Genomic DNA, 72,089 nt, shown 5'->3' with positions numbered 1-72,089 from the left:
GATCAGGGTTTTGGGGAAGTCATTTTGAGGAGTAGTGTGCTCTCTGAAGGCACCAGTTCTGTAAGGTTTGGGCATTTACTGGGACAATTATTAATTGTAGCAGTAAATCACAAAATTGATTCTTTTAATGGGTTAAGAATCCAACCATGTGATATTACTCAAACAGCGCACACATACAGGTAGTAATACATTTATTGAGGATACATTTATTAATACATATAATATGCATATAAACCTAACAGATCTTATCGAGAGGGTTATCAGAATACAAAAGGTATATATTCAATCTGTTACAAAGATTTACATATATCAAGAGGACATACGTTCAGTATATCAGTCATTTAGACCATTTCGTAAATTAACTTGGTTATAACTTCTACATTAGATACTCAAAACAAGTACATAACTCTTAGGAATTAAATTGATATCAACTGGTTGGGATAACAATTGAATTCTCGAGCTGTAATGCATTGAAGTGCTCCGTGCCAGGCTGTGCTGTGCTGCTTGTGAAGGTGCGCTGCTGATGCTCACTGGCCGGCTAGTTAGTGTTGGCTTTAACTAGCAAAGTTTGTGCACAGGAGAAAAGATGACTGTGGATCCCAGCAGGTCAGGAAGAGGACCGGTTCGTGATGAAGCGCTAGATCTGAATAGTGATTCAGCTGTCCACAGTTCTGACCTGTTCCCGAGGCCTGCTGCTGATGCTAACCTCTGGTTACTCGTGGCAACCTCCACTCTAGACTCTCAGAACAAAGGAAAGTTCTGGCACTCGGACACACTGGCCGTTCCGTGGTTGTCTGGGCTGAGCCTCAGGATGGTCAGGAGGCGCGCTGCGAGAATGTCCTGCCCTTGGGAGCCTTCTGGTCCTGGGCCGTCCTGCCCTGGAATTGTCTCGCCTCCCTGGAATTCTCCTTAGAATTCTCCTACTGGAATAGTCCGAAAAGTCCACTACAGGCTCTCTGTGTTGCCTGTTTTTACCTGGAGGAACTTCAGCTTGTTCATTGGCTGAAAGTTCCACGTGTTGTTGAAAGTTCCACGAGTCCCACGTGGGTTACTCGGCCCTACCAGTCCCTGATTGGTTGATCAAGGTGAGATATGAGTCACTTACTTCTGACACTCAGGAATGCAGTCCAGATGTCCATCTGTCACTCCATAGACAGATAGGCGCCAATGGATGACCATTGATCATGATAGCCAGGCTTAGCTAAGTGCATCCCCTTTTGGGAGCTGTCCCTTATCAAAAGAAAACATCTTTAAATCAGCCTGCATGAATAGCTTCTCTGTGGCTGCACCACAGAGATGAAGAGAGATGGGGCCTCATTTGGGAAAGCACAGCATCACTTAATTCTTATTAACAAGCATTGCCACTACAGAGGCCTGAAACTGTGTGGTTCCTGGTTGTAATGGCTGGCACTCTACACCTAAACAACAGAGAACACTGTTGACATCGCTGAACTGCCTAGTGGACATTTTGTTGCCTTGTTCTGACCTGTATTAATGCGATTCTCTGAAAACGTGGCACGTAATATCTGTGCTACCTTTATGGAGGGTGAGCGCAATCATAAGGATCAATGATTTGATCACAAGCATCTAAAAATGAGCATGAGAAAATGACATCATGCTATAAAGTTGAATGGCACGAGTTCTCCTGTTCCCTCTGCAGAAAATGTGTGTTTTAAAGGGGGTGTGTCACGATCGCAAACCCCTCTTCTTAAGGATGCTCCAGCCCTTCCTTGTTTGCCTCATTTCCCGCACCTGTTCCTTGTTCCCCCTTTCAGTTCCCCCTTAAAAGCCAGGCGCTGGTGGTAATTCTGGCTCTGCACTGGTTCCCGTACCAGGCGAGCCCAGGACCTGGAAGCGCCTGGCCCTGTTAAAGTTTTATTTCTGTTCCTGTTCCCCGCCGGTTCTGACCCGGTTCCAGTTTTTATCCTGTCTTGTCTCAGGTGGACCGCCTGGCTTTGGACATTGCCAGTTTGGGATTTCCTTTTTGGACACTTCTGGATTGTGTGCCTCAGTCACACCTCCCCCGAATGCCAGCGCACCATGGACACGCCCTGCTGTCTTCATTCCCATCTCCATCATGATCTCCGGATCATGTCATCTGCATAGGGTCCGGAAAGAACGCTTTCCTGACAGCTGTCAAGTTATTTTTTTGCCAGACAATGCCGTGCTGTAAGAACAGTGTGGTTTAATTAATTGGACTGAATTTGGTTTGAACCGCAGGGAAATACCAACAAAAAAACAAGTGCTTCTTAACACAGAGGTAGTTGGAGATATTTGGCAGCAGTGGGATTCCAACACAAATCCTCAAAGAGACTGGAGCTCTAATCCAGCTCTTTAGAGTGCTCGGCTGCATTAGCCTTGACTGCCTCATACCTCACACTGGCTCAGAGAAAACTGAGTGACTTATAAAGGCTGGTAGGAGAGGAAAGGAATAAATGCTTCTTTTTTGGACAAAGACTTTATCTACTAAAAGAAGGAAAGACATATTTGATTATTGTTTGTTCATCAGTTGTTTTGATCAAATTATTGTAATGCAGTGCAAGGTACAATTAAGGCATAATATGTACATGGACGTCATGTCTGAGTCATTGTTGGCAGCTGACTATAGCTGGAGGACAGTTCATCATGAGTGGGTAAGCCTGCATAATGAGGGAGAAGAGATTGGCCTCTGTGACGCAGTGTCCAGTGACACTAACTATCTGTCCTACTGTTCTCTGCTAACGTAGAGGGTGAATGTAGTTTTATGTGAACGTAAGGTTTCTTTCTTTACATTTTTGTTGTTGAAAATGGATCTCGTGCATTTGAATGTTGTGTTCATCTTCTGATATTGTCACCTTATTCTATATATCATTTCATCAGACTACTAAATTTGTAGGATCTCAATTGCATTAGATTGCACAGTGATAGTATTTCTCACCTTTTAAATACTTAAGTCAAAAATGTAGAGAAAGTGCTCTTGTTTTCACTATTATAAGCACTGTGATGCACCAGTAATATTTACTCTCATAAAAGCATTATAATTGTATTGCTTTGTTCTATTACAGTCTTGAGTGACTTAAATCTTCTGTCTTACTGCTGTGCACTTTTCCAGGAGCCAGTTCAGCACAGGATCCTCAGTCAAACACTGCAATCGCTTGATAAAAGCTATTTCTCATCCTTTCTCTTGGTGCTGGCGCTACTATTGTATGCAAAGGAGGGGACTTGACAATGAAAGGTGTAATCATCTTAAAGAAAGTCTTCATGAAGGAGTGCATCGGCTAGCTCTCCACTGGCAATTGACCGGGCTTGTGAAGAAACCAATCTTATTCAACAACCATACAAATTCCACAGCTTAACGCACATGAAGCGAAATCCGTGAGCTGATTGACACAAAACAATGTTGTTTCAATTATCCGCAAAGCTGTTTTACTCGTCTGACCACCTCGTCCTACATTACAGTGAGCACATATATTTCAGTTTCTATTCTTTTATTTTCCTTACTATTTTACTGTCCCTTTCCCCCATGTGGAGATGTATCCACAGCCAAAATCCAGTTTCATCCTACGTTTGTGCCAGTTTTACTATCTGTGTAGGAGCCTACCATACAGATGTTCAGTGGTGCAATTGGTTAGTGTGTGGTATACACACAGCTATACACAGTGGTGTTATACTGATTTTGTGTGTTCAAGCCTCCCCTGTAACCAGTAAATCTTCTGAAAGTTTTCCACACATAAAACGTTCATTTGCTGTAGCAGTTTCACTGTGACTTTGCAGGTAAAATATTCTTAATGAGAATAATATTTATTAATAATATAATATTGCGATAAATAACCACACCAGAAAATATTGGAGAGAAATGGCTTGTCGCACTATTCGTAGCAGGGACTCAGACACAGAAATGTCTTGTCATTAAAGAAAATTCGTGAAGAAGAGAAGTGACATCATTGCAAAGGCAATATTTTCTGATGTTAATAATCATTCGGGTGGGAATTACTAATGTCATTACTACTAATTGTGATAAAAACAGAGGACTCACAGCTCTCTGGATGTTGGTCTGGACTCTAAAAAGTGTTTCTATTTGCAAGTGGCTCTGGAACTCAACACCTGTTGATGGGTCACATCTGTCAGACACACCTGTTGTCACAACAGTTCTTTCCGGACCCTATGTGGACGACACAATCCGGGTAAAAGTGAGAAAACATGGGGAAAAAGTAATGCAGGAGACGGGGGCATGTCCTTGGTGCACTGGTGTACAGGGAAGGTGTGGCTGATGCAAACAATCCAAAGAAAAAAATTTGTAGGCGAATCCAGGAAACGGGCAAAAGTCCATGGCCAAGAGATCCATCCAAAACGCTGGATTAAAAACAAGAACCGGGTCGGAACCGGCAAGGGGAACAGGAACAGGCTTAGAAACTTAAAAGCATAACGTAGCCAGGCGCAACCAGGTCCCAGGCTCGCATGATATAGAAACCAAGGCAGAGCCTCGATTGAAGTCAGCATCTGGCTTATAAAGAGGGAACTGAAAAGGGGCTGAAATAATGAACAGGTGCTGGGAATAAGGCAGAACAAGAAAGGGCTGGAGCACCCTTGAGAGGAGGGGTTTATGATCAAGACACCAGTGGAGCACAAGCCCACCATCACACACATTCACACACACTGACAGATATACACCTACAGACTCACACAAATGTATACACAAAATCAGACACTCACACACTCACAAATATACACTCACACACATTCACAGACACACAAACAGATGCAGCCATTCAAAATGCGCGGGCGATACCGCATTATTTTCCGGTGCGCTTTACGATTTTACCACTGAAGGGAAATCTTAGTACCTGAGCATAAAAAGAATCGGAGCATACTGTAACGCGTGTGAAGGCCATAAATGATATACATTTTGGAACTTAAACATACAGTATATGGCTGGTCTCGGTACTTTAAAGAAAACACACCAGTATTCCATTTCTCCCTAAACATTTGAAGCATCGAAGTCTTTAACTAACGTAATACCAGTCAACAAGCATACTTTTAGAATTTGATTAAAAGGGAATATAATATGGAATCGCGTATCTAAAGAAATTAATAACGATATAATTATATTCATGTTGCAAAAAAACTGCAACGGACATAAAAACTCCCTTGCTTTTAACAGAGCGTTCCATAATTTCTAACTACAAAAATTATTTAAACTACAACACTTATCATTCAACCAGAGCTCGAAATATCACAAGAATCCTCTAGAGCACAGCAAAGACTGTTTTAAAAGAATCGCGTATCTAAAGAAATTAATAAGATATAATTATATTCGTGTACTGTGACAGGGCTATGTAGGGCTGTTTCACCTCTCTCTTCATGTGACTCTATTCAAAAGCCATTTAGCAAAGAGGGGATGAGAAGAGTGACAAACTAGTATACTTAAGATTTTCTTTTCTGAACCGGGGAAAATCTGATCATGTTTCTCTATAACAATAATAAAAAACATTGCCACACCCGGACTGTTAAACCAACGCATTAGCACGTCGAAGCCCATTGAGGAGGGCGCAATAACTGTTTTGTCCCTTGATTTACTGATCTGCATTAATTACAGAAATCGAGTTCCTGCTCTTTGCAGATGACCTGGTCCTGCTGTCGCCCACAGAACAGAGGCTGCGGCAGAACCTGGCACTGCTGGAGCAGCACTGTCAGACCTGAGCGCTGACAGTCAAACTGGACAAGACCAGAGTTATGGTTTTCCAGAAAAAAAGCCAGACCTCCCTTAGTCTTCCTGAAATTGTCGGATTATGAGCGAATAAAAGCATCTTATTAAAAAGACGTTTGTGTTTGTTTGGGAGCTATATTATATATTTTTCATATGTAAGATATAATGATGTGTTCCCTCTTACACATCGCACCACTTTAAAAGCTAGAAAAACAGGTTTCGATTCACATTATCTGGTGAGCCTTGTTTTGTCAAAGGACAGCACTAAAAAAACAGACAATACATAGGGGGGGAGGGCAAGCGAGAGGGAGAGTTTTTTACACTCTGTCAAAAAAAAACAAATCACCCGGTGCAGAGACTCTGGGGGGATCATTGTGTGGTACAGAACGGAGCTCAGTCAATTCAAACAAGTTCAGCGCTGATTCAGTTGAAAAAAAACTGCAACGGACATAAAAACTCCCTTGCTTTTAACAGAGCGTTTCATAATTTCCAACTACAAAATTTATTTAAACTGCGACACTTATCATTCAACTAGAGCTCGAAATATCACAAGGATCCTATAGAGCACAGCAAAGACTGTATTAAAAGTATACTAGTGACAAACTAGTATACTTTAGATCTTTTTTTCTGAACCTGGGAAAATCTGATCATGTTTCTCCATAACAATAATAAAAACATTATTTTACATATCACCTTTATGTGATCTCACCTTAAGGACAGCACATACAAGGGTTAATCGCACAATGGACCGCGCAAAGAAATTTAAAATAGTGATCTTTAGGTGTGAGGGCAGGAGTGGATCACAGAAGGCATAATCAGCAAATTAGGAAAAGAAAGAACAGGACAGGGGAGACGTTTATCCAGAGAGCGAGTGATCAGAAAAAGGAACAGCTGTTATGCCCAGGTTTTACGCTCTCTCTCTGCTCATTGAATAAAAGCATTTTATTAAAAACGCGTTTGCGTTTGCGTTTGTCTGGGTATTTACTTTGTAATCTGTGGTTTACATCTACTGTATTGCTTTGAGATGCCACTTTTAAAGGTGATATGTAAAATAAATTTTTTTTTATTATTGTTATAGAGAAACATGATCAGATTTTCCCTGGTTCAGAAAAAAGACGATTAAAATCTGTAATCTTTCCACTTGTATGTCATCGGAAAATCCAATAAGTTTCTGCTTTGTGTAAGGATGGTATCAAAAAGTAATCTAAGTGGTGAGAAAGCTGTGCTCCTCAAAGAGCTTTACAGGCTAAAAACAACAGCAATAGTGTTAAGGTGGGGAAACATTTTTTTATAGAAATACAAAATGAGATATAATGATGTGTTCCGGCTAAGACATTAACGAGTACAACCTCCCTCTCTGCGGGAGTGCTGGCTGTGACGAATTAAACTGGTTTCACAGGTATTTTCAAAGTAGAAGGGGGCGAGATTTCCAGCAAAAGACACCTCCCCCCTCCAAAGCCAAGGAAGTTCAGTACTTACTAGTTAAGAAAGCTAGGCTCATCAATGAAATCGCTTTAACATGCTAATGCGTTGGTGTAACAGTCCGGGCGTGGCAAGCTTTTAATGTCAACTCGACTCGATTAGAAGACAATGAACATATTCTAGCCCTAAATGAATTAATAGCAAACATGGTTTACATAAAAGACATTTTTCCAAGAAAGTTTATAATAATACAATCTATAGTTGAAATCTGAGCCTAAATAAAAAGAAAAAGCATTTTCAGAGACCAATCACGCTGTGTTTATGTAGAAAAAGTGATTAGGTTTATGAGCAATCTAATTACTTATTCGTTTAAAACGCTATATAAAATAAAGTTTATTATTAATTTGCTGGACAGAGCGGTGAACATTATTATGGATATGACAAAGATAACGATCCTGGTCAGTTTAGAAATCTGTGTACGCTGTAAGGTTTTAACTTCTTAAACTTTTAAAATACACGTTTCGAATAGAAAGAAATCATCTTCCTGGTACAGTATGTATAGCAAACCAGCACGTCTTTTTTCTCCAATCAGAGGGGTTAGACGCTCGGTTAAAAGCAAAGGAGATTGTCTGTTATAGTGGACATAAAAACAAGAGTTCGCTGGCATTATATCCTAGAAGACACAGATCGGCGCCAGACCAGGAGAATGCCTGATGAACTAGGGATTGGACAGTTTCCAAGTGCTTGTACAATCGATGGAAATGTTCAAATAAATGTGCAAAAGAAATAAACAAAATAATCATTTATTTCTTTATCATATTGGCTAGCTAATGTCCTCTAGTGTCAGTGCTAGTTTGTGGCTGTGTTTCTGCGTTGGGTAGCAACGGGTGACTGTTCTCAGGTGGAAGATGTAAACAGCTTAATTTTCGTGTTAAATAATTTTTTTTTATTAAAATTCATTCTATACAGCAATCGCATATTTGGGTACCGTTTCATAAAACTTTCATGCTTAAAATGTTTAGGGAGAAATGGAAGACTGATAATGGAATGGGATGGAATGATTGATAAGTGTCACAGTTTAAATACTTTTCGTAGTTAGAAATAATGAAATGCTCTGTTAAAAGCAAGGGGAGTTTTTATGTCCGTTGCAGTAAAAGAAAATGCCTGACAAAGTAGGGTTTGGACAGATTTCAAGTGCATTTTTGCAATTTACGTTGCATTGTCCATTGTGCTGCTGTAATACAGTTTAAAATAAGTCTAATCTGTATCAGCTTTATTTATGTGTTGCAATTTAGAAAAAGTCAAAACCGCACTCAAAATGCAATTTAGAGCTTTCTGGGAAGAGGAGACACCCAAATTAATAATGTAACATGCCACTGTTTGTGCATGAACAAAGTTATACTGCAATTTCCTTAGATACGCGATTAAAAAAAATAAATTTTTTGAATCCCCGGTGGGATAAGAATCAGCGCTTTTATATATCGCCTTTAAAGGTGGCTTCTCAAAACGCTTTACAGGATAAAAACAACAATAACAGCAACAACAACAATATTGTATTTCATTGCACTTTGAAAACCAAGTAATAACTTAACTATATGTGCAAACGTTTTATGATATGTTGCTGTTGTGAATGTCTGTGGAGTGTATCTTATTTGCCTGTCTGTCCTGGCTCTCTCGCTCGCCCTCCCCCCTCTCCCTCAATTCAATTCAATTCAAGGTGCTTTATTAGCATGACAGATGGGTACAATCAGTGTTGGGTATTTACTTTGCTTTGAGATTCCACTTATAAAGGTGATATATAAATATATACAAAGATATCACTTTAATTATTAATTGTAGCCGTAAATCACAAAATTGATTCTTTTGATGGCTTTAGAATCCAACCATGCGATATAACTCAAACAACGCACACACACAGGTACTAATACACGAGGATACATTTATTAATACATAGAATATGCATGTAAACCTAACAGATCTTATCGTGAGGGTTTTCAGAATACAAAAGATATATATTCATTCAGTTACGAAGTGTTACATATATCAAGAGGACATACGTTCAGTATATCATTCATTTAGACTGTTTCGTAACTGAACTTGGTTACAACTTCTACATTAGATACTCAAAACAAGTACATAACTCTTAGGAATTAAATTGATATCAACTGGTTGGGATAACAATTGAATTCTCGAGCTGTAATGCAGTGAAGTGGAATACTCATCCAATCTCTGGGGCTTCAGGTCTCCTCCAGGCTCTCTGGCTCCGTGCCAGGCTGTGCTGTGCGGCTTGCGACGGTGCACTGCTGATGCTCACTGACCGGTTAGTTGGTGATGGCTTTAACTAGCAAAGCTGTGCACAGGAGAAAAGATGACTGTGGGTCCCAGCAGGTCAGGAAGAGGACCGTTTCATTCCTGATGAAGCGCTAGTTCTGAATAGTGATTCAGCTTTCCACAGTTCCGACCTGTTCATGAGGCTTGCTGCTGATACTAAACTTGGGTGGATCCTCTGGTTACTCGTGGCAACCTCCACTCTCGACTCTTAGAACAGAGGAAAGTTCTGGCACTCGGCCACACTGGCCGTTCCGTGGTTGTCCGGGCTAAGCCTCAGAATGGTCAGGAGGCGCGCTGCGAGAATGTCCTGCCCTTGGGAGCCTTTCTGCTCCTGGGCCGTCCTGCCCAGGAATTGTCTCGCACCCCTGGAATTCTCCTTAGAAGAGTCCGAATAGTTCTGGAGCTCTGTGTTGCCTGTTTTTACCTGGAGGAACTTCAGCTCGTTCATTGGCTGAAAGTTTCATGGGCATCAGAGACCCACGTGGAGTTAACCTGCCCTACCAGTCCCTGATTGGTTGATCAAGGTGAGATATGAGTCACTTACTCCTGACACCTAGGAATGCAGTCCAGATGTCCATCTGGCACTCCCTAGACAGATAGGCGCCAATGGATGACCATTGATCATGATAGCCAGGGTTAGCTAAGTGCATCCCCTTTTGGGAGCTGTCCCTTATCAAAAGAAAACATCTTTAAATCAGCCTGGATGAATAGTTTCTCTGTGGCTGTACCACAAAGATGAAGAGAGAGATGGGGCCTCATTTGGGAAAGCACAGCAACACTTAATTCTGTCTTATTAACAAGTATTTCCGCTACAATTAGTAGGAAGAAAGATACAATGTACTGAAAATGTAATATGTTTTAAAGGATTAAAGGGAAAATAAATACTTTATCTACGCAAACTAATTCAACTGAGCTTCTCTAAACAATATAGCCTGAAGAATTGCCAAAGCACAATGTATCAATTTGGGTGACACTGGGGGAAAGGATCACAACATTGAAAACCACAAGGCTTATTTTCAACAGCAAAAATTGTGCTTGAAAATATTTGTCAAAAAAAGGAATATTTCACGCACAGAAAACAATATTTACCACTAGGGTAGAATGCAGCATAGAACAGTTGGATAGAAGGTTAGTGAAACTCTATAGTGCATCACAGAGGTCAGTCTCTTCCCCCTCATTATGCAGGCTGACTTGTTCACAGTGAACTGTCCTCCAGCGATAGTCAGCTGTAATCACTGATGCGGACATGATGTTAATACTCTGAGAGCATCTTGGCTGATTTGGTTAAAGTGTTTTCCTATTGTACGCTGGGCAAACGTTCCGAGGTCAAATTCTTCCAGCACGGGGGTACCTTTAAGGCTGAGACGACGGCACCGAAATTTTTTGGCGCGCCTTTTCTTTAAAGCCCTGGCCAAATATGAAGACAGTACGTACAGTTATAATTCAAACGGAATTAAAAACTACACATCCCAGTAGTGTAGTTACTGGTTAGTTTTCTGAAAAAAAGCCATGCCTATAGTGCAGAAGAGGGATGCATGAACACTTGCTTAGATATACAAAAAAATCACAAAAAGGTGTATGTTACAAAAGAACAAGCAAACATGTTCATCATGTACATGAACATGTACATCAATTTACCTTCGCGATCAATAAAGTCTTACCTATAAACATGAAACAGAGTGAGGAATCAGAAATTAGCATGCAAAAAAAACAGCAATTCTGTCAGTGAGCCCTAAATGAATTAATAGCAACCATGGTTTCATGGAGAGCTTCTCAGATAGTTGGGCATTCAGGTAAACTGCCAGGTGAAAGGATTTGTAAACATATTTTGTTAAAGCAAGTCAGTTTTATCTGCAACACATAAAATACATTTTTCCAAGAAAGTTTAGCCTTTGTCACTAATGAAACCACAAAATAAAGACATAAATATAGAAATCTTAAGATTTTTTTTAATTTAATGTTGGTAGCAAGATGAACTGTCAGGTTGAGCTAAGTGTATATTTTGTCGCAGAGTTGCTGCAAGATGTTAACAGTGAAAAAGGTATTTAGAAATGAGTTATTTCAAGATGAAAATTTTCAGAATAATTGCAAATCTAGCAGGATAGAGAAAGCACAGAAAACTGGCAGTTACATTGATCAGATTAATATGAAAAGTCATTTAGCAAAGGGAATGAGAAGAGTGACAAACTAGTATACTTTAGATCTTTTTTTCTGAACCATGGAAATTTTAACATTTTTCTATATAACAATAATAAAAAACTTTATTTTATATATCACCTTTAAAAGTGGCATCTCAAAGCAATACAGTAGATGTAAAAACAGATAAAAGGACCACAGATTAAAAAGTAAATACATATAAGAAAGACAAGCAGTTAGAGGTGCTACCAAAATTAGAAAATGAAGCAGATACAGACACTAAGTCTTCTGAAAAGAAAGGTTCTGAGGTTAGATTTAAGTGCACTCAGGGTACGTGACTGATATCACTGGGAATACAAATTGAGAGCTCTGGGGTGCAGCTAGAGAAGACCCTGTCACCCACAGAATGTAGATGTTCTTGAGGACAGCTAGAAGACCAGAGTCAGACGGACAAAGGTGGAGAGTAGACAGATAATAAGCCATTTACTGTAGGTGAATGAGGATGAGGAATTTGAAGTTGACTCGAAACCTGATAGGTAACCAGTGCAAGGACTTGAAAACAGGTGTAATGCATCCCAGATAGGATTCTCGCTGTCTTATTCTGAACATATTGAAGATTGCTCAGTGTGGATTTAATTTCCCCAGTGAACAGGATGTGCATTTATTAATTCTAGGAAAAAAAGCCTTTCTTGATTTCTCTAGTTCTTAGTTTCTCTAGTTCCCTTTAAAATAAACTATTATTCCACAATGCAGAGTATTACATGGCCAGTATTTACACATGATATTTGTGATTTCAAGAAATTAACACAAGCAGCTTTTGGAGATTTAAGTGTTGGCTGAGTTATTGCAGGATAAAAGACTAGAGATGTTGGTAAGAAGAAGATCATTTTGGGAAAGCTAAGGAATACACTGATAACAAGAACACTTCCTAATGGGGTTAGGCATACTTTTGATGAAGATGATGAAGTTAACAGACTGTATGTTTACATAGATACTGAAATGAGGATTGTATTTTAGATTTTGTGCAGTTACTAGCATTGAACTGTGTGTTGGATGCACATGAATTGAAAGAATGGGCAAACATAGCTGATGCGGATCCACAGCGCCAGCATTTTAAGATGTTTAGAATTAGAGGCAATTTGTTTAAATAACTAGGTATGGATACTGATGTGCAAGAGAGGTGGAAAGGCCAGCACTATAAAATATTTTATTCTCAGTGAGATGCTGCCATTTCATACTGGGTTTCTAACACTATGTATAGTTCTATCCACACAGTGCCTTTACTTCTATGCATTTCTAATCTCTTTATCCAGTACAGAGGATTTGGAGCCTATCCCAGTAAGCAACGGACAAAAGGCAGAATACACCCTGGACATCGCGCCAGTCCTTCACAGGACAGACAGACACAAACACACACACACCAGGGCCAGTTTTCCCATAAACCAATTAACTTACCAGTATGTTTTGGAGTGCGAGAGGGAGTCAAATCACACATATGGAGAAAACCCATGTAACCCAGAGAGAACATACAAACCCCACACACACAGGGTGGCAGGAATTGAACCTAGGACCCCAGTGCTGCAAGATAGCAATGCTAACCACTTCACCACCATTAGAAATGGATGGATATCTTAGTTATCTTTCTAGTTCAGATTGTTCAGATTGGGTCATTTCCCAATCAGAAACCGTGGTTCAACCACGACATACGCAATAAAATAAAAGTTAGATCCACCGCGTTCAAATCGGGGGACGAAGAGCTGTACAAGAAATCACGGTATGCATTAGAAGAAGCCATAAAACGCGCCAAACGGAGCTACAGAGTGCGGCTTGAAACGCAGTGCGCTGACACCCGGAGGCTGTGGCAGGGATTACAGTCAATCACAGGCTACAAGGGCTGCAGCCAGGAGATTGACACGAACAACACATCCCTGCCTGACGAGCTGAACCACTTCTATGCCCGCTTTGATGCTCTGAACACGGGCACTGCTGAGAAGACCCCAAGCGTGCAGGGCGAGTTAGCAATAAAGTTCAAGTCAAGTCAAGTCAAGTCAAGTAGTTCACAGGTTTGCATGCATAATTTAATTTTGAAAGCCACTGAGACATGCTACATTAGATGTATTTAAAACAGTGAACTTAGTGTAACATACCATTCAGAAATACAATCGAGAACAGTTTTGTGGCGTTTGTATGGATGAAACGTTTCTAAAATGTATAACAAAACAAAATTAAAGACGATTAAAATCTGTAATCTTTCCACTTGTAATGTCATTAGACAGAACAACAAGTTTCTGCTTTGTCTAAGGATGGTATCAAAAAGTAGTCTAAGTGGTGAGAAAGCTGTGCTTAATGATTATTAAGGAACTTAAAAGTAAAAAGAGATGCTTCATATTGCGTTATAGTTTTTAAAATTATTGCTGCCTTAAGCGCTCCAGGCAGCAGAACATTCGTTCTGTACTGCTGAGCTCTGCGCCTCCTCCCTCTCTCGGTGCCGCGCCCCTCTCTGACGGAGCGCAGTGGGCGGTACGTTATTTTCAGAGCCTCTGATTGGGAAAAAAAGACCTGCTGATCAGTTTCACACAACAGGAAGAGAAAAGAATGGGATTTTTTTCTCTTCGAAGCGTGTGTTGTCTTTATGAAATTCATGTATTTTAAACGTTTAATTAAGAAGTTAAAACTTTACGCCGTAAACAAAGATTCTGAGCTGATCACGAGGAAGAAAAATCACCCATTTTTCGCGCATAAAAAGTGTTTTTTAACTCTCGAAACCTGTTTTTATAGGTTTTAAAGTCGTGCAATGTCTAAGTTAAGCAGGAACACATTATTATATCTCATTTTTTATTTCTTTTTAAAAAAATTAAAAATCGTTTGCCCAGCCTATTAAAAGGCCTGTTCTTTCATGATCATCAATTTTGTAATGTCAGTTTGTCACACTTGTCAAAGTGTGCATTGTTTTGAGCAAACTTTTATCTTTCCTATGTTTCTGTCACTTGAATACAAATGCTTGTGTAGATGTCTGTAGTTATCTGTAGTTAAACAAATTTGTAGTTTTAAATTTTGGGATGCTATATTTTTCAACAAGCAGTTGAAATTTATGCCAGGTTGTCTCATGTTGTGTCTGGTTTTGACAACAGTGTTTTGGTCCTTTTTTATACAAATAAGTTAATAACAAGCATTTAAATTTCCTTTTCCTCTGGGGTTGATATTATCATTGTGAGTGTCCAAGGGCTCCTTAATTTTTTATTGATACTTTTAATATCATACATTTGAAATTACACACAGATAAAAATAGTTTTAAAAAGTTTATTGCAAAACAAAGTTTTAATCAAATTTGTAAAAAATGTTACCATCAAAAGTGGTACATTCAGAATTGTATATTAACAAATGCTTTTATTTCTAATTTTTGATACATCAAATTATTTAAAAAAGGAGAAAGAATAAAAAAAGAAAAAAGGCACAAATGGGATGTTCTCTTTTGTAAAACACAAGCTGCAGATCCTTTCACGGATGTTGAAAGGGACAAACTGTGAAGTGGCAGGAGAGCGACAAATATACGACTACACACTGACAGACACAACACACATTCACAGCCATGCATTCACAGAAACATACTCAGAGAATCCACATGCTCACACAGCAACATACGTAACAAACTCACAGACACACACCCCACAGACGCACAGACACCACGTACACACTTATCTACAGATGCACGATAACTAACACTAGCACAAATACTACTAATTGTCACGGACGGCGGAAGGGATGAACCGTGGAATGGAGGAGAGTGAAAAAAGACCCTATATGTAGCAGCGAATTGGGGGATTCGCCCCGGGCTATGCAGTTCGGGAGTTGAATAGAAACCTTTGCCCTCAGGCAGCAGACGTGGGGCAACCTGGTGCTAGGCGGGTCTCAGGACGTCCGAACGTCAATGCTGAGGGAAGAGGAATGAGTGACCCGGAAATATATAGCCCCAGAGAGAGAGACACCGGAAGGACAGCAAAGCACAGAAAACTAGGGACAGGACAGAGTAAGAGTGCCCTCTGGGTGCAGAGGGCATGACAGGTCCTGTAGATACAGACACTGAAGACAATATGGAAACAGTGGAGTGAAGTGGACTCAGGTCACAGTGTCAGTGTGGAAACAGTGGAGTGAAGTGGATTCAGGTGACAGACAGTGTCAGTGTGGAAACAGTGGAGTGAGGTGGACTCAGGTCACAGAGAGTGTCATTGTGGATACAGTGGAGTGAAGTGGACTCAGGACACAGACAGTGTCAGTGTGGAAACAGTGGAGTGAAGTGGACTCAGGACACAGACAGTGCCAGTGTGGAGACAGTGGAGTGAAGTGGACTCAGGTCGCAGACAGTCTCAGACAGTCTCAGTGCCCAGAGCAGCTCTAGGACTGCATGAGACTATTAGTGAAGCTCTTCTGTGTCTAGACCTGCAAGAGGACCTTCTCCCAGACAGCCCTGTCCGTCTCACAGTGCCCATCCTCTCCCTGAGACTCGTCCCCAACATCATTGTAGTCAGTCCCGTCGGGGGCAGAAACTCCTTCCTTAGAGGGCAGTGTGGGCAGGACCCAGTCCACTCCAGGGCCAGTGTGGGGGACACCTGACAGACAGACACAGACTCAGAGAAAGGCAGTGTGCAGGACATGGACAGGAACAACTCTCTGAGCTGAAATTTTAATATGTATAATATAAATATGGTATGTATTTTTTTAATTGTATATGTGTGTCTTTAAAACAATGTAACTGTAAATACAAATAATACAAAAACAATGTTATAATTAAGACAAGCCTTAACAAGTAAGATTTCTCAGATGTTAGGTATTTAAATTATGTTGAAGTCCAAAGCCTTCAATATGACATTTTTCAAATTAAATCAAATGACATTGTATTTTTTAGGAATAATTTGTGATCAATGCAGATTTTACTTATATTAACAAAGTACCAATGTTTTAAAAACCACGATGTGGAAAACCTATGACAGCTATTCTAAACTTTGTGTCATGCCCTCTGCAGCCTCTGTAGCACTCCTAATCTGTCCTGTCCCTAGTTTCCTGTGCTTTGCTGTCCTTCCAGTGTCTCTCTCTCTGGTGCTATATATTTCTGGGTCACTCATTCACCTTCGCTCAGCATTGATGTTCAGATGTCCCGAGACCCGCCTATCACCAGGTCGCCCCATGTCCGCTGCCTGAGGGCATTAGTTTCTATATGACTCCTGAACTGCTGAGCCCGGGCTAGCCCCTGTTCTGCCGCTATGATTATGTGTCTTTTCTGCTCTCCTGCCATTCCACGGTTAGTCCCTTCCAACATCAGCGACACTTAGTTATTGTCTCCGCTGTCAGAAAGCACAGAGAGCACAGTTGCTGCTCTTGGAGAATCTGGAACCTTGTTCTACGCAGACTTTGCTCTGTTAGATCAGATAAGTAGCTGATCCATGTCAAACTTATGATTGGGTTGGGTTGCACTAAGACTCTGATCTTAGATTAAATTGAGCCACTGTTAAGGCCTGGTGCCCTCTTGGATGAGAGTGGCACCAAAATTGATTACTGTGGATTATCTTCCCATGAACTATCTCACCCACACTGAGCCCCCTGGCTGTAGCCCCCTTTACCTGAAGTGGGGTCTCCCTCACTGTCCCCCACATCACTGTATCCAGAGGGTGTCTCATCAGAGAGGAGTCTCCCTGTGAACAGAAGAGCAGGTTTGTAATGACTGTCACCCTGAGACCCCTTTTATCTGTATTTGAGCTAGTGTTTAATTGTATTAATATGAAGGCATGTGTAGGCTGGTACAGGGGGTTCTCCTGAGTCTTATTTATAATAACTCACCTGACACGGTGTCTGGACTCTGGGGCACAGTGATGACATCATCATAGTACTCTGGAGCCTCTTCTTTCACAGAGGACATCTGCTCTCCTGAACCACACACTGTCACACATCAGATTTAAAATGAAAGAGATCTGGCAACCTAACTCTATAATACATTTCAAACTAATTTCAGATTTTTATTGAGATGGTGAATAACATCAGGGCCACCTGAATAAGGACAAAGAGAGCAATGCTGTGAACCCTTGTGAAACATCTAAAGAGGAGCTGGACATGGGCAGCAGAATAACCCAGAGATTAATCCAGATTTAGTGTGATGAGCTGTGTAGTGCACAGAGAGAGGAGAGAGATTCAGACTCTGTGGGATTGGTGCAGAGTTTCCCCATGTGATTGGACTGAAATAACCAACCTGACAAGGCATCTGGGCTCTGAGGTACAGTTACAGCATCATCATAGTACTCAGGGGCCTCTTCTTTCACAAAGGACATCAGCTCTCCTGAAGCACACAGAGCACAGCTTCACTGACACACAGCAGCACATCAGAACACACTAAGGAACTAAACATCATGTTAGAACTTAAACACCACACTTGAAATACAGGAGATCAGGAAACCTGATTTCCACTCCTATTCACTTCTGTAATATATTTAAAACTATGCCTTGATTTGGACATCTGGAGGATGAACAATGGAGGATGATCCCTCCATTGGGGCCTTTTTTCTGACCGCCCCATCATCTCATATCGCCAACCACCTAATCTGCGTCACCTTCTTGTTCACAGCTCCCTTGACTGCCCTCAGCAACCATCCACACCAGGCCCTTTCCCTTGCAACAGAGCTTGCTGTATCACCTGCAAGTACAAATCCAACACCACACTCATTCAAGGCCCCTCAGGACAATTCCAGTTCACCCAGATGGCATCTTGTACCTCCAGCAACCTTTTTTACTGTATCTCTTGCAGTAAATGCCCAGCCATCTACATTGGAGAAACAGGAAGGAGACTCGGAGACTGCTTCAGAGTACATGTCAGGGCTGTGAAGATTAAAGATCTCTCCAAGCCCATTGTTTCTCATTTCACCTCTGATGGCCACGACCACTCTAATTTCTCCGTCTGTGTTCTCAAAGACAGTTTTCCAAACTCATACATCAGAAAGACTACTGAAACCAAAATAATCCTGCAGCTAGGATCACACCTTTCCCCTTCTCTTAACAACAGACTACTTTTCTTCAAAATTTTCTCCATTCATTGGAAGTGTCATTTCACACCTCTCTATACCTATTCTGACTTCACACCTCTTGATTGGCCTCTCTTTCTCTGCCCTGCTCCAGCCTCTCACTCCTCCTCTCTTCCAGCCTTTGTTCTCCCGCTACATTACCTTTGCCTACTGCTTTCTCTTTCTCACACCTGAAGAAGGGTCCATGGCCGAAACGTTGTGTTTTCTTCTTTTTTTTCGCATGGAATAAACCTATTACTTGTTCCTTTGCAGCCTACACATGCTGACGCAGCTCCCCAACCTGAACTACTAGATTTGAACATGATTTGAACAATGATGGCTGTATTTGAAAGAGAAAGTAGTGCCGTGCACACTTTGAGATATAGGAAGGGGAACCGGATAGCACAATCATGCAGACTGAATATGAATGTGAGTCAGATTCATGTGACTGGTGCAGAATAACACAGATTCAGTAATGAGAGGCTGAGATCAAGGAGAGAATAGAGAGAGTGAGTCTCATTGGGATTGGTGCAGGGTTTCCCCATGTGACTGAACTGAAATAACCCACCTGACAAGGCATCAGGGCTCTGACGTACAGTTACAGCATCATCATAGTACTCTGGGATCTCTTCTTTCAGAGAGGGTATCGACTCTTCTGAACCACAAAAAGAAACAGAGAATTTACACTTCAGGACTCTGAGTGATTTCACCACATAGCTACAATAACTTTAGTATTTCATAACACTTTGATGTTTGTGTGTACTGTCCGTGTGAAACAGAAAGTAAAGTAAAACATATTTTCTATTTGGTTATTGTGAAGTGCAATTTCTAATGCTTTGTGGTGTATAATTAAGTCATGTCTCTAGGGTCAATGATTTAACATTTAATTAGAAAGAGTTTCTACAGCATACTGTTCCCCAGTCATCACACTGGGAAACTTGTACTGAATTCTGGACCTGAGGCAAAATCTCCTGCTCAATCAACACCAATTAGGCCAGCTTCCTGACATTTCCTTAAAGGTCTTCCATCCAAATTACTGATCAAGTCTAGTTTTGCACAGCCTCTGTGATCTGTTGAGATCAGGCTAGTAAGAGGCAGCACTGAAGAGCAGGGTTTATAAGGTATCACAAACGCATGTGGTCATATTTGTATGATCCAGGATTTTCTACTTGAGTTCTCTAAATGTCATCCTGGTTTGAGGTGAGAGTGAGTACTTGACTGAAGATCCCCCACTCCCAAACTGAGCCCTTGACTCCATCTCCCCTCACCTGGTACTAGTTCTCCCTCACTGTCCTCCACATCATTGTATCCAGAGGGCAGCTCGTCAGAGAGGAATCTCCCTGTTAACAGGAGGACAGATCAGTATTACCTGCAGTCAGGCAGCAGCCTCACCGTGTTCTACTGACTGTTCCCACTGGGAGAAGCCAGGGTCTGAACAGTAACACAGGGCTTGTGTTTATAAGGCAGATCAGGGACAGTGTTGTGCTGGTTTTCATAACTCCGCTCTGATGCACCTCTTGAGAAAAAAAAAAACTACTATCTGAAATAAGTTGAGTGAGATTTTCTACAATTTTTAAGTCCTCAGATTTTCCTCAGAGGGTGGAGACTAAACACACCTGAACACTCTCTCTACTCACCTCTCCTGGGGGTGCTGGAGGTTCCTTCTCTGGCCAGTTTGTACTCTATTTCCTCATAGACGGCATCATGATAGGGGGCTAGTGCTCCCTCAGATAGGGCTGAAACAGACACTCAGGGTTAACACGAAGGGAGAGGAGTACAAGCAAATCAATTCACTGCTAAACATTTTTGGACATTTCTGCATATAAATATTGTAATTCTAAACATCTGCAAATTTCTTCAGATGTCCATTTTTAATTATTTACACTCTTTCGTACATTTAAACAGTTTTTCTCTAACTCTATTAAACTAGTTCACATCCAACATCCACATTAAATTGGACAGAACATAAGTGATAACATAACATAACATAACATAAGTGATAATTTAGAGATATTTTTTGTTTCTGTTCAATATAGATCAGTTCTATGTGACAGTAATGGCCACTAGAGGTCAGTATGTGAACGGTGAGTTCCCTCTCTACCTTTCCTCAACTTCCTGTTCTGGATCAGCTGCCCCACTAACAGGGCCAGCACCACGAAGAGCAGAGCCCCCAGCAGCAGGAGGGCCAGGGGTGAGACAGACAGGCCTCCCAGCGGCTGTGTCTGGGGTGTTGTCCTGGTGCTGCCTGAGGAAGAAGGAGACAGGAGATGAACAGGGATGAGGAGTTATGCTGTTGGGCTCATACAGGCTTTGACACATGAAATTCCCTGAGTTTCCTATCAGGAGGTGTTAGGATCTCAGGGTTAACCCATCTGAACATATAAAAGTAAAGGATCTTACTTTTACATCAAGACTGTCAGAAAATCACTGAGGGAGGAGAGGAGATACTACAGCTACAGCAGGAAGCTAAGGAGACATTGATCTTCACAATGAGGGGGGGGGGGAGGACACACTACAGCTACAGTGGGAATTTAAAGAGACAGAAAGACAGGAGTTATCAATGACAAGGGGGATTTCTGTTCACCTGTTGTTGGACTTGCTGTTGTCTCTGACAAACCTGTAGAAGAGATACGAGAACTGTCATTATTTTGCCTTCGGTTTTACTGCAAGTTGAATCCACAGTGGAGTTAATATAAAAATACATTTGTTCCTTGAGGTAAAATGCTGGATTGCAGAGATGAAAGATATCAGGTTCTTAATTGAAGACTAGTTTTGTTCACACACACAGTGCTACGCAACATCCCATATTTATTACTGATGATTTTAGTTGGTTCAGTTAGATTTTAAACAGTGATAGAATAAGGGTAACAACAGTCTATCTTCTCCACCAATCTGCTACCTTGTTCATCTACAGTACTAAGACTCTCCTCACCTGTACAGGTAACCCCTGCATCCTCCTTGTGTCGACAGTCACTCTGATTCAGTCCAGAGTGACAGCAGTCCCACAGGTGAAGCTCACTGCCTGTGCAGTTCACCTCATCCAGCCAGATGGCGCCACTCCCTGGTCCGAATAAGGCCTCTTTTTCTGCTATCACTGCGTCCCCACAGCCCAGCTGTCTGCAGACCACCTGAGCATCCTGCAGGTCCCAGGAGTCGTCACAGACTGTCCCCCAGGAGCCCTCATAACGCAGCTCCAGCCGTCCAGAACAGTTATTGCCTCCAACCAGGCGCAGAGACAGCGGGACTGAGAGAGCAGAGAGGTTACTGATTATCCTCAGCTCAGTGACTGTAGAAGAGATCAGTGAGTTTACTGAACACTGTAAAAGAGAATGTTGTTGTTGCTGAGTGAGTCTGAAAGAAAACATTGTCCTAAGCTCGTTGACTGACTATTCCGTTGTAGAAGAGAGCAGTGAAGTTATTGAAAGATGTGAGTAGAGATTAGTGAGGTATTGAAGAGAGCTGTATGGTTACTCTTCCTCAGCTCAGGGCTGCAGTGTCTCTGACTGTTTTACACACTGAACTCACCTGGGCAGTACAGCTGAGGCTGCTCTTCCTGAGGGGCTGGAGTGCTTCTGTCAGCTTCTTTTCGAGGACCTTCAAAGATTCATGATCACATACAAAATCAAACTCACAGAAAATAGTGAAGAACAGCAATAACATTTATTTTATTTTATACTTATTTGGGTATGAATTGATAAGAATTCTGTTTAAATTTCTTGTCAGTTCTAAATATTGCAACACATTAATTTGCAAAGCTGCTCAACAGGAAAACAGGAACAGTCTTTCCTCTGTACCTGAGCAGGTGATCTCAGCCACTTCCCGGTCTGTGCACTCATTCTGACCCCAGGGGGAGGAGGGACACTGCCACAGGGTGGAGTCGTGTTTGCGACAGGAGACAGAGTCCAGCCATTTGGGATCAGGGCTCAGCCTAGAGTTTCTCTCTCTGACGGTGCCCTTGTCTCCACAGCCCAGCTCACTGCAGCTGTGTAGTCAGACATTCTGTTCTGACAGACGCTGCCCCAGGTGCCATTGTAGTAAACCTCTGCCTGTCCTGAACAGCCTGAAGACAGTCTCAGTAGAGTGTGATCTGCCAACATAACGGGGAAAGAGGCCCTGATAAGAGCAAGCCCAATGTTTCATTCTGAACTGGTAAGAAACAGATGGAACAGTGAATTGCATTGAGATGAGAAATAGCATTAAAAACTTATGAGATTGCATTGAGATGAGAAATAGCATTAAAAACTTATGAAGATGAAGATGAAGACTGTTGAAATGTTCTACTGGGTTACTAATAAATAAAATCCATTTAGAGGATTGAGGTCTGATACAGAGCATCAGCAAAATTCTGATCAGCTTGGTTGCTCATCAGCAGCACTCAGAGTGACTGAAATAGCACTGTGAGAGGAGAACATGCAGCTTGGGTTGACAATTGACACCAAGTGATTCTCCAGCATCTGGCTTGAAGACACTTTTGGATCAAATTGAGATGAAAATATTGAGGCAGAAAGTCATGAAAGACAATGGCCACGACAACCACACCCTGTCAGGCAGCAGACAACAGCTCACATTGATGTGAGGAGTTTATAGCTTGCAGATTAGTTCTGAGATTTCACTTAAGGACTGAAACTCAAGTCAAACACATCTAGGCACTCTAGATGCAAGCCATATCCACAATCTGGGATTAAAGAATCTGGATATTTTAATTTTAATTATCTTTCTTACCTGAACACAGAATTCTCACATCCTCTTTGTGTCCACAGTCATGTTGTCCCCACCATGCTGAGTGACAATCCCACAGAGACGACTCGTTCCCCAGACAGCCCACCTCATCCAGCCAGATGGGTCCAGTTCCCTGGCTGAAGGAGTCTGGTACTGGGGCACTAAGGGCCGTCCCACACTGGAGCTGCCTGCACACCACCTGAGAGTCTGCCAGGTCCCAGGAGTCATCGCAGACTGTCCCCCAGGAGCCACTGTGATAAACCTCCAGCCTCCCAGCAAAGTCACTTCCTTCTCCAACAAGCCTGAGGGACAGCTGGTCTAGGAGCAGAGATTCAGAGATCAGGAATCAGAGGCCAGTGCAGTTCTAAGAGATTACCATAACCTGCTGTTACAAGTTGAAGATTAGCTCAGCCCACTAGGCACAGCAGATACAGTTCAAGTACAGTGTTTCTTGGCTTAAGATTAATTTAATATATACACTTATTGTAACAGATTGTTCATAAGCAGTATACCAGATAAGTCACTTTTCTGACCCACTGTTAGGCACAGAGACAATAGCTCCACCAGTGACAAATTGCAGTATTCAGATAGATGTGTTTGCTGTAGATCCCAAAGACCCGAGTGTGTTTGTGACACACAGAAAATACTGCACACACACAGCTGTTGCCTCACAGACTGATCTGGGATTCCACTGAGCAACAGAGACATCAACACACTGAGAGCCCTGGAGATTCAGAACAGGGGCTAATTCATACCTGGTGTTTTGGAAGAGGATACAGCTGAAGATAGGAAACCTGGGAAACAAACAGAGGGAGAGAAATCAGACTGCGAACCATGTGTGAGAGGAGCAATTTAACACCAGAAATGAAACTACAATTAAAACAGCACTGATGTGATTAAGACAGTCCTCAATCTCTCTTTACCTGCCCCATGAGAATCTCTGGTCATATCTGAGGTTGTAAAAGAGAAGCAAGGAGCTCATTTCTGTCCACAGGAGTGATGTTTCACCAGTAGTGTGTTAACTGTGTTTGGATCTGAGAAAGAATGTCTGTAAAACTTGAGTTTTCCGAGTCTCACTTTATCTTCAGCCTCCTGTTTAATTGGGCTCTATTAATTAAACTAATTAAACAAGTCAGATGTTAATTACAGGATACTGAGGTCCAGTTTCCTTTTTAGGACCATCTTCCTACTAATATAAAACTGATTTTTACTGCTCACAATATTTGTATAGCAATCTGAAAAAAATAAATAGTAATATATTTTTAAATAATATTCAGATAATATTTGAATTTAATGTTTAAAACACACATAAATGATTTGAGAAACATTAATGCACCTCTGTCCCTCGTGTGTAACAGAGCAGTTCTTGAGTAAATCATGAAAACAGTGTGCTGCTGTGTGTAAACAGAGGGGGTGTCACTGTTTTAAACAAACAATTCTCACCAGAGCAGATGACTCCTGCGTCCTGTCCATGAGAGCACCCTGCTCTCCCCCATGAAGAGACAGTGCAGTGTGAGAGATGGCTCTCATTGCCCCGGCACTCAAACACATCAGCCCTTACTGGTCCACTGCCCTGTCCAAACCAGGCCTGTCCAGGTGCTGCTACAGCCTCCCCACAGCCCAGCTGCTGGCAGAGAACACTGGCATCTCTCAGGTCCCAGTATTGGTCACACACTGTCCCCCAGTCCCCGAAGAGCCACTGTAACTCCACTCGGCCAGAGCAGGAGTCTGAGCCATTCACCAGCCTGACCCCTGTGTATCCTGCACACCGGACAGGGGAGAGAGTAGAGACAGTGACACAACCTTGCTGCAACTTATTATAATAACCCTCAAATTCACATTCAAATCCATTGTGACTGCTTTTGTCTTTCTCATCAGAATGATGACCTTCTTGCATTTGTGAATTCAAACAAAAAAGAAACACAAAAACAAGCAGACCACTCTCTCTGATATCTTGACCTTTGAATTATTTTAGTAACTGTGAATTAGAAGGCTGGTTTGATGAGAGAACATGGCCAAACCATGGTAGCTACTGAAACACTGAGGTCAGTGGAGCACCCCAAGAGCAAAGACTGCTGGAGAGGAGAGTGGGATGACCGGTATCTATACTGCAGTGAGCAGATTACTAGTGGGAGGTGGGGACTTGGGGTCTGTTTCTTTCCTAAAATCTATGCTATGAAACACATGATCATGTTCTTACCAAAACACTTCAGTCCCACGTAATTCTCATGGGTGCAGCCCTGGGTCTTTGTGGACTTTGGACAGAAGAAAATCTGAGTTTCGCTGCCTTGGTACTGGAGCACCTCGGAATGGATGTCTGCTTCCCCCTTCCCGAAATGAGCCCCCTTCAGGACCTGGATAGGAACCCCGCAGTTGAGCTCTCGACACATAACGTCTGCGTCCTGCCAGTCGAAGTCAGAGTCACATACTGAGCCCCAGGTCTCTCCGTGCTGCACTTCCACTCTCCCAGAGCACAGATCACTGCCTCCAACCAGTCTGACCCCTCGATGAGCTGGAATATCACAACAATAACAGAGATCACTGCCCCTGACCAGTCTGACCTATCAATAAGCAGTAATAGAGAGAGGAGCAGCAATACAGATGGAGAGCAGTACTACAGAAGGAGGGAAATCAAACCAGATGGAGAGCAGTATTACAGAAGGAGGGAAATCTAACGGGGGAGAAGAGCAATGAAAAGTGAATCGGAGCAGTAAGAGAGATGATGCAGAATTTGATAGAGAAAGAGAAAGACAGATGTGTCACTGTTCCAGTTCATCTGAGCTGCATTCCAGCTGCTGGCTCTTAAACCCAAGAAGACTGTTGCAGTGTCAATAGTTACAGAATCAGACACTGCAGCCCTGCAATGCAAGAAGCTGTAATTCAATTATTCATAGTCTTCTATTACTTTTGGAATAGACAAAATAAATTATTCTACCTCTAATAGTAAAACAAAAATGCAAAGAATTGATAGTTATGTGTGTGTGTGTTTGAAAGGAGGTGTGGCCTGCTACTGCGGATATGCTGCCAGTGAGTTTGTGTGAGGGAGAATTATGTATGGAAAGACAGTACATGGAGAAGACAAATATGGGCACAACATTTAAGATAAAGGAATTCACAGGATATTGGCCAAAAAAAGGCTTTAAGATTGCTCACAGCTTCTCTACTGTCTGATCATTCCAGAGATCAAGTGAATTAAAATATAAAGTGTCACAAGAGTCAAAAATGATTTGATAGTCTGTTGTTGTTGACCTCATGGTGATATCTGACCTGGAAAGGAGACAAAGATGTTGTGTATGTGTTGTTGTGAGTCAGGAGAGCAGGAGACACAGCTGCTATCCCTTAGCTCAGATGTAGGAAGGGAGGGCTTATTATCACAGTCCTGGATCCACTGGTTTTCTGGGTGAAGACAAGAGAACAGGAAGTGCAGCCGGGAGGACTCTGACTCTGTGAAGTAAGAGTAGCAATGGCTCCCTGTCCACACACTGGTTTCCTAGCCAATGACTGACACCAAGCCTGTCTCCACTGTAGGGATTTAGAAGGGCTTTGGAAGTGGTGAGTATAGTGTGTCGATGAAAGATTTTTTTTTTAAAGAAACAGTGTAAGTGGGAATGAAAGAAATCATGTACACATAGCCCATAATGAGCTCACCTAGAAGGGTTTCTCTTACAGATGAATTTAAAAAAAAGTCTTTATAGTTGCCAACAACAACACAAAGCCATTCATTTAGGACAGAATTAGGACACTATCCTGTGGTCATTAATATACATAAGGAAAGCTCTAAGTATGGATAAATCTGGGAAAAAGGAACTCTATCATCCCAGTTCATTCATTGGAAACCCAAAATCTCAGACCAGAAAACACGACAGCATCCCAAACCTCTTTGCACTGACCAGGACAGATTCCCCTCAGAGAGTTGGTCATAAAACTGTCCACACGGACCAAGACAGAGTCTCCTGTACCACTTGGTCCTGAAACTGTCCACACTGACTTAATCTTGGAATTGAATTGACTTGATAATTCTGGTAGACTCTTAGCTAAGGGAGGTAACAGCTCTGATGTTCTTATCCATGCAAATTCCATGTGAAATTCAAACAACCTGTCAAAAAATTACCGACATTGTTCTCAGAAAGACACATGGAACAGTAAAACAATTGTATTGAAGGCTGATATGGATCATTTTGTAACTGTCAAGAAATTTCTGGAAGAGAGGAAGACATCCTGAATTAAGTAATTAAAAATAAAAGAAAAAAGAAAAAGAAAATAAAAGATAAGCTGAACGCAGCTCTCGTATTTGTGATTATTATTTCTGTTATTATATGTTATTGTTATGGCATTATTGATTAATTTATTAAATTCTTATTCAATTGTATATTATATAATGCAGTAATATTCACTATAGGTTGTACTTACCTGAACAGATTACTCCAGCATCAACTTTATAGATATTTTCAAAGACATAGTCATATATATAGTATTCGTTAACATCTGATCTTGATTGACAGTCCCTCAGCACAGACTCTGACCCGCTGCAGGAGACTGAGTGCAACAGAACTGATCCAGACCCTGGTCCAAAGTAAGCTCCTCCTGGTGCTGAAACAGCAGATCCACAGCCCAGCTGTCTGCACACCACTGTAGCATCATCCAGATCCCAGCCAAAGTCAGCTACTGTCCCCCACTCTCCATCATGATACACCTCCACTGTCCCCTCACAGGGACTGGCCCCATTCACCAGCCTCACATCAGCACTGCCTGCGGAGAGAGTCACAGACTTGTTAAAACACACACTGACGGTATCTTATAACCCTTGACCAGTTGTATTACTGTTTTGGTTTGGGAATTGCAACACTTCAGACCGCAAACCCTAGCATTGAATTGTGGAAACAGCAGAAATGATAATTGGAACCTCCCTCCCTTCCATTTCTGTCACATATCACAAACACTGCTTACACAGGGCCAACAGTATAGTAGATGACCCTTCCCACTGTCACGATTGCTACTCCTCTTCTTAAGGGTGCTCCAGCCCTTCCTTGTTTGGTCTCATTCCCCGCACCTGTTCATTATTCCAGCCCCTTTTCAGTACCCCCTTAAAAACCAGATGCAGACTTCATTCGCGGCTCTTCATTGAATTCCGTTTCGTGAGAGCCCGGGTCCTGCGTGTCTGGCTCTGTTATGCTTTTAACTTTCTGTTCCTGCTCCCCCTGCCGGTCCCGACCCAGTTCCCGTTTTTAATTCCCTGGATGATCGCCTGGCCATGGACTTATGCTTCAGTTTTGGATTCCCCGTTTGGACTTCATCTTTGATTGTTCGCCTCGGACTCACTTCCCCTGGACACCTGCACACCTAGGACAAGGCACCCCTGTCTACATACCCGTCTCCTGCATGACTTTTCCCCCAGTGTTTCCTCACTATTCTGGATTGTGTCGTCTGCATAGGGCCCAGAAAGAACTGTTCGTGACACCCACCCCTCCCATAAACTCTTGCCCTCCCACCATCTGGGAAAATATATCACAGTGTATGGTCTAGCTCCACCAGACTCTGTAACAGCTTCTTCCCGCAGGCCGTCAGGCTCCTCAACACCCTGGAATCTACTTGCACCCACTCCAATTCCAGAAATAAACCAGGATTAAATCCCCCCAGTATGTTGTGTATGAAGTAAGAGACAAGATGTTAAAAGGGTTAATAACTTAAGTCAGTTCTGCCTGAAAATTAGACTTCTAAGCAACAGGGGTTTATGGCAGGTTAACTGATAAGGATTCCAGATGTGAGCAAGGAACCCCCTGGGGGCATAATCTTAAACTGACCATTTGGCCAGGGCCTCTTAACTGGCCAAATACCATGACCCCCCCCTTACCATAACATCGAATGACGTCTGAAGCAGCAAGCAAGGACTATATAACCTAAAAGTTTGTACCGGCACATTGAACAATACTTCGGTTTTGTTGTTTCTTGTGGGAAACAAGACTTCGGCTTTATTGTTCCTTGCATGCAATAAACTCATCTGTTTTACTTCATCTCGGGATCAAGAACCTTATTAGTTCTGTTACAACATGTATATTGCATTAGGTATTGACTTGTAATTTGCACTATCTGCACTTTGCACTATGTGTATCCTTGTCTACAATGTCTATGTCAGTGCCCTGTCTGTCCTGCCTGTATTGCACCGTGGACCAGGAGGAATGATATTTCGTTCCACTGTATACTTGTTCATGGCTGGAATGACAAATAAACGTGAACTTGAACTTAAACCCAGTGTCTGGGTCTGGAGGGAGAGACAAACACTTATTAATACACATTGTTTATTGTGTACTGTATCTAATAACACAGTTTCCAGGAAGAAATACAAACTGATTAATAAAGACTTACTCAGCTAATGTCATTGAAAGGCATTGAAAGGTTGAATAATACATATGAACACAAGGAAACATTGCTATATTTAGCTGTAATTCAGGAGCTGTTATCATGAAAACAGACAGTGACAGTAATGACTGCATGATATCAGAGGCCTGGGACTTGTGTTCCTGTATTTTAGGAAGCTGTGGTCTCTACAGTGGACATTGGCTTTAATTACCATATAACTCCAGATGGCTTCACCTTGTGCTCTAGTATTTCTTGTGCTGTAGTCACTACAATGGACAGTGTTTGTAAAGACTGACTGGGTTTCTGGTCACTACAGTGGACAGTGCTTTTAATGTCTCTGAACTCAGAAGGCTGAGACTCGTGTTTCTTTGTTTTTTAGTAAGCTTTGGTCACTATTGTGACTAAAGACTGTATTGTTGGGTTTCTGGGAACTGTGGTCACTACAGTGGTCAGTGACTTAAATTACTTTTTGACTTCTGAAGGCTGGATGAGACTTGTGTTCCTTTATTTTTATTTTCTTCTGGGAGCTTTGGTCACTAAAGTGAAGAGTGTCTTTAATTATAACATGACTTCAGTGGGCTTGCATTTGTATTTTTTAGTAATAATAATTTCTTACTCTTATATAGCACTTTTCTGGACACTTCACTCAAAGCACTTTACAGGTAATGGGGATCCCCTCCACCACAAGCAGAGTGCAGTCTCACCTGGATGATGCAACGGCAACAATAGTGCGCCAGTACGCTCACCACACAGCAGTTATCAGTGAGGTGGAGAACAGAGTGATGAAGCCAGTTTATAGATGGAGATCATAAGGAGACCTTGTTTGATAAAAAACAATGGGAAATTTGGCCAGGACAAAGAGGGAAAACACCTCTCAAGATACACCTTGGGATTTTTAATAACCATAGAGAGTCAAGACCTCGGTTTTACATCTAGTCTGAAAAAAAGTATTTTTTTACAGTAGATTGTCTCCATCACTGGTACATTAGGACTCACACAGACAATAGAGTGAGCACCCCCTACTGGCCCCACTCATACCACTTCCAGCACAAATTTAGCTTTTCCATTAGACCACCCCCCAAATACTGAACAGGCTCACACCTGCTGAGCAGCAGTGGGTTTCCAGTTGTCACCTACAGGGTGATATAGCTAATGCAAAACAGCTCTTTAAGTTATGGTTATTACAGCAGTCAGTGGAACAATGACTGTGTGTTTCAGTTTCTGGATAGTGTGCTTACCATAGTGGACAGCAACTGTAATGACGATGTTCCTAGTTTTTGGGACCTGTCAGTACTTCAGTGGACAGTGGCTTTAATTACTATATTTCTGTTTTTTTAGTTGCTGTGGTCACTACTGTGGACAGTGAGTTTTATTACTGTATGACTTCAGAGGGCTGAAACGTGTGTGCATGTGTTTCTTGGAGTTGTAGTTAATGTAGTGGTCAGAGGCTGTTATGATTTTGTCCTACAATTCTGGGACATATAGGATATTCTGGCTCATTGCAGTGGGCAGTGGTTTTAAAGACCTATGACTTCAGATCAGAGTATTGCATCTGTGAGTTCTAAGAGCTGTGGTCTCTATAGTGGACAGGTACTGCAATGACTGTAGAACTGCACTGATCCTATCTCTTCCTGTGGGTTTCTGTGTTATTAAGACCTGTGATCATGTAGTGGACAGTTGTTTTAATAACTGTGACTTTAGATGGCTCAGACCTGTGTTCCTGTGTTTCTGAGTGCTGTGTTACTACAGTGGTTGGTAGCTGTAATGACTGAAGTGTTTGCTTAAATATACAGTATGTGAGTTGTATTTTCTCTGTGTCAAATATTAACAATGTATTAAATTATATCAAGTTATAAATTATAGGTTTAACACAGACACCAATACTCATTGTATGATTGTGATGTTGCCCTGTAGTTATGAATCTCTACGTGATTGCCTGTTAAATATTTCAAAATTGAAATCATATCATAAAACGAAATACTTAATTTGTATTACCCATATGTAAATGCTTATACTTTATTAAACAAAAAATATTTTATTGTATTGTAATGTAAGCAACAAAATGCACATTCTTATTAAAATGTTACAATAATAACCCATGTCATTATGTAACTAAGACAAAATCTAAAAACACAAACTAAATTATTGAGCTGTGAACTAGCAGTCAAATCCTGTAGGCACATAAACAGCAAATTCCATTTTAAAATTCTTGTGTTTATATGACACTGTCTTGTATCTGTTAATTTATTAATTAAATTATTGCTGTTACACCTCAGTTACTAATAAGACACCAGTAGCTAGCCACAGCAAACCTGGTCTACATGAACCAGATAATACTAATCAATTTTATTTTAATGCTTAGTAGCAGTCTGGGGTTTTCTGGGTGACCAGAATATTTGGCTTCTGAAATGCCTTGTTTGTAAATACTGTACATAGAGTAACTTGTTTGTTGTATGTATTGTTATGTGTAGTGTAGTTTGTGTGTTGTCATTGTAATAAATATTTGTGTTAACCAAGTGTGCCTGGACTATTGCTCTTCTCAACAAAGCTGTGCTGGAGAACAAATAATTCACATGCCTCTAATTAATACCAGCCGCTTGGGTATAAAATTAGAAACCATTTACAAGTCGGGGGTTTATGACTTATTGTTTTACTGATTGACTAAACTGCTTGGTCAGTTCCTGATTTTTATCAGTTGCAACCCCCCCCCCCCCCATTTGTAACAATATTATTTTAAAGAAGATGTATTCTTCCTGACACGTCTAGGTAGATTCTTCCTTCTCTGAAAATTCTACCCCACATTATTTAAGAATGGAATATAATCATCTTTATATAATTGGTTTTTATGAGAGTTTATCTGACATCTTAGGTATTTGATCCTATTTGATCATTTAAAACATATTACATTTTCAATATAGTGTATCTTTCTTTCTACTAATTGCCATCATTTTTTTCCTGGCTTGATTTTGTAATCCATGATTTCATAATATTCCTTAAAAAGTAATAGAAGAAATGGAACAGATTTGTGCACATTTTAAAAATATGACATGGTATGTAGCACAGTAACCCCCAAATATCCTGTGAATTGTTAATATGCAAAATATATTTTAGACAGATTTGTGCACATTATAAAATATGAAAGGGAATGTAGCTGGACACAGTAACTACCAAACATCTTTTACATTATTAAGATACATAAAATGTTTCAGTAACTTAGAGGGTTCTACCATTTTAGATTGTATGCTGTTCCTGTCTGATTTGTCAAATGTGTCATTTAAATCTCCTCCCATCACTATTATACCAGTCTGAAGGCCTTCCAATAAAATTTGCAATTCATAAAAAAATTCCACATTTCCCACTGGTGATACATACAAGGACATTAATGTACAAATCAACAAATTTAAAATCAAATAACCAACCTTCTCATATGCAGGTTGAAAGTTTAAGGTCAGAATAAATAAAGGTTTAGAATTCAGGAGTATCAATAGTCAACAGTATCATGCACGTTTTGTGCTCCTGATGGAGCTTTATACGTTTCTTTTGTTGCAAAGTGCTGCGTTTCCAGCGTGAATCATTATTAACCAAAACAGTGACAGGCCATTTCTGTGTCCGAGTGCCTGGTGTGAACAGTGAGACAAGCCATTTCTTTCCAATATTTTCTGGTGTGGTTATTGATCGCACATGAAACATTATTTCTACCTGAAAAGTCACAGTTAAACTGCTTTGCTGATGAACTTTTGTATTGGAGCAACAATTTCATAGTATTTTGTAATAGAATAAAAGTAATAATAAAAAAACTAAAGATTTTTTTTAAGAAGCTGTACTGTAAAGTATAGAAATATACAGAAGCTAAAATACTAATTATGGTTGCAATAATGAACAACCTCTTTGCTCCCGCAGTTTCAAGTTATAATGTGGCACAATTTTTACAGGGTTTGTCTGTGTCCAAGTACCTGGTGCTTTTTTCATATGTTGAAAGTAGAGATATTTGCTTTTTGATCATGGCCTGGTTACATGTTAAATGTATTATTTAGTATTAGTGTAAGGTGGTTAAGGATCTGTCTTTTAATTCAAGCATTTACCACACCTAACATAGGGCTAAAATCCATGACCCTGTGATTAAGACTGGTGATTGTCCCTGCTGATGTCAATTTGATATTGGTATAATAGCTGGCTTTTAATGATGTGGTAGTCCAGAGTCTAGTGATGGGACCTATGTGGTGTGCAAAATAGACAGATCAGCGGCATTATTAGGTTAGGACAGTACAGTTGTATTTTAATATTTGTATATATTTATATGATTATTGCTCTTCTCAACAAAGGTGTGCCAGAGAACAAAGAGTTCACATGCCTCTATTTATACCAGCCGCTCAAATATATTGTTAGAAAATCATGTACAAGATTTGAATCATATGAATAATTTCACTGATTGAATAAACCACTTGGTCAAATTCTGATGATTTTTACCTGTTTTGTAATCCCCATTTCTAACAATATCTAATAATAAAATATCTGTCTCAATAACACTCTGGTCTCTAATAACACTAATATTTGTTCATACACCAGTCTGTATAAATAGCTTAGGAGGAGACAGAGTTGAGCGCAATAAAACAACAAACAACCAAGGGTAAATATTTCTGAATCATCCTGTATGGTATTATATTATTATAGAGACATTTTTCTTCATTGCTCACACTTCTGTTTTCATGTAAATGAAGAATTTTTTGCATGTTTCAGCAAATCACTCAAATTGCTGCTAGTATATGAAGAATTGTATCCTTATGGTAACAGATTAGGATTTGTAAATAACTTTTTAATAGATTATTACACAAAAATTGCAAATTATCAAGAGGATGAGAATGTCCAACGGCTACTGTAGATGATTAACTTGGCAGCAAAGAAACAACAAAACAATCCTAACAAGCCTGACAGTGTGCTGCATTCCTAACATGTTAATATGGAGTAAACTGACACGTATACTGGAGAGATGAGTGTAGCACATGCAGCACACATAGTGTAAATATGAATTATGTTTTTTAAATATCACATGATATTAAATTAATATCAATAAAATCATTGTAGATTGTTAACTTTTTGCTAAATTTACAAAACCAGAAAATGTAATTTTGAACAATTTTAGATAAAATCCCTCAAAGCTTCATTTACAATAAAATATCTCAACTCATTTTCAAATTACTTTTCCATCTAAAACTATAACTGTATGATTAATTTTACACAGGAGATGAAATTATTAATGCAATTTTATTTTTTAAAGCACCCTTTCTAGGCAATTTTAGATTGTTTTTTTCCTGAGTTATACAATCATAATAAAATTAATTATACTGTTCATTTCAGATTTATGATTTTAATAATATTTAAATAAAATCCCAGCTGAATTTAAAATAATACATAAAGATCTGAACGTAAAACTTTTCTTAGCAACTAATTATGTTTCCGCACGCACAGACCAAGAAAAAATATATAATTATTTTGAAAAACAGACAAAAGTTTACGGTAAATAATTATTTTACTAAAAGTATATTACATTTCCATCTAAATTTTAAATAGAGTTATCTGTTTGTCTGGACAATAGAAAACTGGACACTTACTGGCTGAGCTGTGCAGCATCAGGACAGCGAGAGAGAAGATGGACAGGCAGCTCTCCATTGTCATCAGGACAGAGTGCAGCTGAGACCCCTGTCTTCACCCCTGAGCTCATAGGGTAACTGAGCTGTTGCTCCACAACCCGTACCCCCAGTAACAACACAGCCCCCCACCCCGCCAATCACACACAGCACTGCCTTTTCAGACTGACAGCAGGAACCTCTCACACAGGCGGGATGGCCAATCAGACAGGGCCCTTTCAGTCTTCTCCATATATATCAGAACCACATCACTGTTTCCTCTCCTGAAGACACTCCCAGCAGTGCTGAGGAGAGGAGAGACAGGAGCAGCTCTGTGTCTCACTGGAGGAAACACAGATACAGATACAGACAGCAGGGCTGCAGGTGCAAATGGGGCAGAAAGGATCAGATAAAAAAAAAATCTAATGTTTTCTAAAGATTTAGACAAGTTACTTAATTTTAAATAAGTATCAAATTATGTTAAATAAAATACAAAATAAAAATTGCAGGTGTGACGCAGTGTTCAGTTACTGGTGTCAGGAATATGGTCCTGTGTGTCTTGCTGTCTGTGTCAGGCAGTGTCCTACAAAGAGTCACAGAGAGGTTGTTGTCACTCTAGACAGCAGTGTGTTCTGGTCCTGGTAAAGGACAGTATGAGGAGAGCCTGTCCTCAAGAGGGCAGTGAGGTCACTCAGGTCAGAACAGGAATACAGAACCTAGATAGACTGAATAAGAACTGGCTGTCCTGTGGCTTTGGTCAGAGATCAATAATCTAAATGAAAAGGAAAGAAAAGCCCAGCAGTGATTGTCCCCTTTGTACTGTGCCTGGTGGATGGACAGCAACTCTTCTAGTTGAGTCCCTCAGACCCTGAGTCTGTCCCTGTGCAGCTCCAGCCCACACAGATGTTCCAAGCCCTCCAGCTGTGACCCCAGTTTCTCTCTGTGTGGAGCTGACTGTGTGATTAAAACTCTCTAACAGCACAGTAGAGCTGAACAGATACTCCGATACCCACAGACTGAACAGAGTGAGGACACAGCTCACCTCCTCCTCCTCCTTATTTTTATAGGTAGCAGTAGCAGTTGGAGTAGCAGTAAAATATTATTAGTAGTAGTAGCACTGGCAGCAGTAGTATTAGTAGTTGTGCTGTATTTAAACTCTCCTGTTAAATATAGCAGAGCTCTTGTGTTACAACTCCACCATACTAACTGCAGCAGCAGGAGCAGAAGAGCAGGAGTCAGTTTCAAATTTGAAAAAGCAATGATATGAAGATTTCTTTTAAAAATCAGTCCTTGTTAATACAGCCTAAAAGCTGTGATATAATGCAGAGCTTCACTGGAGCTGCAGGTCAGACTCTTCAGTGAGTCTGTGGTTTGTGCTCCTCTGAGCTCTTCCAGCACAGAGAGCCAGGCTGTACTGGCTGTGGGTCTCAGTGTGATGAGGCAGCTGAGGGCTGATCTGTACAGGGAGACATACAGGGAGTCCAGTGTTCAGAACTCCAGTGCTGTACAGGGTGACAGGTCCTCTCCCCAAACAGTTATTTCTGTGTGTCTCTCAGGGATGAACAGGAGGGGCTGTTCCTGTCAGAATGGAGGCTGCCTCTCAGAGCTCCAGTGTCAGTATGAGGAGAAGCTCCCAGACCTGACTGCTGCCAGAGCCTCTGAGCCTGAGTGGCCATGAGCCCTGAGCTCCTCAGCAGCTGAGAAAAGCTTCCTGTCTCCTGTGGTCACGATGTGGTTTTAAACACCTGCACTGTCTTCCTGCTCCTTCTCCTCTCTCTTCCCCTTCCTGTCTCTCTCACTGTGTGTGCTCTTATCTGTCCATCTCTCTCTCTCCTCTTGATTTAAAAAAAAAAAAACTTTATTCTCTTCTCAGTCAGATTCACAGCTCAGACTCATACACAGAGGTCTGGGTCCCTCAGTACTTTAGTACTGGAGATTTGTGTAAAACTTATTACAGGGGATTATTACAGATTTGTTTTACACAAATCTCCACAGAATAGAAGCCTGGAGGATCAGACTCCTGATCCTGGAAGTTCAAGGGCATCTCCTGGTTTTATTTCCACTCGAGCTGATTTGATGATTGAATTAACTGTATACAGTGCCTTGCGAAAGTATTCGGCCCCCTTGAACTTTTCAACCTTTTGCCACATTTCAGGCTTCAAACATAAAGATATAAATTTTTTATTTTATGTGAAGAATCACCAACAAGTGGGACACAATTGTGAAGTGGAACGAAATCTATTGGATTTTTGAAACTTTTTTAACTAATAAAAAAATGAAAAGTGGGGCGTGCAAAATTATTCGGCCCCCTTGCGTTAATACTTTGTAGAGCCACCTTTTGCTGCGATTACAGCTGCAAGTCGCTTGGGGTATGTCTCTATCAGTTTTGCACATCGAGAGACTGAAATTCTTGCCCATTCTTCCTTGCAAAACAGCTCGAGCTCAGTGAGGTTGGATGGAGAGCGTTTGTGAACAGCAGTTTTCAGCTCTTTCCACAGATTCTCGATTGGATTCAGGTCTGGACTTTGACTTGGCCATTCAAACACCTGGATACGTTTATTTGTGAACCATTCCTTTGTAGATTTTGCTGTATGTTTGGGATCATTGTCTTGTTGGAAGATAAATCTCCGTCCCAGTTTCAGGTCTTTTGCAGACTCCAACAGGTTTTCATCCAGAATGGTCCTGTATTTGGCTGCATCCATCTTCCTCTCAATTTTAACCATCTTTCCTGTCCCTGCTGAAGAAAAGCAGGCCCAAACCATGATGCTGCCACCACCATGTTTGACAGTGGGGATGGTGTGTTGAGGGTGATGAGCTGTGTTGCTTTTACGCCAAACATATCGTTTTGCATTGTGGCCAAAAAGTTCGATTTTGGTTTCATCTGACCAGAGCACCTTCTTCCACATGTTTGGGGTGTCTCCCAGGTGGCTTGTGGCAAACTTTAGACGAGACTTTTTATGGATATCTTTGAGAAATGGCTTTCTTCTTGCCACTCTTCCATAAAGGCCAGATTTGTGCAGTGTAAGACTGATTGTTGTCCTATGGACAGACTCTCCCACCTCAGCTGTAGTTCTCTTCAGTTCATCCAGAGTGATCATGGGCCTCTTGGCTGCATCTCTGATCAGTCTTCTCCTTGTCTGAGCTGAAAGTTTAGAGGGACGGCCAGGTCTTGGTAGATTTGCAGTGGTCTGATACTCCTTCCATTTCAAGATGATTGCTTGCACAGTGCTCCTTGGGATGTTTGAAGCTTGGGAAATCTTTTTGTATCCAAATCCGGCTTTAAACTTCTCCACAACAGTATTACGGACCTGCCTGGTGTGTTCCTTGGTCTTCATGATGCTCTCTGCGCTTTCAACAGAACCTTGAGACTATCACAGAGCAGGTGCATTTATACAGAGACTTGATTACACACAGGTGGATTTTATTTATCACCATCAGTCATTTAGGACAACATTGGATCATTCAGAGATCCTCGCTGAACTTCTGGAGTGAGTTTGCTGCACTGAAAGTAAAGGGGCCGAATAATTTTGCACGCCCCACTTTTCATTTTTTTATTAGTTAAAAACGTTTCAAAAATCCAATAGATTTCGTTCCACTTCACAATTGTGTCCCACTTGTTGGTGATTCTTCACATAAAATAAAAAATTTATATCTTTATGTTTGAAGCCTGAAATGTGGCAAAAGGTTGAAAAGTTCAAGGGGGCCGAATACTTTCGCAAGGCACTGTAACTGTCATAAGACTCTCTTTAACTGTATATTTATAAGACTGCCTGTGAATGACGTGTGGGAGACTCTGATTTCCAGGACTGGTTTGGAATCACACACAGAAAGGTCTTCTGTGTGATCTGAGTCCCACTGCTAAGAGCTATAGTCTGGTCAATTTATAACATCTTATTACAGGGACTTGGGCTCTTTCTCTTGTGCTTTACGGGATTACGCTACACAACTCAATAATCTGTGAAGTAAATTATTTTTTTCCTGCTTAATGAATTTAATTTCTCGGTTGTCGTTCTTCTTCTCCAGCTGTTATGAATCGCCTCTCCTCACAGCCCGATAAGTTTTATCATTGGAGATGTTATATCTGTAAGCAAAGCCCCCCCCCCCCCCCCGTGCTCCGGACAGGAGTCTCCTTCAGCGGAGACGCGCTCTGCTCTGTCAGAAAGAGTGCTGTGACGTCACAGACACCAGCCAGAGCACCGGGATCAGAAAGCGAGATCGCGGGAGGAGGGTCAATGATCACTTATGTATCGACAACCAATTAATTCAGCTAAAAAACCTTAGAATCATCGATTAACTTCACCGATTGGTGAGTACTGATTCTTTTCTTTCTTTAAATTCTTTAAATATCTAGAAAATAGTCAATAAAACCCATATCTATTAAATACCATAGTGCGTTCATAATGTTCAATCCCAAATTAAAGAATAATTATTTAAATTATTGTTTAGAAATTGTATTCTAGAGCTTGAAAATTATATTCCAAGTTGATAAATTTGTGTAGGTAACAGTTTAAATGCATTTTTCCACTGTTTAAAAGTCATAAGTATGGTAACCACGGTGACACGTGCCACATCACTGTGCCCAGCTAGGTGTCTCGCCTTCGTCACAAAGAGTGGTGTGACGTCACGGACTAATACTAATGTGAGTGTATTTATATTTAATACTAGTGAGAGTACAATCGGTAGCTTTAATATTAATGCTAGTGTTCATGTCAGTATTAATGGTGATTGCGCTACTGATAGTTTTGATGCCAGTATTCATGTTAATATTAGTTATAATTATAGAGTTACTGTTAGAGTATTTACACTAGTAGTCATGTTAGTTTTAGTGATAGCATTACTGTTATTATTAGTATTAGTAGTGTAGTAGTAGTTTGTGTCAGTGATAATGATAGTGTAATTCTTAGTGATAGTGTTACTGTTTTAATGTTAGTGGCATTTGTGTTAGTGTTAGTTATACTGTATTTGTAGTTATGAGTGTGTGTGTTTTTGTCCGTGTGTGTTGGTGTGTGTCTATAAGTATTTGTAGTCTATGTGTGTGTCTGTGAATGTGTGCGAGTATGTGTCTGATTGTGTGTATAAATGTATGTTGTGTCTGTTAGTGTGTGTTGTGTCTGTGTGTGTGTCTGTGAATGTGTGTCTGTGAGTGTGTGTAGTGTATGTGTGTGTGTCTGTCAGTGTGAGAATGTGTGTCTGTGTGTCTGTGAGTGTGGGTTGTCAGTGTGTGAATGTGTGTCTGTGAGTGTGGGTTGTCAGTGTGTGAATGTGTGTCTGTGAGTGTGTGGTGTCTGTCAGTGTGTGAATGTGTGTCTGTGAGTGTGTGTGAGTGTCTGTGTGTGTGTGTAATGTCTGTGTGTGAATATGTGTGGGTGGGTGTCTGTCAGTGTGTGATAATGTGTGTGATTGTGTGGGTGTATATCTGTCAGTGTGTGTGAGTGTGTGTGTAGGTGGGCTTGGGCTCCACTCGTGTGTCTGACAGAAGTGACCCATCAACAGGTGTTGAGGTCCAGAGTCGCCTGAGAATGGAACCACTTTCTAGATTCCAGACCAACGTCCAGAGAGCTGTGAGTGCTCTGTTTTTATATGATACTTAGAATACAGTATACAGTATGTTTTGTAAAGTGCTTTGATGTTCTGGATTAAAAGGCAAAATATAAGAAAAAAATTGATTGATTGATTGATTGATTGACTATGAGAGTGAAGTCTGGTCGAACTTGTTTGTCTAACTGAACTGTCCTGTCCACAGATGTCAACAGAGGTAAACAGAGAAGAACCCACCAGAGACTGGAGACAAGTTTGAGAGTCAGGCCCCGGACCCAAAGAGCTGTGAGTCCACTGCTGGTCTTCTTCATATTGTGATTCTTCCTCTTCTTCCTCCTCCTGAAATTAAAGCTCATCGCAGTAGCAGGGCTCTGTTGTCTTCTCTTGAGGAGGAGAAAGACTCTACCTGACAATGTGTGCATCTGCGTGTGTGTTAATGTGTGGGAGTGTGTGTCTGTGGGTGTATGTGCTTGTGAGTCTAGTCCAGCCCGTGTCTGTAACAGAACTGTGTCTGACATCCCCAGATCAGGAAGGAGGTAACAGCAGACTCAGCCAACACAGGAGCCAGACCCAAGACCCCAAGAAAAGCAAGTCTGCATTATTATTATTATTATTATTATTAGTAGTAGTAGTAGTAGTAGTAGTAGTAGTAGTGAGAGGGTGAGTGTGTGTGAGGTTGTGTGTGAGAGAGGGTGAGCATGTCTCAAACTCCATTCCTAGAGGGTCTGGTGCATCATCTGGTTTCCTGCCCAGAGGTCTTGGTTACAAAGTTGATCTCATTTTTTAATTAAACAAAACATATTCTAATACTGTACCTTTATCCAGACCTTAAATATCCAACTGTGCCTTGAATATTTTGAGTCTTCAACAGTGAGAGACATCAAAATATATTATTAAACACATTATTTCCACATCTTCTTATGAAAATAATTAGCTTAATTGTTTAATTGGCTAGCCCCTTTTGGAAAGAAAGCCTGGAGATGCACCTGGCCCCCCAAGTATTGTGATTAGGCTTGAGACCCCTGGTCTAGCAGAACTGGCCCCTCAACAGGTCTCGACAGGGATGTTGGGGATCATGAAGCTGGATAGCTGAGGGCTGGACACTGCTTCTGAATCGAGGACAGACCACTGTCATGTAGGGTCATCTTGGCCCATGATGATGATGACAGTGTGTTTGTCTGTCTGGTAACTGTTTTCTCCTCCCCAGTGCCGCCGGGAGAAACTCCCTCATGTTGAGAGAGGAATGGCCGAGCAAAGAGAAGGGCGTCACACCGAGACCTGGGGCAGATCTCACAGGAAAGTGAGTATTGGCTTCAACAACATGGTTGGATAGCTTGTTCCACACACCCACCTCCCTCTATGTAAAGAAGTGCCTCCTGCTCTCATTATTAAATGCTCTTCCCCAAGTATTAATTCTGTTAGACTAAGAATAAACCTGTACTGAGACACAAACTTGGTTGGGTTCTGCTGGTGAGACTAAAGCAGTCATCTTGTTGACAGGTCTTGACAGAGACGGATGTGACCCTGAAAGGCCAGAGAGGGTCGACCAATACTGAGGCTCTGAGCAAAAATTCTTCCAGTGTAAGACAACCAATGTGTTCTGCTCAGGATGATGCAGATGATAGTGTAGATAATGAAGGTGGTTATGATGATGATGTTGATGGAAAGGTGTTGATGATGATGATGGTGGACATGATGATTGTCATGATGAAGAAGGATATGGCGGTGAAGATGGTGGAGATCATTTATTAGAAATGTGATGAAGATGATGATGACGAAAATAGTGGAGATTGTGATGGTGGAGGTGATGATGATGGTGATGAAGATCGTAGGGGTTGTGATGGTGGAAGTGATGATGATGGTAATGGAAAATAGTGGAGATTGTGATGGTGGAGGTGGTGATGATGGTGACACAGTCATGCCTGTGTGTGGCTGTGTGTGAAAGGGAAGGTGGGGTTGGATCAGGTCTGCTGCTGTCATTTGATAGGACTGTCAGAGGAAGAGGGAGCAGACTCCCCCTGTGTCTCACCCCAGGCAGCTGAGAGCTGCAAGTCTGTGAGCCTGATATGTCTGTGACGTCTATCAAAAGTTTGGTTTCAGCTGCAATGATGATGACTGTGATTGCTGGGAGACCAGGGGTAGGGCCTGGTCCTCCTGGAGAAGACCCTCTCAGTTTTCTCTCTGTCCTCCTCATGCCCTCTCTTTGCCCTTGTCCCCTCAGGCCAGCCAGCCAATCACCAGGCAGGAGACCAAGACCCAGCTGTGGAACTGCCCTAAGGGCCCGGAGAGGGATCTACAGAAGGACAGGGCATGGATCTCCTCCTTGGCAGCCCACATACCCCATTGCTCGCCCCCTCACCCACCCCCTGGTATACCCGCTCACCTGGGCCTGACCCCAGCGGCCCTGTGGCAGCTCAGGGAGGGCCTCCAGGTCAAGCTGGAGGGGCTGCTCCAGGAGGAGGAGAGCTGGGTGCGGACCTGGGATCAGAACATGATATCATCTATCCAGCTGGACTGCCTGGCGCTGTACAATGAAGTCCTTCCTGAGTTTGGATCAGAGGCTGCGTATGCGGGATTGGTAAATCCCTTAAACCACTCCCCCTTGCTTGAATCACACTGAGGTACACAGGGGCTGGGGTGACTCACCTCTCCAAGACACCTGTGTCATCCCACTCCCATTTCACCTCAACATGGTTCCGAGAAAATCTCCCGTCCCCAAGGGGAGAGAGACAGGAGCTGGACTGGGTCTCCAGCCCTCTGTTTATTCAAGATTATTCCCTCAGGAGGTGGGTGGGGTGGAAGACACACTGTCTACAGATCACAACTAGGGGCAGCTTAGAGCAGGAGGTGAGACTCTTGATCATAGATAAGGATAACAGTGAGACAACTCCCCCTCTCTTGACTCACTGCCTACTGATGATGTTATGAAGTGACACTCCAGCTCTTCCTCTTGGTGGTGTCTCAGTCAGGCAATTTGGATAATCGTTAAGGGATGATGATGATGATTCACCTTTCTTGTTCTCCCTGCATGGTACAGGAGAGGGAGCCAAGATTCAGGGTCGTAATGATTAGGAATTACACAAAAACCTCAAATTAAAACACTGAAGACAACAGGCAAGACAATGGAAGCTCTGATAATGAAGGATTAGTTTGACTGCAGCAGACCTGGTCAGGACATCTTGAATGATTCTCTCTCCCTGTTTTCCCAGGATTTTCCCTTCCAGGGCACAGGAATCATGAAGCAGGACACTTACGAGGAGGCGAAAGAGGCGCTGAAATCCTACTTCGAAAACACAACGGTCAGGTGTGACTTCTCCGAGGTGGACAAGTGCTTCTGCCAGGCTGCAGCCGAGCTCGACCTCATCCTGCAGAAGTACCTGGGAGACGCTGTGGCCGAGGTCTGTGAATAGCAGGTTTATTTTCATAAAAGACATTTCTCATCCCCTTGTACTGTTGGTGTCTATTTCATGTAAAGGAGTCGACTTGAAAATAAAATGTTTAATTGACTTACAGAGATTCTTCATGAAGACGTGTGTCGGCTATATACTGCACAGCTTAAGGAACATGAAGACAAATCCGTTTGCTAATTGTCACCCAAAATGTCACAAATTAACCACCAAGCTGGTTTACGTGTCTAACCACCTCTTCCTACTTTGCAGTGAACACAATTCTTTCAGTTTCCTCTCTTGTATTTTCCTTACTGTTTTACTGTCCCCTTCACCCATGTGGAGATGGATCCACAGACGAAAACCTGTGTTTCACCGTTTGTTTATGCAGTGTCAGTCTTTGGACTTGCAAAGCTCCAGTAGCACAATCAGTCAGTGTGCGGTACTTATATAGCTGTGCACGTTTTGCCATTCTACTGATATTAAATGAATAAGTCACTTGGCTATACCAACTGCATTAAACCTAAAAAAACAAGGGATATCTGAGCAAATGCCCATAGATATCACTTGTTTTATAATACAACAGAAGAAAAGGTCAGAATACTGATTGTAATAAGCATTATTGAAAGGATTTAGCATTTAAAAAACAAATTATTATGATCCATTCACATCGATTGAGGGTCCCAGTTAGGAAAACCGAGTCACTCCTCTGGTGTCGAGATGGCATACAACTTACTCTGATTGCTTGTTTAGCAAATCAGAATTTTGACCTGATAAAATAGCATCCTTCATTCCATTCATAAAAGACTGTATGAAGTGCTGGCTGTATTCCCACATTACATACCTAATTAATGGCCTAATCGAGAACACTGAACTAGTTTAGAAGAACCCCTATATAAACAAACAGCACTAGAAATAGGGCAAATCATTCCCCTACAAAAGTGTAAACCCAAAATATTAAATTAAAAATACGATATAAGACATCGTAATTATTTCAGGATAAAGTGGGCTATGCTTGTTTGGTTTCAAAAGAATGGGCAAAACATGAGTAGTTTAGAATTCTAATGATCAAAGCTGTATGTATTACTCAAAAGAAGTTATGATATTTCCCAAATACTGGACATTTTATCCTGTTTCTCCTGATCAAAGCAATACAAAATTCTTGGATGAGACATATGCAAATCAAAGATTTTAATTGGCCAACCAGAACCCTGTCAGACAAGGCATTAGAATGTCTTTGTCTGAAGCTAATAAATAGGGCAAGCCAAGAACCACTATCTGGAAGTTAGGCCCATTAGGACCAGAAGTTATGCCCTGATGTCTGGAAAGTTAGGCTGAAGATGACGGAACGTCAAGACCCATTGAAGCCAGCATACCAAGGAGAAGAAGTAGCAAAGAGCTCAACTGGACCAGGGAAGCAAAGTCCAATATGCTGCTCCATCCTCTCCAGCCAGCAGCACATCTACTTGCGCTCCACAGCAACACTGAATCAGCTCCTGAGTCACAGCACCACTCGCCTAACAAATCTTCACGAATCAGGTGGAGATTTCCCCATTATTCAGAATATAAGCAATAGGAACTTCTCTCATTTGCACACCTCTTAAAGGAATAGGTTGCATTCACCCTGGGTTCAATACTTGATAGCGTAAAATAGTTATCTTAATGAAAATGTTATTATAAATTTATGCCTTCATATATGTGGGACAAGCACTCTACTACTGAGCTACACCCCAACACAACAGTGTGACTGCAGAACTGATTTAGGAACATCCAGAAGCCCTCTGTACACAAGCAATCCACCACGAATGAAGAATGCCCGCAGTTTCCCGCTTTGGCGTTTCCTTTACTACAGAGTAAATTAATGGAAATGAAAACATAAGCAGGATCGTATTGATCGCGTTAAAGCTTCCAGTCACTCTGCTTGAATGAATCACTTATTTTTATATCCTGTTAGAACGTGGACAAATAACTATGATGGAGCTGTGTAAGCAAACATTGAAGTTATTCCTATACCAGCCAATCTGAATAAAGGAGCAGACTCTTAAACTTTAAGAGACAAAAATAACACCTTATCATAGCCAATATTAATTAAAATGATATCACAGCAAAATATTTAGTGGAGCTTTGAGTGAATCAAATTATTTTCCATTGGGTGTCTTAGTCTACATAACTTTTAAGGTGAGAGAGAGGATTGTGAAAATGTGGTTGGTGTTCTTGGAAGGGTGTTGTTAGTATAGTGGTGAGCAAAGATGTTTCTCAAGCAGGTTTGATTCCCAGCCAACATGCCCATAAACAGTTTCAAATAGATCTATGAATCTCTGAACATACCTTTTAAAACTAGCATACTTGTTGACAGTGGCCCTTGCTCGCCAAATACCTTGACGCTGAGGAAGAGCACTACGGAAAAATACCCAACTCAACAGCGCATTGGTGGTTCTTGCTTTCAATGCAAGGAGCTGTATTTTTCTCACATCAATCATTATTATCCAGAACAATCGGTCGCAATTGTGATTATGTCCATTGTCTTCAGCAGTGTCGATACAAGATCCTCTGAATGAAGTAGATCACTAAAGAACTGCAAAACTGAATTCGGGAGAATCGTATTAGGAGTGATGTCTGCATTCAAGCAATCCCGTACTGATGCTGAAGTCTTTGAATATCAGCTCTCTACAGATGCAGCCATTCAAAACAAGCAGGCGATACTGCATTATTTTGCGGTGCACTTGATGCAGCCTACTGCGAGTTACCGTAAATTCTCGCATAGTACCTCATAATACCACGTGGTACTGCAAGTAAAATAATAGTATCCGGAATTTCCGCAAGGTGGAGCTAATAAAGTTCAACCTCTCATGTTTGAGCTGTCGCCATCAAAGTCTTTAACGAAGATATTACTAATAGTATTAATAATGAATGACCTTGGACAAGCTGTAAACTCAAAGTATCGCCCTGGTCCACATTCTTTTTTTTCATTGACCGTCTTTGTAAAAGTAACACCACAGCATTTCGCAATCACGCATTTGTTTCCAATCAGGCAAAGTACAGTAATTTTTGAGAATCTCCGATTCACCATGCCTTTCACATGCTCATAAAAGAGATTGATTTAGGAACATAAACATATTACTGTATGCAAACCATACTGTATACAGTATGTATATGTATATTTAATGTTTTTACTGTGCCCGTTTAAGTATTGAATATTTATATGGAATTTTACCACTGAAGGGAAATCTTAGTAGCTGAGCATAAAAAGAATAGGAGCATACTGTAACGCGTGTGAAGGCCATAAACTATATTAATTTTGGAACATAAACATACAGTATATGGCTGGTCTCTGTACTTTAAAGAAAAAATACACACCAGCATTCCTTTCTCCCTAAACATTTTAAGCATCGAAGTCTTTAACTAACGCCATACCGGAGTCAATAAGCATACTTTTAGAATTTGATTAAAAGGGAATATAATATGGAATCCCGTATCTAAAGAAATTAATAACGATATAATTATATTCATGTACCACAACACAAGAATAGTACACGCTGTATAATGTCTGTTGATACTGTTTCTGTAGGGCTTTTTCAACACACATCAACCGACCTTGCCAGTGGGGCTGTCGTCTAGGTTCCTGACTTATACATGTTGGGTGTTCAAATCCAGCCAGAGCTGTGACTTTTCTTTTTTAAACAAACATTTCTTTGAAAAATTAAAATTTTAGTGTTAGTGTTAGGGTTACTGTCAAACTTTAAATCAACAATTGATTTAAGGACGATCTGTCAAAGTGCAATGAAATACAATATTGTTGTTGTTGTTATTGTTGTTTTTATCCTGTAAAGCATTTTGAGGAGCCACCTTTAAAGGCACTATATAAAAGCACTGATTCTTATGGAATGTGTTTTCTTTCTTCTTTTTTTCAGCATGGAATAAACCTATTACTTGATTCTTATGGATGCCCAGTTCTGCCAGGGATTAAAAAAAAACCCCATGGAATCGCGTATCTAAGGAAATAGCAGTATGACCTTATTCATGCACAAACAGTAGCATGTTACATTATTAATTTGGGTGTCTCCTCTTGCCAGAAAGCTTTAAATTGCATTTTGAGTGTGGTTTTTGACTTTTTAAAATTACAACCCATAAATAAAGCTGATACTGTTTAGACTTTTAATTATTTTAAACTATTACAGCAGCACAATGCAACCTAAATCGCTATCTTTGTCTTCTGCATAATAATGTTCACCTCTCTGTCCAGCAAATTAACAATAGTAATAATAATTAACTTTATTGTATATATTGCCTTTAAAGGTGGCTCCTCAAAGCGCTTTACAGGATAAAAACAATAACAATACTGTTAGGCTGGGCAAACGATTTTTTTTAAAGAAATAAAAAATGAGATATAATGATGTGTTCCGGCTTAGACATTAACGAAGAGCATAACGTAGGTCATAAAGGTCATAAACGATATTAATTTTGGAACATCAACATATTATGTAAACTGTATGTTGCTGTTATTAGTATTTTAAAGAAAAAATACTGTGTTCTGTAAAATGTTTCAGGCGTTCATGTGAAGGACAACAGAGCTTTCACTGGCCGATTATCAAACTTTATTGATAAAACAAAAACAAAAACTATCCCACCAAACCAGAAAAAGAAAAAAAGAATCAAGAATAACAGACACAGCGTGAGCCTGCATTTTCTCCTCAACCCTCCACACCACACTTTTCCCTGGGTCAGAGATTAAATAAAACTTCACTCGCACCAAACAAATTACCACACACTGAACACTCAACATGTTAACCCAAATATGTCTCACAATACTTTTTTGGTACATTACTTTGCTAAAATGTATTTAAAAATAAAAACGATTACAAATGCCAGCAGAGAGAGAGACACACACACAGTTCTTCATTGTCAAAAAGTAATTGTTTTTTACTTTGTCAGCACCCAGACAAACGCAAATGCGTTATTAATGAAATGCTTTTATTCATTCTTAATCTAACTCACAAGTTGTCACAAGTTGTCATCTGTTGTTGAAGCTCTGTGAGACTAGACTCACACATGGCTAGACTTGACTATTTAACCATGAGATTATGTTTATGTTTATTAATCTTCCTTGTTATGCACTGAGAATGATAAGCACCCCACTGCGCCCGTGTGCCAGCAGAGAGAGACACACACACAGTTTTTCATTGTCAAAAATTAATTGTTTTTTTTCTTTTGTACAATTTGTTTAACGGGAATGTTTTATTTCTGGACAGACTGTTAAACTAGAGGAAAAGAGCGCCTCTTCTTCGAAGCATTTCGTTGATCCGATCACAAATTATTTTCACACAAAGTAAGTGTTGAGAATCTCAAATTCACCATGCTGCTAAAGGTTTCCCGGAGATGGCAAGGCAAGGCACTTTTGCCTCTGGACCCATCGAAATTTACCGATGTCGTCCACCCCCAGTAAATTTCAAAAGTCACAAGATTTCGAAACACGAGTGCGGCGTAGCGGTCGGCTCTTGCTTTCCTGTCTATGCCGATGCACTGCAAGTACAACCCCCCTCCTTCTCTTGAGTGATGTGCAACAGTTGGATATCTGGGAGAATTATTCGTCCAACTGGCGTCTGTGAATTCCGCTCTGTAAACGGTGCTTCCTGAGGGGGATAGACGGCTGGGACAGCGTCAGCCAGGTCCTGGGTGGTGGTGAGCAGAGAGGTCGGAATGGAGTGTCCTGAGGCGGTGTGTGCTCTGTGGGGGGCAGAGCTTCTGCCAGGCATTGCAACCTGCGCGTTGGGGGGAGGCACTCATCGGGAGACAGCTGCTCAAGTGTTTGACTGCCGGTACACACTATCTCCGGCTTCTGCATCTTCAGGAGTGTCTCTAGCTTCCCAATCCTCCCCTGTACTGCGTCGTACTGCTCCCGCTGCTGCCGAAAAGTCTCCACACAGGTGCTGCTTCCACAGGTTGGCACCCTGGCCAGAGGCCGAGAGCAGAGTCCCACGGCCTGTGGCAAAATAACATAATTCATGTAAGAAATAAAGTCACACAGTAGTATTCATCAGTCGTGGAACAGACGTCAAAATAAACTTTTCTTTTTATCCATCTTACCGCTTTCTTTTTTACTGTCCTGGTGGTAGATTTTGAAGATCGTTTCGCTTGTGCTGTGTTTTCTTGAAGAACAGGCTACGAAGAAATATTTATAATTGAATGTATAATTCAAAATATATTTATATATATATTTATATTATATTCCCTATTAATCAAACTCTAAGAGTATGTATCGGCTTGCCCCCCCACCCCCCTCCCGCCCCTCTCTGTGTACAGTAGAGCCTCCTGTCCAGCCAGTACAGGAGGCTCTACTGTACACAGAGAGTGGCGGGAGGGGGGAACAAGCTGTCCAGCCATGTGGAATACTACAGAACCCTAAACAGACAATACCTCTACCCGAATATTTGACCGAGATATCCAGACACAGCTGGATGAGCTCCACCAGCCAGAACAGGCAAATAAGATACACTCCACAGACATTCACAACAGCGACATATCATAAAACTTTTGCACATATTGTTAAATTATTACTTGTTTTTCAGGCAGTTAAAAAAACACTTGAATTACTTATCCAGTCTCTCGAAATAAAATTATTTTTCAAGCAATGTAACTAACATTAGGCAATATGTTTATTTTTTAATCTAACATTGACAGCCACATCTTAAATCTTGTCAGTCAGCTCTTTTTTCTCTATTTGTATTGTGGCTTACACATTGTACAGCATTTGGCTTTGATGGACATCTTTGTTTGTGAAAGCACAGTGAAACGACATTATAAAAGGGAGAGGAGGCAAAGAGAATCTAAACCGAGGACGATTCAAAGGTAAATAACTTTCTAAAATTGCTTTTCTTGCATGTAAATACAACTACGCACATTATTTTTATAACTAACTGTTGATCTCTTTTTTTTCAAGTCCTATGGTGCGAGCCATCGACAGACTGATGGATGAAAGTGATGAGCTATAAAAAAAAACAACTCATGCCCCATGATAAGGGTAAAAAACAAAGAGGAAAGACTCAAATAAGTGCTCCAATGGATTGAACAGGGAGAGGCATTTCATGATTTGCTGGCATTTCATTGCCAGCAGCCATATCACTCTGCAACTCCCAACTGGCAATGTGTTGAAGCTAAACAGGTGTGAGCCTGGTCAGTACCTGGATGGGAGACCTCCTGGGAAAAACTAAGGTTGCTGTTGGGAGAGGTGTTAGTGGGGCCAGCATGGGGCACTCACCCTGTGGTTTGTGTGGGTCCTAATGCCTCAGCATAGTGACGGGGAAACTATACTGTACACAGGTGCTGTCCTTCGGATGAGATAAAACTGACTAAAACTGAGGTCCTGACTCTCTGTGGTCATTAAAAATCCCAGGGTGCTTCTCGAAAAGAGTAGGGGTGTAACCCTGGCATCCTGGCCAATTTTCCCATTGGCCCTTACCAATCATGGCCTCCTAATAATCCCCATCTATGAATTGGCTTCATTACTCTGCTCTCCTCCCCACTGAGAGCTGGTGTGTGGTGAGTGTTCTGGCGCACTATGGCTGCACATTGGTGGAAGGGAGTCCCTTTTAACTGTAAAGTGCTTTGAGTGGAGTGTCCAGAAAAGCGCTATATAAGTGTAAACAATTATTATTATGATGTACTTTTCACTGATGAAACAACAGTAGCTCTGGAACAGTTTTCAACCATGTCATTTTGTAAAAAGGGGAGATATGTGGACAAGCCAAAGCCCAAACATCCACTTAAGGTTCACGTCTAGGGCGGTATATCTAGAAGAGACCTGGGACCACTTCTTATTTTCGAAGGAATTATGGATCGTGAATTCTTCTAGGAAGTCGCGGTCAAACAGCATGCCGTCCCATACTGTATATCAGAGAGCACTTTGGATCAAGGCATCGTCTCTTTCAAGACAACAATACGAAACACACAGCAGCAAAGGCGAGGCTTATAGCAGAAGGAGTGAACTGGGTGAAAACTCCAGCCGAATCCTCAGATTTAAATCCAATTGAGATGGTATGGCATTTGCTGAAAGACTATATTCAGAAAATTGCTAAACCTAGCACAAAGGGCGGAGTGGTGGCTCTGTGGCTAAGGATCTGCACCTGTGACTGAAAGGTTGTCAGTTCAAATCCTACAGCCAGCAGAGGAATCCTACTCTGTTGGACCCCTGAGCAACACCCTTAGCCCTACCTGCTCCAGGGGCGCCATACAATGGCAGACCCTGCGCTCTGACCCCAAGCTTCTCTCCATGTCTGTGTCTCCATGGAGAAAAGCTTGGGTATGTGAAAAGATGAATTCCTAATGCAAGAAATTGTATAGGGCTAATAAAGAAACATTATTATTATTACAAAGCAAGAACTGATCAGTGAGATCTAAAAGTTCTGGGAGGAAGAACTGATAGAACAAAATTGCAACAATTTTATTAACAGGCTGTTTCGTGTTCTTCCTAGGATTGTTGAGTGGGTGGGGGCATTCGGGAATGTGAGTTATGTGAGTCAGATTATGAATGAATAAAACCATTTTATTAAAAATTTTATAAGGGAGAGTGTCATAAAGAAGACTCCTTGCCCCCATCTTGATTAAAATTTTATTTTATTTTTTCAAAATCTGGCAATGCCAGACAGAATTCACATTCGCTGTAGCCAAAGGGCCTTGCAGATCAGAAAATCAAGGAACGAAACAATTCTCGTGCCCGGCTCCTCAATGGAATCGCTTTAACCTGCTAATGCGTTGATGTAAGAGACAAGATGTAAAAATGGTTAACATAAGTCAGTTCTGCCTGAAAATTAGACTTCTAAGCAACAGGGGTTTATGGCAGGAAAGGGGGTTAACTGATAAGGATTCCAGATGCGAGCCAGGAACCCCCTGGGGGCATAATCTTAAACTGACCATTTGGCCAGGGCCTCTTAATTGGCCAAATACCATGACACCCCCCCTACCATAACACCGAATGACGTCCAAAGCAGCAAGGAAGGACTATATAACCTAAAAGTTTGTACCGGCACATCGAACAATACTTCGGTTTTGTTGTTTCTTGCGGGAAACAAGACTTCGGCTTTATTGTTCCTTGCATGCAATAAACTCATCTGTTTTACTTCATCTCGGGATCCAGAACTTATTCTTTCTGTTACAACAGCGTCAAACACATTTTCTGGCGTATAGTGTTTTAAAGAAGAAGGGAGTTTTTTTAAATATATTTTAGAAAAGTGTAATCTATACTAAAAAGCTGTATTTATTCAATACCACTTGATAGTTACATTAATAGAGATAAGAATTCAAGTTGATACTGTTTAGACTTTTAATTATTTTAGAAAGAGAGAGATTTCCATTTAAATTGCAACACGTGTTTAATTAAATGTCTTTATAGATTCACAATATGTAACGGAAATCGTAAATGTCTTCTGCATAATAATGTTCACCTCTCTGTCCAGCAAATTAACAATAGTAATAATAATGAACTTTATTGTATATAGCGTCTTTAAAGGTGGCTTCTCAAAGCGCTTTACAGGATAGAAACAACAATAACAACAACAACAATATTGTATTTCATTGCACTTTGACAGATCGTCTTTAAATCAATTGTTGATTTAAAGTTTGACAGTAAATGTTGATATTGTAACGCATACAGCCTCCATTGCTCTCCATCTGCTCTCATTGACAGCTGACACTCCTCCATACACTCAAGTGAAAAGTTAATAACGCCAATGTAAACGTCGTATTTACAATTTGTTGATAATAAAAATATTAAGTTCACTAAAGCTTTCTCAGTCAAGTCAGGGAGCTGTGTAAGCATGCATAGGCAGCAAAAGATCAGCTAAACTGGGAAGATGCGACACCGAAGATTATATTAATAACCTTTTAAATCTGAAGGGAGATCTAAAGGGATCCCCACACGATACAGGTTCCTGCTACTGGAGCGATTCAGAGGGAAAGACGGTGACTACTCATTGTTATTAAAAAATGACTTAGATTTGAACATGTTGTGATATTTAGAAATATAAAAAAGTCAATTAATTGTCCATAATATAATAAAAAAAATTGTGGCGCTAGCTGGATTTGAACAGCTAACCTCCCACTTATAAGTCAGGCATTTAAATCATCACACCACTCACATGACAAGTGGTGAGACAGCCCTACACATATCAATAGACACTGTATGTGTACAGTATATACTACTGTTTGTGTTACAGTACATGAATATAATTATATCATTATTATTTTTTTTAGATATGCAATTCCATGTTATATTCCCTATTAATCAAATTCTAAAAGTATGATTGTTTACTCCGGTATCGAGCGTATTCGCAGAAAAGCTTAAAACTATCACTTTTCTCACAGAGTACTGTATACTGTATAAACGTCCAGTAACATGGTCAGAGGAAGCAAAGAGCACGAAAAAAAAGTTTCCAAAATAACCACATTTAAGACTTTGATGCTTAAAATTTTTAGGGAGAAATGGAACACTGGTGTGTATTTTTTCTTTAAAGTACCGAGACCAGCCATATACAATTTACATAATATGTTTATGTTCCTGAATTAATATTGTTTATGATCTTCAAATGCGTTATGCTCCTATTCTTTTTATGCTCAGCTACTAAAATTTCCCTTCAGTGGTAAAATTCCATAAAATATTCAATACTAAGCAGATTAAAATGTGCACAGTAAAGACATTAAATGATTAAATCTTTCCACGACCGACCAACGCACCACAAGTGCCCCTGTTGGTCATTTTGGCCAGCCAATCACGTACCGTGGTATGACGCATTATGACGTAGGTGAAATACCTGCGGCACGTGTTTGTACCACGCACTTTGAATGGCTGCATCTGTATTTCTGATTGAGCGCTGAGTGCAAAGGTTGAATAAGCTTTGGTCCTGCCAACGATTCGGTGTGAAAAAGCACAGCATTAAAGTTTCACACACAAATGCAGCATGCCGACAAAACCAATTTTAAAAACAACTACGGCACACTACGATTCGCACTGACTCAAAAGTGATCACGACAGATGTTGTTCCCTGCATAACGCTGAAGGGACCAAAGAGCATTGCTGTTAGGAAGAAAAAATGAGGCTTTTTTCTGCCTTGATGTTAAGCTGACAAAGACTATCTTGAAACACCTAGTTCAGTCTCTTGATAGACTGTCAAGCAAAGCTTTTACCCATTGAACTCGCAATAGAAGGATTGTCTTAACCCACAAACACTTAGCAGCAGCGAAATTCAAACCTACCCCTGCAAAGAAATTGGAGCACAAACCCCTCACCTCACAACATCTTACTTTTTCAGAGAACACCGGGTTCAGCTCTAGGTGTGTGACGTGTGGAAACGACTGCACCTTCGTTTTCCGAGATGTTTCCTATCACTTCTTTGTCAGCTAAGAATATAGTTCTTCTTTGGAGCAGGCTTCAGACCTTTTATTTTATTTATAAAGGAGGGCGCATTCAGAAACGTGTAATTCCTGTTTTAGAAATGCTTTGGGCGGTGTGTTTTATATAACGCACAAACAGTATTCTAATTGTATACTGTAGACCTGTGTAGCAATCGTACTGGATGTGACTGGGATTCTGAAATGTTTCTTGAAAAGGTATTTAGGGTTGCTTGAATCTATTATAAAAAAGTGACCCGAAACTTCCAACCTTCCAATCACTGATGTCGCTCTCCCTAAACCTGTACGTGATGTTTTGCAGATGTGCAGTGTGCCTTTACTCCTGTATTAAAAATTACCTCTGTTGTCGGGCGGAGTTGAAGGAGAACTACACAGAAAAAGTATGTAACGATAAAATGTTTCTATACTTCAGAATGTCCCTTTAAATCTGTCGGTGTGGGGAGCGGGCAGGTACAGAGCTTTTACAGATGCTCATGATGTTTCTCATGGGGTGTTACCTGCTGTAGCATCTCTCTCCACGCCTTTAGAAAGAAAAGAGTGGCTCCAGTGCAAGGTAAGGTCAGAACAGCTGGTCTGATTGTCTTAGAAAACAAGAAATTAAAATCAACAGGGAAATTAAACAATACAGAAATCAGTGCAGTATACAATATGAAGCTATCAAACAAAATGCTCAGCAAAAATCGTAGTTGAGTAAATTGGTGTAAAAAAAATATTTGTAAGCAAAGGAGAGCCCGCACTGCGTGTGAAACACATCAATCGTTCAGCATTTCTGAAACGTTTAATTGAATTGACAAAGAAATCCTCTCCTTAAACTTCAAAAAAGGATTATCTGTGGAGCCAGCAGGCGTAACACTGCAGTTGCCCGTTTCTCACAGGTGTTTGAAGTTGTGGATAACATTTAGCAGGTTTGGCGCCGTGGCTTAGCTGGTTAAGACGCCTCACTAAAAGCCAGGAGACCCTGGGTGCGAATCCCAGCGGTATCTATTCGTAGACAACAGGCCACTCATTGTCAATATTTATGGAGCTTAATTTAAAGACAACGGGAGAAGCATGAGTTACAGCTTTCTGTAACTGTTTTATATCACTATGTAGCGGTTGGCTCTGTGTCGCAATGGAGAGTGCTTTGGACTTCTAGGCCTTGATAGAATGAAGTCATTCAAAGGTTGTGGGTTTGAATCCCACTGGGGTCATGTAACATTTTGATTCAACCTTTCGAAATCCTCTAAGAATTGGTTTTGATCAAGTCAAATAAAGGACTTCTTAAGAGTCCACAGTTGAAAATGAACCAGCAGCCACAAGAAACAAATTAGCACTGGATTGTGATCACATCCTTGCACTGGCTTCCTGTCAACTTCAAAATCCTCATACTCACCTATAAGGCTCTCCATGGCTTGGCACCTCAGTACCTGTCTGGGTTATCGCCCTACTCCCCACCTCACAACCTTCGCTCTTCTAATTGTGTTTTTCTATCTGTCCCCCAGTCCATCTACACTCTATGGGTGACAGGGCCTTCTCCTGTTTTGCCCCAAAGTGTACACCTACACTCTCACACAGATTTACACTCACAGACACATTACACATTTATACACACAATCAGACACTCACACACTCACATGTATACACTCACACATGCTATCATCATTAATACTCACATAGACACAGACACTACACACTGACAGACATACCCACACATACACTTACAAATATAAAACTACACACTGACAAACACCACACACTCACAGACACACACCATACACACACATTCACAGGCAAGCATTCACAGAAACAAATAGACACTACGCATACTCACAGACACACACTTATAGACACCAAACACTCAGAGACCCCACATGCTCACACACTAACAGCCCACACACGCCCAGACATGCACCTACACACGCACAGATACCACAAACACACTTATCTACAGATACACAATAACTAACACAAATATAAATACTACTAATACTACCACAGTAACACTATCACTAACACTGACACAAACTACTAATAATAACAGTAATGCTGTTACTAAAACTAACATTACTACTAGTGTTAATACTCAAACAGTAACACTATAATTAGAATTAATATTAACATGAATATGAACATTAAAACTAAAACAATCAGTAGTGCTACTGTCATTAATACTCACATGAACACTAGCATTAAAACTTCCAGTTCTACTCTCACTAATATTAACATGAAGACACTGATATTAGTATTAGTTGCTACCCGTGACGTCACACCGCTCTCTGTGACAAATGCGAGACACTTAGACGCGTGCAGTGACGGGGCGCCTGTCGCCGTGGTTACCATTCTTATGATTTATAAACACTGGAAAAATGCATTTAAACTGCTACTTACATACATTTATTAACTTGAAATAGCATTTTCTAGCTCTAGGATACAGTTACCTAAATAATAATATGAATAATCATTGTTTAATTTCGGTTTGAACATTATTAACCCTAAATGCACTATGGTAATTGGTCGATACAGTCTTTATTAACTGTTTTCTAGATATTCAAACAGGATCAAGAAAAGGATCAGTACTCACCAATCGGTGAAGTTAATTGATTTTTCTACGGTTCTTCAGTTGAAATAATTGGTTGTCGATAGATAAGTGATCAATAACTCTTCTCCGTGCGCTCCGTGCGCCTCCCGCGCTCTTTCTCTCTCTGATCCCGGCGCTCCAGCTGGTGTCTGTGACGTCACAGCGCTAATTCTGACAGAGCAGAGCGCGTCTCTGCTGCTTTTGTGTCTTTTTTTGAATGCCAGAGGTACTTGAAATGTTTAAAAAAGAAAAGCGTTTTTTTTTGTTATGTAAAAAAGTGAGTGCTGATTTTTATTTTATACAGGAAACGCATGCATGTTGAAACACTATTTAAGTTCTATAAACAACTGAGCAAGGAAAACATGATATATGTAAAAATACAATTTGATCACATAATTTACTTCATTACTGGTGGTTAAATGTTTTTTTTCGGTATGTTTTTTTCTCTTGTACCTGTTTCTGATCCTCTGGTTGAAGTTATATTTGTAAATTCTATACGTTTATTTTTATTTTTTTTAAATAGCGCATCTCTGCTGGAGGAGACTCCTGTCCGGAGCCCGGAGGGCTTTTCATACAAATATAACATCTCCAAAAAAACTAAACCGGGCTGTGAAGAGAGGTGATTTATAACACTTGGAGAAGGAGAGAGACAAACGGAGGAATGAAATGCATTAAACAGAAAAAAAATAGTTTACTTCACAGATTAATGTGTTACAAAGCATACCCGTGTGGAGCAGTAGAGAATGAGCACGAGTCCCTGAAATAAGCGCTTTTAAGGGTTTTACACGAATCATCAGAGTATACATGTAGAAGCCAGGAGGATTAGACTCATGTACTCATGTACTCATTAAAATGTGTATCCTGGTTTTATTTTCACCCAGCTCTCAGCTCTATAGGTAGTCTGATGATTTAAATTAACTGTATAACTGTTACAAGACTTCATCTAATTGTACATTTATAAGACTGTGAGACACTTGTGAGAGCAGCTGAATCCCAGGGCTGGTGTAGAATCACCAGAGCACTGCTCAGAGCTACAGACTGGTCAACTGGTCACTATTGTAGTTACGACCATCTGCCTTTGGCTACTAATAATCAATATACTGATCAGAGTGTCAATACTGGTGTTTATTACATAAATACAAAGATAATTCCACACTCACTTGTGTTATAAAACACTTAAAAAACATGTTTGGAGGCTGATATACAGTAAAGAAAGTAATACTGAAGGGCTGGAAGTCCTGGAAAGGGTTAATAGAAACTTCTTGCTTCTGCCCTGGAACAGAGCCCACAGCTGCCAGATCAGTGAGCCCTGAGCCCAGTTCACAGAGAGGAGAACCAGGAGCTCTTTTATGTCTCTAAGAGGGCTGGGAGAAAGGAGAAAAGGGGGAGATGTGACCTGAGTCCAGGCTGTTCTGTCTGATATTGTTCATGTAGCAGCATTGATTGCCTGAATATGTTCTGGTTCTGGATTGTGAGGATAGAGAGCAGTACGGAGTTGAGCTTCTGTCTGAGTGTGAGTCTGAGCTGTGAATCTGACTGAAAAGAGAATAATGATTTTTTTATTCTGTCTCTGAGAATTTTTCTTCTTTGCCAAGTGGTGTTACATCCCCTTCAGATACTCTGCACAGACTGCCAGAAAGAAGAGGAGAGAGAGATGGGCAGATAAAAGCACACACAGCGAGAGAGACATACGTCTTGATTTACTTTGAAGCAAGTGTTCATTTCTTTTATGGAACAAGTTGTTTCTGAACTTCAAGAAATTCATACAACTTCTGAAAGATAAAATACAAATCTTGCTTCTCAGGACAGAAGAAATGCTTCCAAAAAATGCCAGTGATTTTTTCTCCTTTTAACGAAAAGTGGAGAAAAACAACAGCAGTGCATCTCCGTCGGCTTGATTTAGCTTAATACAAGTATTCACTTCCTTTTCTGTAGATTACAGCCTGCGAAAGATTAAATGAAGTTCTTGGTTACTCTTGGTCAGTGCAGAAGAAATACTGCCAGCTGGCAGGAAAATGACAGTATTTTATTTTCTGTGTCCCTGTGCAACTGTTAAATAAAGGGCTGGTGGGTCAAACGCACTCAGGGACGCACTTCAAATTGTGATGATGTAAACAAAATCTCCGCTAAAAATTGAAGGGATTTCTTCGCAAACCCTCTTGAATGTTGCAGGAAATCCTCGTGTTTTACTCGTGTGGAACTACAACAAGTAAACAATTAAGTACCTAAGTCAATGTCCAAGAAAACCATCTTCACGTGTGGAATTTTTCTTTAACTGGCTGTTGGGAGAATTCATTTCTACACCCATTGTATCCTTAGCAAAAATATTTTAAAATTAGAACACAGATTTTTGGAGAACTTGACAATCCTTGACAATCATTAAATGAGCATTATACAAATGTGTGTTGATATTTTTAATATGTACCTTAATTGTAATATATATATACATAATTGCTTTGATATGGATGTTCATTTGAAGGAATTGAGGAAACTATGAAAGATCGCAGAACAACCAAAGATACATTTGGGCATTTGCTATTGGTAAAGATGAAAGAGTACTGTAAGTGTGAAGCTTGCATACACACGAGAGAAAAAATCAGTTTTAATGCACTTCATTAAACTGATGGTGTGCTTATCAATCGTGCATAAAATGTACATAGCAGAAGATGGTTTCGATCCATTGACCTCTGGGTTATGGGCCCAGCACGCTTCCACTGCGCCACTCTGCTGACAGTGGCTGCAGAGTGATTCAACAAAACTGCTCTATCTTTGATTTCTAAAAGTGCGCCCGAGATGAAAAGTCTCAACGGTAAACGCAGACGTCACTTTGAGCACTTGGTCTTTCAAAGTACAAATCATCACACACTGCTCTACATGGGCGTGTCTTCAATATCGTTGAGAACCAAACCTTCTGCTTTCCAAGGCAACTGATTCTTTCGTCGTTAATTCCCAAATCTTCAATGAGTATCAGTGAAACGAAAATCAAACACATGTACAGATGCAGCCATTCAAAATGGGTGAGGTATTTCGCGGCATACCGCGGTGGGCGTGTCACAGTATCACGCAGTATCACGCGTTGTCACGTGTGTCACGTGACTAACTATCCGGCGTCGCCTTGTAAAACCGCCAGGGGGAGCTTAACCTCTCATGTACAGCATTTGAGCCTTTAATTTTGAACTGTGTATTACAGCATGTTAATCATCAGTCATTAAAATGTTGGTATATATTATGAAAGCAAGATTGCTCAGTTGGACAGAAGTACACAACCTACCTTCATCAGAAATATTTATGCATCAAAGCCTTTACTGAAGATATTACTAATAGTATTGATAATGGATGACTTTGGACAAGCTGTATACTCAAAGTATAATTTCTTTAGCACATTTGTACAAGCACTTGGAATCTGTCCAAGCCATACTTTGTCAGGCATTTTGTTTTACTTCAACGGGGCATAAAAACTTCCTTGCTTTTAACAGGGCGTTTCATAATTTCTAGCTACGAAAATGATTTAAAATGCGACACCTATCATTCAACTAGAGCTTAAAATATCACAAGGAAAAATACACACCGGTATTCCATTTCTCCCTAAACATTGTAAGCTTCGAAGTCTTTAACTAACGTGATACCGGAGTCAACAAGCATACTTTTAGAATTTGATTAAAAAGGAATATAATATGGAATCGCGTATCTAAAGAATTTAATAACGGTATGATTATATCCGTGTACTGCGGCAGGACTGTGTAAGGCTGTTTCGCCTGCCTGATCATGCGAGCTGTCTTGTAGCCTACTGGTCTAGGTGCGTGACTACCAGCTGGCAGGTTGTGTGTTCGAATCCAGCTGGTGCTGGACTTTTCAGTTTTATTTATTTATTTTTTAATCGTGTAACATAAACATATTACCGTATGCAAACTGTACTGTATACAGTGTGTATATGTATATTTAATGTCTTAACTGTGCCCGTTTAATTGAATTTAAAAAAAATATTTAACACGAACATTAAGCTGTTTACATGTTCCGCCTGAGAACAGTCACCCGTTGCTACCCAACGCAGAATGGTGATTGGCTGACACCATCTGACACCCCTCTGATTGAAGAAAAAAGACGTGCTGGTGTGCTATACCAGGAAGAGGATTTCTTTCAATTCTAAACGTGTATTTTAAAAGTTTAAGAAGTAAAAACCTTACAGCGTACACAGATTTCTAAACTGATCAGGATCTTTATCTTTGTCTTATGCATAATAATGTTCACCGCTCTGTCCAGCAAATTAATAATAAACTTTATTTTATATAGCTTTTTAAACGAATAAGTAATTAGATTGCTCATAAACCTAATCACTTGCTTTTTCTTTTTATTTAGGCTCAGATTTCAACTATAGATCGTATTATTAATAACCATAATAACAACCAACCAACAAAAACAACCATATAAACATAATGGTGGTGCTGGACCTTCCAGTTTTATTTATTTATTTTTTAATCGCGTAACATAAACATATTACCGTATGCAAACTGTACTGTATACAATATGTATATGTATATTTAATGTCTTAACTGTGCCCGTTTAAGTATTGAATATTCATATCTAATTTTACCACTGAAGGGAAATCTTAACATAAACATACAGTATATGGCTGGTCTCGGTACTTTAAAGAAAAAAATACACACCAGTATTCCATTTCTCCCTAAACATTGTAAGCTTCGAATGAAACCACTAAATAAAGACATAAATATAGAAATCTTAAGATTTGTTTTATTTAATGTTGGTAGCAGGATGAACTGTCAGAGTGTATATTTTGTCGCAAAGTTGCTACAAGATGTTAACAGTGAAAAAGGTATTTAGAAATGAGTTATTTCAAGATGAAAAAGAAAACATACACGAAACATGGTTTCATTACGACCAGAATCGGTCTTGAGATATTTTTAACTTGATTTACAGTATTTGAGAGGTATGTCTTAACACCGATACTACAGTGCTTAAGTACTGCTCACGTATATGTTTCTAGGTTTATATTATGCATTTCATACGGTCAAATTACTTTTGAGCAACTAATAAGAAGCGCTGAACGGTATGCGTTTTAGTTTCGTTTTGTGCTGGAACCCGTGGATTGATTAGAGATATCAAGTACATACAAGTCATTTTTTAAATGTTGTAGTTCGTCTTGAAAAAATGTTACGAGTACATCATCTATCAACAATTAGGTTCTGTTTCCATATTGCGGATTTTGGTTAGGTACAGTATTATCAAATCCAGTGGCGCTGTGTGTTACTTTACTGAGTCCCAATCTGTGATTGAAACCTGTAAAACCGGTTTAATTCGTCACAGCCAGCACTCTTCAGGTGTGAGGGTCTTCTGCTCAGAATGAAACGCTAAAATGTTTGTGTATATTCTAATGGTAGTGGGGGCAGGGTGTGTGGGAACAGGTTTGTTCTTCACACCTGAAACATTTTCTCTGAAAGGATTTTCTTCGCAGTTAACCGATCTTGTAACAGCATGTTACAGTTTACTATTATTAACCATATTAATTTTAAGTGCTTAATGTAAAATCTTGTAAAAATATATTTTCATTGTTCAAATATACATTAATATACATTAAGTCTGACTATCATATAATAAGTTAAATACAAAACTAAAGAAAAAATAGGGTTAAATATAATTCAAAATATTTTGCTAACAATGTTAACTGTTTATGAATAAAATGTATTAACTAAGGAGTAGGATGGCACAGTTGTTAGTATGTTTTTTGTTTTGTTTCTTTTTCATAAATACAACAGTAGTACCTGATGTCTCAGTGGCTTTCAAAATTAAATTATGCATGCAAACCTGTGAACTAGAAAGATAACTAAGATTTTAATACTAATTAAATGACCGCGGGCACTTCCCACCGCCTCTACATTCTCAGAGTAGAACAGACTAACCTTCTAATGAAAGACGGTCCACCCCCCACGGACAGGAAAAGTGCCCACAGGCACTTAAACTTAATATGGTCAGTAACGGTAAACAGTAACATGGTAAGAAGGAGCACGTACAAACGTTTTCGAAATAACCACATGTAAGACTCTGATCCTAAAAATGGGATTTCTATATGTCTTTATTTAGTGTTTACATTAGTGACAAAGGCTAAACTTTTAGCTTCAGTAACGTGTACATATCTCCCCTTTTTATAAAACGACTTGGTTGAAAACTGTTCCAGAGCCACTGTTGTTTCATCAGTGAAAAGTACATCATGAAATGCCTCTCCCTGTTCAATCCACTGGAAAAAAGAAAAGGAGCATAAAGCTTCTGATGGTCATAAACGATATTCATTTAGGAGCAGCATCAGAGGTATGTTTTTAACTGCACTGCATTGGAGAGAATACCATAGTGTGTTTTTTTTTTACTCCCTGGCGGAAACTGGCTTCCAGAAGAATCAGTATGGCTCAGAGATTAAATAAAACTTCACAGACATTAACGAAGAGCATAACGCGTGTACTGTATGCACTGCAAGTACAACCCAACTCTCTGCAGGAGTGCTGGCTGTGACGAATTGAACCGGTTTCACGGGTATTTTCAAAGTAGGAGGCGAGATTTCCAGCGAAAGACACCCCCCCCTCAAAAACCCAGTAAATACAGTACTTACTAGTTAAAGGCTAGGCTCCCGACTACGGCGAAAAGAACCCTTCTTTCATTAGAAGACAATGAACATATTTTAGCCCTGAATGAATTAATAGCAAACATGGTTTACATAAAAGACATTTTTCCAAGAAAGTTTAGCCTTTGTCACTAATGAAACCACTAAATAAAGACATAAATAGAAAAATCTTAAGATTTTTAAAATACATGACTTTGCTAAAATTTATTTGAAAATAAAAACAATTACAACCGCCAGGGGAGAGAGAGAACAGGGGAGGGATGTTGGTTTTGCATAAGGGGCGGGGCTATGGAAAGTAGGTATGTTTGGGAATGTGTAGTTACATGTTCTGGCTGTTTGTGAATTATCGTTGTTGAGTATGGAGTGTTGAGGTATTGATTTTGTGTAATGCTTTATGTTGAAAATTGAGGTGGATTTTGTTTATGATAAACAGGATAAACTGGGATGGGAGGAAGGTTTGGTTTTGCATAAGGGGCGGGATTATGATAATTGGAGGACTTTGCGAGTGTAAAATGGTTTGATTATTTGATTTTGTATTGTGGTTGTTATCTATGTTTTTGGTTGGTATTATGTTTATATGGTTGTTTTTGTTGGTTGGTTGTTATTATGGTTATTAATAATACGATCTATAGTTGAAATCTGAGCTTAAACAAAAAGAAAAAGCAAGTGATTAGGTTTATGAGCAATCTAATTACTTATTCGTTTAAAAAGCTATATAAAATAAAGTTTATTATTAATTTGCTGGACAGAGCGGTGAACATTATTATGCATAAGACAAAGATAACGATCCTGATCAGTTTAGAAATCTGTGTACGCTGTAAGGTTTTTACTTCTTAAACTTTTAAAATACACGTTTAGAATTGAAAGAAATCCTCTTCCTGGTATAGCAAACCAGCACGTCTTTTTTCTCCAATCAGAGGGGTGTCAGATGGTGTCAGCCAATCACCATTCTGCGTTGGGTAGCAACGGGTGACTGTTCTCAGGCGGAACATGTAAACAGCTTAATGTTCGTGTTAAATATTTTTTTTTAATTAAAATTCATTCTATACAGCAATCGCATATTTGGGTACCGTTTCATAAAACTTTCATGCTTAAAATGTTTAGGGAGAAATGGAAGACTGGTGTGTATTTTTTCTTTAAACTACCAAGACCAGCCATACACAGTACAGTTTACATACATACAGTAATGTTTTAAATTAATATCGTTTATGACCTTCAGATGCGTTATGCTCCTCTTCTTTTTATGCTCAGCTACTAAAATTTCCCTTTAGTGGTAAAATCCATATAAATATTCAAAACTAAGCGGATTAAAATGTGCACAGTAAAGACATTAAATGATTAAATCTTTGCACTACCAACCAATGCACCACGAGTGCCCCTGTCGGTCATTTTGGCCAGCCAATCACTTGCCCTGCGGTATGCTCCGGTGCCCCGCGGTGGCTTGTGGGTAGGTTACCGTACCGCGGGTTTTTACCGCGCATTTTGAATGGCTGCATCTGTACATACTGTACTCGCGTCGTAGCGTAAACGAAAAATGATGGAAGCATTTGAGAAATAACAGGCGTAGTCTGAACAGCTCCAGCCTATCAACTGCTTTACAAAGTGATCGCTACCTCCACACCCAGTTTATAACACTGAAAATGATTCAGGAAGCACACCAAAGTTCTAAAACCAGCGAATGCATCTGCATACATAAGATGTAAATTTTTCAAAAGTAAAATCTTCAGCTTTGAAAGATTGTCATTCATACAGTATATACTCGTTTTTCTCTTTTTTACATTTTCGAGAAACAAACTGTCTTGTAATTAAGGCTGCATTAGAAAATGTGTATCTTGGTTTGCTAAATTAAAATCGGCACATCCCAGTGGGCAAAAGATGTAGAATATACAGTACGACTATTAAACGCATACCAGACGTGTAAATGTGCTCCGTAACTGGTCTAGAATGAAATTCTAATATACGTGTATCGTTATACGTCAATTAGACATCTATGATTATATGTTTATTATACATAAATGGTTGGAGTTCTATTATACGGATACATTTAGAGGACTATTGTACATATATAAAGGTCTATTATACATCAAAGAAAGAATTTTATAGGTGTAGAAACAAGTAAATAAAGCCAATGATTTGTTTTAGAAATTTATTCTTAAAATATACAATTATTCACACCTGAAAAATATATAGTTCAAATTATACATTATATACAATATTGTAATCAACAAATGTCTAATCATCATGAAAAACACAACTAGTAAACTTCAGTTACAAATTCTAGTAACATAGCAATATATATATAGTAATGACAAACACAAACTAATTACATGAACACGCTAATATTTAACTCAAAACCACATTTCGATTCAAATATAAATTTTAAAATTTACAACTTCTGTATTTTCACGAAAATATTATTAATGTAGGACAAACGCTACTTTCTAATAAAGACAGAAACTGTTTTGTGTCTCATGGTGATCCTCCTCTCGATACTAATGAAATGTTTAATATGATCCCTCGAGAAAAAAAAGGAGTCAATTTCTGCCTGGAATGATTGATGCCCCATCAAACATTTTGTAATATCCCTGGAAGTTTATACAGTAGAATCCTGGTTCGTAGCTTAAATTCAAGGTAAACAAGACTAAGGAAACGAGTTGGAAACTTGATGTCGAGTGGGATTTAAATCACCCGGAACATTTCACTACATTGGGCAGTATGCAAGAGAGCAATGTCTGATATCCCTTCGATAGGTCAGTTGGTAGAACGGAGGAGTGTGGATTCAACGGGGAATCCTTAGGTTGCTGGTTCGATTCTGGCTCGAAGAAAGGTGCTTTTTGTGTACTTTAATCAAAGAGTTAAAAGAGCGAATCTGTTTCATTCAGACATTGATCAAAAGCTCAATAAACGACGAAGCAGAGGCTCCTGTTCCGAATTCAGCCCACGTCTGATTGTCTTGTTTTGGCCAAGATCTGATCTTTGTATTAAGGGACTACACTGTCTGCTTTGTAATTCAAAAATACATACAAATGTCAAGTTTTTTTTGTAGATATAAAGGTGTTCTCTGTTTTCAAAGGATAATTGGCATAATGATTTGGTATTGATTTTGTATCGTTGTATTATAAAGTTTGTGCTTTCTGTGTTTTTATCGTATTGTGAACTTATTTTTAAACAAATGCTTACAAAGGCAAACACGGCACACATCTGTTTATACTAGCGGTGAATTGTACATTTTTATTAAGTAAAAGCTACTGTGCACTTCTGGGAGTATAACAGGTTCGATATAAAGTGGCAAAAATATAAAAGGGGAAAATACCCCAGACTGCGTGTAAAGCCCTCGTTGTGACTGTTTTAGATAAAAATGGCGTACTGTGCACGAAATGTTGCAGAAACACAATCTGATATTTTGATCATTATTATTTTAATAATTTGATCAAATTGAGGCCCAGGTCCCAAATCTTCAGTACTGATTTTTTAAGTGATATCTTTCCTTCCTGTCGTGGAAGTCACACGATGTGAGCAATTGTTTTTTTTTTAACGTTACGATCCAAAGAGCCTCAGACGCACTGTAACCAAACCAGGATGGATTCTGCTGGGAGCCGGACTGAGCTCATTCTCACTGCCTGTGCTGAAAACAGAATCAGCTCTTCCCCGAATATCGTTTACAGCTGCTGGATGGTGCTCTGCGTTTTACTGTTCCGGCAATTACTTTGACGAAAGACAGATCACTTGGGCGCTTTTAACCTTCTCGCAGCTACGGGCGAGACTGACGCTCGCGATATTAAGGCACCCGCTGGTACACATTCTCTAACTTTCACAATTGCGACAGACTTCGCTTTTTGAAAAAAAAAAAAGTAGATATAGCCCTGAAAAAAGCATTAGCTTTATCAGTTTTTACATTAATCTATTTTGAATCAAATATTGATTTTTTTATTGGATTTTACATTATAATAATAATCATCATCATCATTATTGCTTACACTTATATAGCGCTGTCCTGGATACTCCACTCAATGCGCTTTACAGGTAATGGGGACTCCCCTCAACCACCACCATTCTCCTGAATGCTGACAGAGAGTCAGGACCTCAGTTTTACGTCTCAGCCGAAGGACGGCACCTTGTTTACAGTTTAGTATCCCCGTCATTGTACTGGGGGTATTAGGACCCGCATGGACCGCAGGGTGTGCGCCCAGCGACAAAAACCAGACGTGTGTCGGGCTCGGCTGCGAGCAGGACAATGACGTCACGGAGACAAAGTAGAGGAAATCAAAACGGTTCTATAAAAGACCTGTGTCAGCTGTCGGTTAGCACTCTGGACTCTAAATCCTCCGATCCGATTTTAAATCTCTCTAATACCTGAGCTGCGGCTTCTTCCCAGTATTTATTCGTATACTTATTATGTGTAAGTGTATAGATGAAACCTTCATATATTGTTCAGTTTAAATCAAAATGCTTTACCACTACAAGAGAGAAGTATAGTATGAAGGATGGGACAAATTTATGATTTCTTGGAACAAAACGGTTTTTATTTGCATTCAAAATGAAGCGGAATTTTAGCGCGACACACAAACCCTTTGTCTTTTTTAGAGTGATTTTTAAACAGACACAAATGTAGAAAACGTGTTTTTTTAGCCCTACAATACCAGTATCAGTGGCGTAATGAATAACGCGTCAGGCCTCGCGTCAGAAAATTAGAGGTTCGACTGCCGTCTGGCTTGTTGCGTTTATACCACTTACATTCCTTTATATTGTAACGCTTACGGCCGACAAGCAGTGTGTAAGAGCCGGCGTACCAGAGCGGGTGACGTCACCGCCCTTCCCTGTGATAGCAGGACCACAGCTACTGGGCTGTAGAGAGATCTCTCTTTGGCTCACGGGGCTAGGTCGCTGCAGAAAGATGCGGAAGTCCCGGGTTCGAGCAACCTATACTTTGGGCCGACCAGATGCGGCAAGGGCGCCCGCCTGAGCCCCCTTTGCGTAACATTGGTGTCAGAGCGGGGTGGGATAGCCCTTCGCCGGGGACGGTGATTTAAGCGGGGGAGAGTGTAACGCTTACGGCCCACAAGCAGTGTGTGTAAGAGCCGGCGTACCAGAGCGGGTGACGTCACCGCTCTTCCCTGTGATAGCAGGACCACAGCTACTGGGCTGTGGAGAGATCTCTCTTTAGCTCACGGGGCTAGGTCGCTGCAGAGAGACGCGGAAGTCCCGGGTTCGAGCCTCCAGTCGGGAAGCGTTACAATATAAATGAACTGCACCTGAAAGCTATAGAAAACACTTTGAGTAAGTTGTCTGCAGCCTCATGCGAATTTCGACAACTTACCCAAAACAGTGTTTTTTGGAGATCAGCTCCAGCTCTGAACTCAATTGCAATGAAAAAACTGGAGTTGTGTGCATCCGTCCATGAACATCAACTGTACTGCTGTTTTTCTATGCGTAATTTAATCGCGAGCACTTAAAAGATGCAAAAAGATTTCAAAGAAAACATCATTGAAAGACAGTCGAGTAAGGAGGTAAAAAAACGCACTCCCCTGTTGAAGAATCAACCAGTCGCCCATGTGACTGGATATAAAAATACATTATTCATTTTGCCCAGTCTCTGGAAGCTTCAATGCGATTATTTTCCCTTCCTTATTTCTTCATTCCCATGAATTTACTTTGTAGTAGAAGAAACACGAAAGTGGGAAACTGCAGGCATTCTTCGTGAAGGGTGGATTGTGTTCAGTGAACATATGCACATCTTTACGTCAGTTCCACAACCTGCACCCTAGGGGATGTAGCTCAGTGGTAGAGTGCATGCTTTGCATGTATTAGGTCCCGGGTTCAATCCCCAGCATTTCCAGGTGTCTTATTATTGTGCTCACATCGCAATCTTCTGTTGAGTGAGAACTCTTTGCTCGTGTTCATAGAGAGACAGGTTTACACAATTACACTCTACAAAATTGCTACAGTGTAGCTCTGCTGTTTAAAATGTACCTCCAAAGCATTTAGTTCTGTTAACTACCAAATGATTTGAACTAATTTAACGTCATATTCAGAAAATCCAGAGAAGGTCATCAGACTTTTAGTGGCTGTTGAAGAAAACAACTGTTGAATCTCACTAAGGATTTCTTGAGAGATCATTCAGCGAGCAAGTCCTCCCTCTGGACTCCGCACTGAGCTGAAAGCTGTGCGAATTCCTCACTGTGTGTCCTGTACTGTTACATGTGCTTTCGTGTAGGTGTGGAGCACAGCAACAAGAACACCTTGAACTTTTTCCGTATGTGAAGGAAAAGGCAAAAGAGCATGAAAAGTATCGAGTGTATAAAATATCTATGGTACAACCCGAGAATAAACTGATGGACTAAACAACAACATTTGATGATTAAAGAGATTCAAGAAACACAATCATCCACACACGAGCTTGGATCCTGAACACTTAAGTTAATTGACAAAGCGAAGGATATAACCTGTAAACTCTCTTCATGTCTTATAGTTTATTAAATAAAACAATTTCTTACTTTCTTAATAATTTCTTACTGTTGGTGGACAATTTATTGAATTTTTGCAAAATCACAATTACAGCTTTTTCAGTTAAACTGTTATTCACATACTCTAACGTAGATAAATGTTAGTGTCTTCTGATGTGTGAGACATTTTCTCAAAAAAAATATTTGTTAGTCTCTCTGGAGGATGCAGACGGTGTTTAGAGAAAGAATTTCAAAAAGACAGGCTCCCTAAGCTTAACATCAATGCAGAAAAAAATGTTTTCTCAACAGAAATGCTCTTTGGCACTTTCAGCTTTACGTAGGGCGCAACGTCTGCCGAAATCACTTATGAGCCAGTGCACATTGTAGTGTGCCAGCAACTACATTTAATATTGGCTGTGGTGGTGAGCTGTTTTTGTCTGTGAAAGCAGTTGTCTGTGATACTTCACGCCGAATCATCGGCAGGGGTAAAGCTTATTAAATATTTGCGGATAGCGCTCCATCAGAAATAACTTGTCCAAGTACAAAAGAGATCATAGGGTTTACATCAAGCAGTCACAAAACATACCACACATGTCAAATATAAATGGGGAATTGATTTTGCTTCTTGACGTTGTTCCTGTGGTTGCGTTGGTTACAAAGGTGAACGGTCTTCCACATTCTACTAGAGTATCCACTGGGTTGCCTTTATCCATTATCTTGGAAAGAATCTGTGCTTCAACTAAAAAAAAAAAATCATCAGTACTGTCGTTTTTTTCTGTGTGTACAGCCATCACTTAAAGCATATAACAATCCATTCAA

At 40.4% G+C, this 72,089-nt stretch overlaps 1 protein-coding gene, 2 long non-coding RNA genes, 1 other non-coding gene and 1 pseudogene across 5 annotated transcripts; 3 read left to right on the top strand and 2 right to left on the bottom strand.

Annotated features, from left to right (window-relative positions):
* Positions 1-14,974: 14,974 nt before the first annotated feature.
* Positions 14,975-24,285, bottom strand: LOC138243390 (antigen WC1.1-like; annotated as a pseudogene).
* Positions 24,286-25,556: 1,271 nt separating this feature from the next.
* On the bottom strand, positions 25,557-35,372 carry LOC138242938 (uncharacterized). The gene is made up of 3 exons (XR_011191817.1): positions 35,304-35,372; positions 27,748-28,086; positions 25,557-25,849 (listed from the first exon to the last, which is right to left on the bottom strand). It is a non-coding gene; the product is annotated as an uncharacterized lncRNA (long non-coding RNA).
* A 4,655-nt stretch (positions 35,373-40,027) lies between these two features.
* On the top strand, positions 40,028-42,137 carry LOC138242944 (uncharacterized). Of its 2 annotated transcripts, none has more exons than XR_011191823.1 (3): positions 40,028-40,879; positions 41,062-41,141; positions 42,064-42,137. It is a non-coding gene; the product is annotated as an uncharacterized lncRNA (long non-coding RNA). The 2 variants fall into 2 exon arrangements; XR_011191824.1 differs by lacking the exon at positions 42,064-42,137 and adding an exon at positions 41,381-41,521.
* A 40-nt stretch (positions 42,138-42,177) lies between these two features.
* LOC138243389 (uncharacterized) lies at positions 42,178-44,362 on the top strand. The gene is made up of 5 exons (XM_069198954.1): positions 42,178-42,188; positions 42,264-42,273; positions 42,357-42,437; positions 43,078-43,434; positions 44,066-44,362. The coding sequence occupies exons 1-5, from the start codon at positions 42,178-42,180 to the stop codon at positions 44,264-44,266; spliced, it is 660 nt and encodes a 219-aa protein (XP_069055055.1). The 3' UTR covers positions 44,267-44,362.
* A 26,229-nt stretch (positions 44,363-70,591) lies between these two features.
* On the top strand, positions 70,592-70,663 carry trnaa-ugc (transfer RNA alanine (anticodon UGC)). The gene has a single exon. It is a non-coding gene; the product is annotated as a tRNA-Ala (tRNA).
* Positions 70,664-72,089: the final 1,426 nt, after the last annotated feature.

The sequence above is a fragment of the Lepisosteus oculatus genome, chromosome 14 (assembly GCF_040954835.1).
Source record: "Lepisosteus oculatus isolate fLepOcu1 chromosome 14, fLepOcu1.hap2, whole genome shotgun sequence".
NCBI classification, from domain to species: Eukaryota; Metazoa; Chordata; class Actinopteri; order Semionotiformes; family Lepisosteidae; genus Lepisosteus; species Lepisosteus oculatus.
This window is presented reverse-complemented; position numbering and strand designations above follow the sequence as displayed.

Bases quoted from the DNA above. Each gene is read 5' to 3' on its own strand.
- LOC138243389 (XM_069198954.1), top strand. The intron at 42,438-43,077 runs GTAAGACAACCA...TTGTCCCCTCAG, and splicing joins TGAGCAAAAATTCTTCCAGT to GCCAGCCAGCCAATCACCAG. The intron at 43,435-44,065 runs GTAAATCCCTTA...CTGTTTTCCCAG, and splicing joins AGGCTGCGTATGCGGGATTG to GATTTTCCCTTCCAGGGCAC.